The sequence below is a fragment of the Ipomoea nil genome, unplaced genomic scaffold (genome assembly GCF_001879475.1).
Source record: "Ipomoea nil cultivar Tokyo-kokei standard unplaced genomic scaffold, Asagao_1.1 scaffold1509, whole genome shotgun sequence".
In the NCBI taxonomy this organism is placed as follows: domain Eukaryota; kingdom Viridiplantae; phylum Streptophyta; class Magnoliopsida; order Solanales; family Convolvulaceae; genus Ipomoea; species Ipomoea nil.
The window spans coordinates 1,776,071-1,833,474 of NW_017617937.1; the positions used below are offsets into that span (position 1 = coordinate 1,776,071).

The following is a 57,404-nucleotide window of genomic DNA, read 5'->3' on the forward strand; positions in this document are numbered from 1 at the left end:
ATCAACGTTGCATTTCACTGTGTGTTGCGAAGGTGGGTGCCATGAAGCAGCCTGACGTGTCGGACATTCTGGAACAGCATAGGCCTCTTCCCAGCTTCTCTGCAGTCGTGTCATCTGCTCCCGGGCACGCATCGTATCCGGAATTTTGTTGTGCCAGATAACATCGTTCCGCCATGTCCAGACCGTCCAAAATACAGCCGCTAGCGTTACCGCCTTCTCCTTAGTTGTATTGCCAATCATAAAGTTAAGGAAATTTGTAAACTCACGCCCTTGCAATACGTTCGTACATCCCCAAATTGCTCCCGCAAACGCACACCCGCAAAATAAATGTTCCACCGTTTCCGACTCATATCCACACATCAGACATCCCCCACCAATCCATACCCTCTTGGAGCGCAAATTATCACGGACAGGCAACACATTACGGGCACACCGCCATAGCAAGTTTTTCACCTTTGGCGGAATCGGCATAGCCCACAATGCTTTCCAAGCCTCAAACCCGCTATCCACTCCCTGCGTGCCGGCATCCCCTATTAATAATCGGTAACCATGCTTCACCGTGTAACATCCCAGGATGTCGCCCACCCATCTCCAAGTGTCACGAAACTGAACATTCACTGGGGTTGCCAATATCCTTCCTACGTCTTCCTCGTTAAAAATATCCCGAATTAGCTCAACATCCCATGTGCCAGTATCATTAAGCAGATTGTGAACGTTAGCCCCCCGCAACTCCTCCACGCAAGGCGTGCTCAGTCCCAAAGACAACGGGCCTGGTAGCCAGTTCCAGCCCCAGACTCTCGTATCCCGACCGTCTCCCACTCGTCGGGCCACACCCATCTGTAAAACATGTTGCCCCGCCATGATACTACGCCAAATGAAACTCGGATTGCCCCCCAGTTGCGCGTCCATAAATTCTGTCTCCGGATAATATCGTGCCTTGAGCAGACGGCTGACCAGTGAATCGGGATAGATTAGTAAACGCCATCCTTGTTTGGCCAGTAAAGCAATGTTAAAAACATGTAACTTGCGAAAACCCAGGCCACCTCTCGATTTAGGAGCACACATCCTGTCCCAACTTAACCAGTGTATACCCCGTCTACCTGTACCACCACCGCCCCACCAAAAACAGTTAAACATCTTTTCTAGTGCATCACAAGTGCGCATTGGAAGTAGAAATGTAGACATTGTAAAGATCGGTAGTGATTGTGCGATGCTCTTGAGAAACACTTCTTTACCTGCTCGGGATAGTAGTTTATTCTGCCAAGTGCCAAGTCTATTTCGAATATTCTCTTCAATGTATCGGAACACCGCTGTCTTGTTACGATCAAGAACCGACGGTAGACCCAGATACCGCCCCAAATCAGCCGCTTCGGGAACCCCTATGATTTCAGACACCAAGGTCCGGATCGGCGAACTCGTATTACGGCTATAAACTGCACTGGATTTCTCGAAATTGATCAGTCCATGCAACATCTTTGATTAGTCCTGGGTGGCGCATTATTGCCTCAGCAAGGGAATCCATTCATAGTTATAAGTACGTCATACGTTAGTTATAATAAATACATAATTTATTGATTAAATATAAATAATATGTTAATTGTAGGTATATAATTTAAATATCAGTAAGGAGTAAAGTTTACAATTTAAAGTAAATTATAGTCGATGGTATAACAATTGCTTGGGGGTTGGATTGACTTAAAGTATGAAAATTCATCCCAAAAGGGTGAGAAAATTAAAATGTGGAAAAGAAAAAGTTGAGTTTTACCGTTTCACGTAATCGTGAGCCCATAGGCGAGAATGAAACTTTAGGCTGTTGCCAAATTCTAAGGAGGTAGCCCACTACTGATATATCCATTAAATATAAAGACCTCTTTGGTAAAATAGTTAGTACTTAGTAGGTCAATTTTGATTTATTTAAACATTATTAATTATTTGATTTGATTTAAATATTAGTATAAGTATTTTGTTAATTAGCTTTTTGTACTTTAATCATTGTCCATCCAATCAGCTCTAAAAATTTAAAAAGCTACTCAAAATAATTTTTTTAATTAGCTTTTTGAGAAAATAAATTATACCAAACAGCTATTAGCTAATAGGTAATTTACCAAACACTTTTCTACAATTAGCTAATGTTATCAACTAGTTATACCCTCTCATTAACCCAATCAACTAACAGCTAACAATCATTTACCAAATAGCACCTCAAGTCGAGAGGAATTATTAGACAGGGACAGAGCTAACAATTTAACACTAAATGAAATTAATCAATAAGGAGATTTAACTTCTTTACCTCTACTACAATACATACATTCTTCCAATATATACATACTTAACCACCTAAACTACTTTATCTTTGAGTAATTTATATCTATATTATTTACTTATATTTAAACATTTATTATATATACAACGGTCCCCTATATATAAAAAGTGAGGTGAGATGAGGTGTGGTGAGGGAGGGGACCAATTGTCCTACTGTCCCATGTCTATGGACACGGGTCCACATTACTATGTGAACACAAATTAAAAAATGCACAATTTATATACTAAACGTTTACAATTTATTTTTTAAAAATTCAGAATTATTTAACAATTCATTTAGGATAAAACTATTGTGATATGACCAAATCGACTTGGATCAAATATTTGAATGAGGTCCCCTATTCTCCTTTCCCCTTTGCCACTTCAATTCATCAGTCATTTTCCTGCTCCCATTACTTTCGTCTACCATTTCTGTCTCCATGCCCCTTTCTCACTTTAATCATGACCAACATTAGCTCCATCGCCACGCCAATGCTTTAGCACCGCTCTTCTTCAATCATTAAAAAAAATCAGCAGAAAGAAACATGGATTATATTATATATATAGTCACCTCTAAACCCACTAGATTACATTAATCTTCACGTCAATCATTGTCACATCCAATCAGCTCTACATAAACTAACACATAAGTTTCAATAATTGCCGCAAGTAAAAACAAATGGAAGCACGTAAACAATAGTTGCAAGATAATGAACATATAATACAAAATGTGGCATTGTTTTTTTCTTTTTGATAGATTAAGTTTCCTAAATTAGCTTACGCTAAACTAATCCTAAGTCGAAGAACTCTTGTCAAACAGTTGCTGAAAAAGGTAAATTGGGCTAATTGAGAGTCTTATTAGTTCCAAGAAGGCATTGTTGGTGTCATTATAATGCTGATCTAATCGACTTTAAATCAGGTGGTCCACCAATTGAGCTAGTTTTGGTGGGCGGGTGACACTATTTTTGAATCTACAATGTTGTTGTCGTGGTGGCTGCAGGACCTTCTAGTGAAAGCTGCTTTAGCCATTCAAAGGTTCTGAGACGGCGCGACATGGATCGTTTTCTCATCACCTTTGTTGTCTCGCTGTTCTTGTCTTCATGCGGCGCCTCTTTTGCACTGGAATTTCGTCCGACCGTTCTTGGAGGGACTGTTCGGACATCGTTAACTGAGCAACTGCAAGCGCTGCCGAATAAGATGATGTTCTTGTGGGAGAATCTGTGCTTCAGATTCCGCTTAACGCTGACTCGAGCAGCGTTGGTGTTGTTGTTGTTGTTGTTGCGGCTGCCAAAGGGTTTGTGTTGTCGGATTTTGAGGTCCTGGAAATCAATTTCCGGCGTGGAAACTAGGCCGGCTCGGAAAAGGGTCCAGAGGGTAATCGACGACGACTTTCGGCTGCTGCAATTGTTGTTTATTACGTTTGCATGTGATGATGAGACAACCTTGGAGAATCGAACCTGCTGGGGAGTAGTTTGGTTTCGAATGATTGCTTGTTTCTTGCTATTGTTGGAATGAATGGTTGTCGTTGTGGTGCAGGTTGATGAACTGCCGCTGCTAGATGACCGGAGGCTTCTTAAGCTGCTACTTCTGCTACTTCTTCCACTGGTGTACCGGAAAGAATGGCAGCGGGGGGCGCCGTTGTTCTTGAAACTTCCGGCGAGAGAGCCGCCGCCGTCGGAGCTGATTGAGTGGCGGAGGGGCAAAATCTGGCCTTGAAAGAACACCTCATCAGCCGCGCACATTTCCGATTCCTTAAACGAAGAAGAACCACCCCACCAGCAAAAATCAAAGTCGTCGGCGACGACGTCTTCTTGAGATTCGCCGCCGCAGGCTCCCGGAGATTCTTTCTTGGACTGATTCTCTTCTTTATTAGGAAGATCACACAGCGACAACGCTTCTTCTTCTTCCTCCTCCTCCTCAACCTCTGTAACCTTTTCGTTTTCGACTAAATTCGAAAGCATCCATTCCTCTTCCTCACACACATTCTCTCCCATTTTCATTATTGGCAACAATATAATTCAAGAAAGATATAATCTTGCATAGACTTATAGCAGAATATAATGGAGATTGGGACAATTGGGACAAATAGAAGAAGAAAAGCTTAGAAATTATATAATAATAAAGGAGGTGAGAGGTGAGGGTATGCAGTGCAGGCCACCACTCATAATCGAAAAAAGAAATGTTCTTTTCTTGTTTGGGAGTGAAGTGAAGAGAAGTGTTGGGTTGTTTAAAGTTTAAACTGAGCGTGAAGGTCTTTACGCTTTGAAATCATTAACGTTGGAGGATGGAGAACAGAAGAACAACAACAAAAGTAGAGATCCATTTTCTTATAGTGGTTTTGTAGTGGGGACTACTAAACTACTTTTCCATTATCGTGGTCGGTCTCATCTGCATGCTACACAAATTTGCTTTATTTTTTTCTTTATATATAGGGTTATCATGGAAGTCTTGTTTCAGCAATAGGGTAAAGATTCGATTCTCACCAAAGATATGGGGTCACTGGAAGACCCAAAGTCCAAAAAATTAATCAGATGAAGACTCCTGGCCTTATGCGTTAACGTAACCTCCTCTAGTCCTCTAGGGCCTTTGGATAATGGTTCTAAGGAACTATTATTGATTTTAAAACAAAATTATTGTGTCTTATAGATCCATTTAAAGGTATTTATATAACTTAAATTACCAAACTCAGATTGAAAATGAAAATTAAACACTCGAATGAGAGATTACAAGTTGATCTTCTAAATTTAGAAAAGCAATCCTTAAAATAATATGAAAAATAGTCTTCTAAATTTGGACCAAGGATCTTTTGTATAAATGAGTTATCTAAGTTTGAGATTATACTGGATTTGAGCCGATAACTTGGATCGAATATTAGACCACATGTATCAAATTTATCGATACCCATAATAACAAGTGGTTAGCGTAAAAATATATGATTTCGAATGTATTAATAAAGTTTCAAAATTCTTCAATATATATCATGATTGGTTTGAATCTTGAAAGAGAGCTTGTGAGTTGTGAGGGACCATGCATGCCAATTGGCAATTGCTCATGCTCTTATAGCTTACCTAGTGTATAGGTAAGGCATGTCTTGATAGTGAGGAAAAGTGGATATGCCTAAATTCTAGATTCACTTACATTCAAACATATTGTTATTTAATGCTGTAAATTTTAAAGGAAAAATAGCTGCTTCTTTTTTTTTTTTTTTTTTTTTTTTTTAAATCCTATGTTTATTATAGAGTTTTCATTTTTAATCCTACATTTATAGGTAGAAATTCACTTTTAGTCCTTTTTCAAAGCATTTTATTTTTTATCCTATTATTATTGTGGCATTATCATTTGTGGTCATTTTGTCAACCAAATCATTAAAATATTGTTAAATAAAAGGACATTTTGATCCTTTTAATACAAAGTGGGTTAACCCGCTATTTTTTTTTTTAAACTACATAATTGAAGATATAAATATCCTTGTAATTTATGAAATTTAAACGATTTAGTTTATGGAAGACCAAAAATAATCACGCCACAATAATACTAAGACCAAAGTGAAATGTTCTGAAAAAAAAAAGACTAAAAATAAATTGTGACTTATAAATTTGGGACACAAAATGAAATTAACTCTTTATATATATAAAATAACAATCTCAGTTTTTCATCAATAATTAATGTAAGTATTATTTATAGACACTCTAATTTTTTATAAGGTGGCGACGTTGGTTCCTCAACAACGAAAACCATTAAAATTCATCACGTGGGGAGCGTGTTAATCAATAGTGTAATGTATGTGAAAATATAAAATGTAAAACCTACAAACTTTTTTTTTTTTGGGACAATATCAAGTCAAATTCCATTATTTTAAGACTTGGTAGATGTAGAGTTCGAATGTTATATTACTATAGTTCCTCATTGATTATAGAGCCTTTTTATAAAAGAAAATGAAAAAACGTTCTTGGTAAAACAATAATAACCATTCAATGAGGATAATTCCTTCCTCAATTGGCTAGTTTAACCAAATAAATCTCACAAGTCAAAGCATAGATTATCTTTCTTCTCAAAAGGTTGAATCTCTACCCTCAAGGTCTTCCCTGCCCTAACCAGACAAAGCATCTAGAATGATGTAAATTATGCTAACTCAGCTGAATCGCAGATGTCAGACCTTTATTTACTGCGCACAAAGGAACCCCCTCATTTTCGAGCTCATTTTGATTATCTTTCATTCCACCCTTGTTCGTCAGATTATCGAGCTTATTTTGATGAGCAATCTCTCCTAACAGCTTATTTCATAAGCAATACAATACACACACTAAAAAAGTCCAAAGTTGAGAACAAGTAGTAGCTCCAGTCCAACGAGAGGTATTTGATGAGTGATGAGGAAGACGTTGGTTGCAAGAAATTCATAAAACATTTCACTGACAATCATATTTAACAATTATATAGAAGTAACATAGGATATATGTGTCTTAATTATTCGTTAAATACCCGCAAAGATAAACACAATATATAGTATAATTAAGGATCAAATGAAATAAATAGATAAGAGACACATGAAATGAAATAAGATATTTCATTTTATTTCAAAAATTCCGAATTGTCTTCTAATAAATGTGATTCTCACTTAATTAAAATATCATTACTTGTATCTAGCCAAACATATTTTTGTTTTAAACAATTAAACGAGTTGAAACATTAGTCCAACACAAAGTTCTTAGTACTCCAAACATGGTACATTCGGCATTGGGCTTTGTGAAAATTTTTGCTCCTTGGAGCCTTGATATTGTCGTCAAGACAAAATCACTTATGCACTAAAACAACGATACATTAGGCCCAGTAGATAGTACTATTAATATGGTAAAATATAATGCTATATTGCATTGACCTTTTTGGCTATATCTTCATACTTTGTATTTCTGTTGTCCAATATATGCAATTTAATACTATTAGAAATATTGAATTCTTTAAAAAAAAAAAGAAAAAAAAAAGGGATTTTTGAACCACCCTGACAATCCAGTTAAGCTGATTTAATAATCACAAGGTTTTAAGTTTGAATATTTGTGGAAGCGGTTTATTACCTTTCTTAGTTTGACCCGATCATCTAAGGGCAACCTAGATTGGTTTACGTCTTTGTTCGTAGTTCTTTATCAGTTAGGGTCATAAAGTATGCTTCACCAATAACACATATTTGGGTAGCGGCTGCGAGATTTTCAAGCTATTAAATTGGGAGATCGGTTCCACTTGGAGAGACAAAAGACTCGTGAAGTGTCCCTTCAACTATCCCATAAATCGAGTAAACTCAGTGTAAATATGTGACACAATCGACCTAATTAACCTATAGGTAAGCGCTACGTGTCTTTGCAGGCAAGAATCCCAACACATGTTCCTTCACCAAGTATCATAAAAGTCAGTTGACCCCTTGGAGAAAGGGGTTTTCAGTAACCAATACTGTCTTACTATTATTCGACCTGTTTAGAGTTATCCAACTTGAAACCTCTAACAAATCTTTATGTAATAAGATCTCAATATATAAAGAATACAATGTCTTATAAGATCTCAATATATAAAGAATACAATGTCTTAATTCAATAGCTCAAGTGTACAAGTCCACCCATCTTCAATGTCGATAATTTTAATCCATAACCTTCTCATTTGTTCAATCAATCGAACACCTTATTTAGAGATCCAACCTAAACTCAATGACATACCCATATACCCCATCAACCTAAAAAAAAAAGAAGAGAAAACTGGCCCCTCAATTGTTTTACTTTTAAAAATTTAACCCTTATTAATTAATTTGAACAAATATAATCCTTTAATTGTTCATAATGTAGCACATGTGGTCTCTCATGTTATATAATTAGAATTATTTTTAATAATGTATATAATTTATTTATTCAAAATTAAAAATATTTTTATTATAAATAAATACATAAATTAAAAAAAAAAAAAAAAAAAAAAACCGCCACCGACTGTCCGATCTTCTTCACGGACAGCCATGGTTGTCCGGCAAGACGGCCACGGCCGTCTAAGGAAGACGGCCATGACCGACGAAGGAAGACGGCCATGGCCATCTTCTAGATCTGGAACGAGGGCTACGACCTTCGCCGCCGCCCTCGTTCCAGTCGGGAAGACAGCCATGGCCGTCTCCGTGAAGAAGACAGGCACCGGCTGTCCGCGACAGTTCTTCTTCTTTATTTTTTTTTTGTTTTTTTTTTTTTTAAATTTATGTATGTATTTATTTATTTATTTATAATAGAAAATATTTTTGATTTTGAATAAATAAATTATTAAAAATAATTCTAATTATATAACATGAGGGACCAAATGTGCTACATTATGAACAATTAAAGGGTTAGGTTTGTTTAAATCAATTGATAGGGGCTAAATTTCCAAAAATAAAACAATTGAGGGGCCAAAAACGTTGTTTTCCCAACAAAAAAAAAAAAAAAAAAATTAAAAGTAGCAATTACACTATCGAATTGTACTAAACATACTATTTGTAGGGAAACATACTATTTTTTGCTTATTTTATTTAGCAAGATCCGATATTTATCAAAGGAATTTAGGAGACATCAAGTCTAAATGTCAAATCTTGGGTAAATTTTGGTAGATTTGCACGCATGCATTTGAATGAAACGATGCTCAATCAAATAGCGTTAAACAGTCATTTTATCACCCCTAAAAGATAGCTGAGTTGGTAAAATATAATTATCCTTCGTATAAAGAGATCATAAGTTTAATTATTGTCAACACTCGCTTAATTATATCCATAGCATAATTTCTTGGTCTGATTTATTTCAATTGTGACTATTACATAGTAGAATAATACTCCGTATCTGCAAACTTTTTTCATGACCTAAAAATGCATGTCATTTTTTTCCCCACCGAAAAAATACATAAAGGCATATAAGCAACAGTGGTTTTAAGAGTTTGAATCCCATTACTAATATTATTGCGTTTCGTTTCAACTCCAAAATGCCAATTATCCATCACTACACAAAGTCCAGCGCACACTCCACTCTCACTCTACTACATCCTTTCTCCAATACAAGCTCAAGTGGCTACACCACCAACTTATTATTATTATTATTATTATTGTTGACATAAATTTAAGTGGATGTCATTGTATGACCACACAATTACAAATTTAATTTGTTGCATTATTCGAGTCAAATATTAATGTGCACCCGTTGCATATTTATATATCTATGATATTATGATGATATATGAGGTGTGGGTAATGTATCATGGACTTGCTCTATGTTAGAAAAAAGGATTCAGGTTTGTGAAGTAAATTGTTGCACAAAAGAACTTGCCTCAATTTATAATGACCACACTTTGGGGTTGCAAAATTTGGACGATCCTTCGGATGGACTTCTCATGTTACTAACAATGGGATCTTATGATTGTAACTTGACTCATATTTTTGTAGTGCATGTGTTCTTGGGGGTGTTTGGTAAATAGTTGTTAGCTGATTGGATTAATAAATTTGACTAGTTGATAGCATTAGCGGATTGAAGAAATATGTTTGGTAAATTGGCTGTTAGCGGATAATTGATTACATGCAAAATGGCTTTTTCAAAAAGCTGACCGAAAAAAAAAAAAAATTTGTTTTGAACAACTTTTTGAATTTTAACGTTTTAGAACAATAAGTTGTTACAAAAAGTTAATTAATTAGTCAAACATTCATATTGGCTGTTTAACCAAGTCAAACGGTTAATAGTGGTCAAATAAATCAAAATTGACTGATAAGCTAAGTATGTTACCAAATAAGACCTTTATCTTTTTTAAGTTGTTTTTTTTTTAAAAAAAAAAAAAACCATTTTTGTCATAGTATAATTTTTTTTTAAAGAAAATACTATATGTGTGTGTGTGTCTTGTCAATTTTTGTACTTTTTAAAAAATTAATTCAATTGATGTGATCAAAATATTTTACTTTGTATTTAAAAAAAAAAAAAAAAAAAAAAAAAAAAAAAAAAACTCTAGAACATATAGTCAAAATGACTGTTTGTAGTGAGAATGAAGACCATTTTAGACTCAAATAATTAGATGATATTTATCTAGAAATAGTGAAAAAGACAGCACTTCTAAGTTCTAGTATGACAGCGGCCAATGTGTCCCACAGTCCCACTCCCACTACATAGTGTGCACCCCATTATTTAGAAGAAAACATCATTCGTTGTTCAGTCAAACATTTTATAGTTGATTTGTAGACATTTTTACTGTTTCACTACGAACGTTCTTCAGTTTGTAGTTGACTCGATTTGTATGTCACACAAAACAACAAACTACAATAATGTTTTTCTGGACATGTTAGTTTTGGGATGTGACGGACCTGGCCCAAGTAGTTGGCGAAAGGGGGGCCCTTTGGTCCAAAATTCAATGCCGAGATTTTGGACTCAAAGAGTGATGGGAATAACAATATTTTTAATGTTCAACAAATGCTTAGACCATCTCCAACCTAAAACATCAAATTTTACACTAAAAAGAATATTTTCAGCATATTTTTACACTAAATTTTTTCATCTCCAACCCATTTACACCAAATTTTACACCAAATTTTATTCCTACACTAAAATAATTTATATTCTCATAAATTAAAAGTTTGTATTCATACTTTTATTATTTTAATATAACATATAATTGTAATTTAATGTAATTTAATAAATTAAACTTTAATTATGTTTTATGTAATTTTATTTTTAATTAAATTATATTCAATATTAGTCTTGTTTTAATCGTTTTGATGAGATCTTTCAAATGGTATAATTTATTTTTAATTATTCAAATTTTATATTTATGTATTTAATAAAATATGTAAATCCATAAAAACAAAATAAGGATACGAAAGGAATTAATAAAAAAAGACCAAGGGCAAATGTGGAATGCAAATGGCCTCACTATTTTAGCGTAAAGCTATAGTGCAACGCCAAATATGGCGTTGCACTGTAGCTTCACGCCAAAATGGCGCCCAATTTGGCGCTTTCATTGGAGAGAATCCAGCGCCAAATTGAACGCTATTTTGGCGTTGGTGGCCAAAATAGCGCTCCATTGGAGCTGGCCTTAATATATTAAGACAAATCAGAGAGAAGAGTATTACAAATGATAGAGGGAGCGTTCATGAATCACTCCGAGCAATCATACAAAGAAATAGATTGTCTAACAATGAATACTAAATTACTATGAGCAAACGAGCTCATTAAGTTTTTAATATCACTTAGAATCAAATGGAAAGAGGATTCTCCTAAGACTGAGTTACAACCCTGGATAACTTGGAGTGAGTCAGACTCAATAATGATCTTGTTGACATTGATGGACTTGAGCAAGGCTAGGAATTCTCGGATTGGCATTGCTTCAGCCTCCTTAGCTTTATAAACACCCTTTCATTGAGAACCTCTGGCAGCTACAAAACATCCTTGATCATCTCTCAAGACACATCTGAACCCCATGCACGTTGCGTCCTTATTGATTGTAGCATCAACATTCAGTTTCATGAATCCCTGTTGTGGTTTGATCCAATGGTCATGAGCTACGCTGATCTTTTGGGCTTGCTGCTTGTTCGACGTAGCTGCTCTCCAAGCTGAGTAGTAGTTATCTGTTTTAATAATCAAGCTTCTCGCCGATTCCAAGGTTTGATTGTTCCAAAGGATGTTGTTTCTTAGGTTCCATATGCTCCAACAAACCATAGAGAGAGTACAAAGCTGGTTATTATGAATTACACACCCATGCTTGGAAAGTGTCTGGATGGCTACTTAGATGATTAAGATGCAACTGGTTCCAACATGCCTTTGCAAAGTCACATTCAACAAAGAGGAAGTAGAAATTGGTGGAAATGATCAAATTAAGCATATTAGTAAACGTAACAACAATCCATTAAGATAATTTTGGTCAGTTTATTATTATTATTTGCTAAACTCACTCCTTTGAGCAAGTTATAGTATTATGTATAGAGCAGAAAAGCACTATGATCTACGACCAAGTAATGGCCACCGGACTACCCACAACATGCTTCCCATCTGACCACTCAATTCTCCCGAACATATTTGTGCCGGAAGCCATTGCCGCCGGAGCACTGAACGTCACGGTGTACGATTTCTTCTCATTCATCGTCGTAAAACTCAGCGTTTGCGGCTCAACCGACACCTTAACGGAATCCGGAGAAGAAACCGAGACTTTGTACGCTCCTGATTCTCCCACGTTGGTGAGAGTTCGAGTGTACTTCACGGACGATTTCGAACCCGACAACGGAACGGCGAAGGACGGGTAGTTGAGGTCGCCGGCGCTGTACTTTTTGGTTGAGTCGCAGGTGAAGTTTCGTTTTGAAACGGTGTTGATTTGCGAGGGAGTGTAGTTTAATGCGCAGAGGAAATTGAGATAATCGTCGGTGTTGGCGTCGTAAATTAGTCCCGGGTTTAGGGCTGATACCGGGTCGACGTGACCCGACCCGTGATCGTACGGGGTGGAAGGCTTTCCCGTCGCGGCGTCGATCAGCTGGCCGCCGGACTTGTAGGCGGTGTACGCGGTGGTCATCAGCGCTGAGCGGATGGCGGCGGGGCTCCAGGTTGGATGCGCCGCCTTTAGCAAGGCGGCGAGGCCGCTCACGTGGGGACACGACATTGACGTGCCGGATATTATGTTGAACTCGACTCGTCTGCTGTCTTCTGGTAACCCGGTTGGGCCGGCGGCGCCGGTCCATCCGGCAAGGATGTTGACGCCCGGGGCGATCACGTCGGGTTTTAGTATCTCCGGCGTGACTGGATTGGGGCCGCGTGAGCTGAACGCGGCGAGTATTGGTGACGGTTCCACGCCCACTTTCGTCCCTTGGAATAAAATCGTGGCCGTTGGATTAGGATCCGAGAACAAGTAGGTCTTAATGGCGTCGCCGGATTTTTGCCCCACCGACGTCGCCGGAAGCAAATGGGCGTCCGCCACCAACTCCTCCCCCTGGAGGGCGGTATTGGCCAACACCATCCCGGCGCCTCCTGCTGCTTTTACCACAGCGCCCTTATCAACTCTAGCGTTTACCCCTCTGTCGCAAAGTACAATTTTGCCCTTCACCTTCTCCCCATCCAAACTGCCGTCTATACATAGATTTCCACCGGTAACGTTGCTAGCATTTCCGGCGTAGACAAAAGGAAGCAGTTTGCCGGGCAATGGATCGCCGTGATACAGCGAAACACCGGAAAACTTCTTTCCGTTTCCGAGACTAACGGAAGCGGGGAAATCACGGTCCAAAGTTCCGGCACCGACGGTCGTAATCCACGGCGCTGAGTTGGACAGACTGAACGGTGCAGGGCCGGCGTTTGCGGCGGAGCACGAAACCAGAATTCCGTTCTCCGTCGCGGCGAACGCTCCTACGGCGATACTATCGCCGTAGTAATCAACCGAAGCTCCACCGAGCGATAAGGAAAGAATATTGACGCCATCCTCGATGGCCTTGTCCATGGCCGCGAGAATATCGGAGTTATAACAACCGCCTTTCCAACAAACTTTATAAACTGCTACTCTCGCGCGCGTAGCCATTCCGCGAGCGCTTCCCGGCGCGTAACCAAACAGGCTGGCGCCGACGACCTGCGACCCGGCTGCGGTGGAAGCGGTGTGGGTCCCATGGCCGTCGTCGTCCCGAGGAGATTTGTACTCGTCGGTCTCATTAATCGCCCCCGCGCTCGCCTCGTACCCCATCGAAAAGAACCTTGCCCCTATCAGCTTCCGGTTGCAATTCGCCGCGGTGAAGTTGGTCCCACCCTCACACTCGCCTTTCCACGAACTAGGGACCGGCCCAAGTCCAGAGTCGTCGAAGCTCTTGATCTCCGGCCAAACGCCGGTATCAAGTACTCCGATGATGATATCACTCTCAGCAGCTGAGCTGGGGAGGAAACCGGCGGTCTCGTCTATTCCCAGAAACATCGGCGTCCTAGTTGTGTGCAACTGGTACTTCATCTCCGGCCACACAGAAAGAACTCCGGGCTGATTCTCCAGATACTTAGCTTGTTTCGCCGTAAGCCTGGCGGAGAATCCATGTATCGCATTCTTGTATACATACATCATCTCCGCCGAACCCGACACCGCTTTCAGAGACGAGTCGTACCAGTGAGCATGATGCCGGAAACTGGCGGGCATTTGCGACTTCGCCATGTGAACGATGTACGTCTTTTTTGTCGCCGCCGCCACTGATAGCATAACGACTAATACTATAAATCTCAACATTTTTCTCGATTGTCACTCTTTCTGGTCTGCCTTTCCCGGCGCAACGGATTGTATATATAGCGAAGAGAGTTTCTACAGTGCAATCCACTTTAGCATTATCATCATGATTATTGTCTTTTAAATACTGTTAGTCAAATGCTAGCTTATACACTGGGTTTATGTAGTTTACCGTTGCTCAAATATGTGTTCTAAACATGTCTGCTACTCTAGCTGACTCCCGAGTAGTTATGCTGTGCATCCGTATGCACCATGCATGGTCCATACGGATGCAAAAACGACATCGTTTTATTAAAAACGCGCGTCTCCCCTTTAAAAAGAAATTCAGGTTCGATTTCCAGCAACATGTTGTTCATTCATTCTGGAATTTTAGTTCATAGATTATGAAATTTTAGTTCATAGATTATGGAATTTTAGTTCATTCATTCAGGAATTTTTAGTTCATAGATTAGATTCTGAAATTTTAGTTCATCGATTATGGAATTATAGTTCATCGATTCTGGAATTTTAGTTCATATGTTGTTGATGGAAATCGAACCTGATTTTTTTTTTTAAGGGGAGACGCGCGTTTTTAATAAAACGACGTCGTTTTTGCATCCGTATGCACCATGCATGGTGCATACGGATGCACAGCATAATTTGCCAACTCTCCCATAGAAAGTAGGTTTTGAAATTTTATAATTACCAAGTCAATTATTCATAATGGGTGTGCAATTGGTTAGTCGAATCGTTTTAACTGAAGTTTTAAAAGTTTAATTGTTAATCGAACCGAACTTTGTATTACCGAATTAATTGAATTGAAGTTTTTTCCCGTGTTAACCGAAGTTTTTTAAGCTAAAGTTTTAAATCTTTAAAAGAATACCTATAAATCTATAATAATAAGTCCATAAAAAAATATACAAACACAATACCATAATTACACTACAAACATAAAAATACAAATTATAAAGTCCAAACATCTATATATATTTAATTATATATATATATATATATATATATATATATATATATATATATATGTGTGTGTGTGTGTGTGTGTGTGTGTGTGTGTGTGTGAGATTTCGGTTAACCGATAGTTTTGAATTGTTAATCGAAATTTACAAATCCTTTAACCATTAGGCATTAGCCAAATCGAAGTTTTTCAGTTAAAAAATGGTTAACCGAAATTCTTCGGTTCAGTCGGTTAATCAAACTTTCGCCAAAGTTTGCACACCCTAATTATACAGCCTACTTAGCTAGAATTTGTGATAAAATATTGAAATTAAGTGTAATAAGGTAGGTAATATTGCACATATTAAAGAATTATAAGTATAGTGGGTTGTATAGTGGGTATTATTGTGCATATATTAAAGAATAAGGAATGTTGGGGATCGGAGTGGATAGGAGATTTTACCTATAAGATTTGTATGTGTTACATACTTTTATTTAGCATTATAGTAGAGTTATAAGAAATTTATTATTTTAAGTGAAGGTGGAGAGTGTTTCTTTCGATACATGCAAAAGATTAGCCAACCTACTTCTAAATGCAAATTGTATTAAAAAGAACTATATGATTGTATTAAGTTTGTCCAAATTAACGTGAATTAAAGTTAACTAGTATTTGTCACGTGCGATGCATGGTAAGTATGTTATAAAAATATATCTTATATGAGGTTTATTCATATATAAAAATTTTGTTATTTAGTAATTATGTGTGAATTGCTATGATAAAATATAATTATGAACATAAATATATTTACAATTTAAATAAGAATTGGTATTTAAGGTGAGTGATTACTACAAATCTTAAACTATATTAAAAATTTAGTACATAGTATTTTATATTGCAAATTTTTAAGAACTTAGTAAACTACAATAGTAATTGAATTACAATTTTCAGAGTCACCACGGATCAAAATTTTTAGACTTAGAAATCTCAAATGTCTAAAAATTTTGATCCGTGGTGACTCTGAAAATTGTAATTCAATTACTACTGTAGTTTACTAAGTTCTTAAAAAATTACAATATTAAATACTATGTACTAAAATTTTAAGATTGACCTCATTAGAATAATCTCAATTGAAGTTTATTTGTGAGTTTTTGGATGGATTGGATGAGGCAAGAGAGATGAAAATGAATTAAGGTTAATTTGAAATTTTTATGCACCATGTAATAAATAAATAAATAAATCTTAACTATAATAACATATGGCTATATTATAGTTAAGATGTAAATGGAAGTATTAGATGTCAACTTAGTCTGCTTATATTCTTCCAAAATGTTAAATCACCAACCCTAAGGGTCCACCACACTCCAGCCCGACAGAGCATAACTCATATTGTACATTATTCTAACACATAATTTACATGCATTATCTTACTTCTATAAGTTTTATTATTCTTACTTATAATGTACATTATTCTAATACATAATGTATATTATTTTAACATATAATATATATATATATATATATATATATATATATATATACATATACCAGGACTATGTGGTCCAATGGTATCCGGGTTGGACTTCCATTTAGAAGATTATAAGTTTGAGCCTCAGTGGAGGCGTTATTGGTTCTTTGTGTTTCAGTAGGTTGAGAAAGTATATGAACAGATACTACAATGTAATAGAGCCAGTAACTTTCAAAAAAAATATATATATATATATTATTCTAACTCATAAAATTCAACGACATCGTTTTAGATCGTAATCCTAAAATACGGTTCACACAATAATTTGCCCACCTTCCATGGGGTAGGTATGAAAATAACCTAAAAGATTCAAAAGTCTTATAAAAATATATAGACAGCTCCATATATTTAAAATATTTATATAACTAATTTATTTATTTATCAGTCTCTATGTATGCTCATTCTCGAAGTCTTTATCAATGTCTCGAATTATTGCTCCTACATAATTCTATAATTCCTATATTGCTTTTGTTTTATATGATGAAGTAATACACAAACGGCCGGTCACACTTTGACTCAATAATAGTTCTCTTAACGATTAATTTGATCAAGTCCCTATCATGAATTTAAACCTTTAATCCACTATACTTTTGCAATCGTTATACCATGAACTATTATCCACATTATAAATAAAGTAGACGTACTGTTAATATGCAAGTTCATTTGTAATATACTATAATTTATTTTTGATAAAAAAAAATACTATAATTTATTTTTAGTATGATTATTATATTTTAATACTAAATCTCTTTCATTTTACATGTTATGTTTATTATTCATTATATTAATCAAATCAATTTTTTTCTTTGCTTATTTTATTAGTATTTTTAATTATTTTTAAATTTAAATTTATATATATATATATATATATATATATATATATATTAATACAAAACTTAGCATCATAAGAAATTGAATTAAAAATAATTTTAGTAAAAAATGAACATGCAGTACATTGAAAATGAAATTGTATCAGTGATCCACCCGACAATGCGAATTATGATTCACACTATAATTTGCCTTACTTCTGTTGTTTAGCCTTTTTAAACCATTAGGTCGGTAGGCTTACATGTCATTAAGGTTCGAGCGATGCTCCAGCTACCTTTGCAGAAAATACTGGTGACTGGCGATCATTCACCGGTTGTTAGTTTTTTCCCTGGAGGTAGTTGGAGTACCGCCCAAACCCAAACGACCTACTATATATCACTGGTCACCAACCAGTTTTGAGCTTCGATGCACTAAAATGAATGTTGATATCTTTAGTTGTGACTTTTAAAAGCTCGGGGTCTAATTAATTTATCTTATAATGTTTTGGAGTGTATTTGATCATTTTTCTAATAATTTTAAATAATAATTATATTACTATATTATATTTTGAAAATGAATTAAAATTATAGAGATCAAGATAAAGTAATGTTAAATTGCAAATATGATCTTTTCAAAAAAAAAAAAAAAAAAGTTACAAATATGATGATATAGTAATAGGATTTATTTATAAAAATGAATGTATATATTGGATAACCAAAACCTGATGTATTGTGGATCACACATCTTAATTAGGCCGTATTGGATATGCCATATGATTTAATATTTTCAAATTGAGGGCGGTACTGCTAGATAATGGTGTTATCTTTAATTTTTGTTTTATTCGACAATTTTATAAATTTTAATTTTTGGTTAAATTGGTGGTATTATAAATTGTTTATTACGGAGTATATAATTAGGTTTGTAGATATAATAATATTGCACTACAAAATGAAAAATGTCTAATCAGCAGGCCCGATGTGTCATTGCATGCGTCCGTTCTTCGTTATAATTTTGTTCATACTTATCGAAATGGGATGCACTCTTGATTGGTGAGGGTACATTCTATTATTGTTAAAAAAAAAAAAAAAAAAGATAATTTTGATATAGCGGGGGTTCCATGGAGGAGCAATCGTTATGTTGTGCATCCGTATGCACCATGCATGTCAAAACGACGTCGTTTTATTAAAAAATGCGTGTCTCCCCTTTAAAAAAAATTCAGGTTCGATTCCCAGCAACAACATTATATTGTTCATTTATTCTGGAATTTTAGTTCATAGATTATCGAATTATAGTTCATTGATTATGAAATTATAGTTCATCGATTATGGAATTGTAGTTTATCGATTCTGAAATTTTAGTTTATAGATTATGGAATTTTAGTTCATTCATTCTGAAATTTTTAGTTCATAGATTAGATTATGGAATTATAGTTCATTGATTATGGAATTTTAGTTCATATGTTGTTGTTGGGAATCGAACCTGATTTTTTTTTAAGGGGAGACGCGCGTTTTATTAAAACGACGTCGTTTTTGCATGGTGCATACGGATGCACATCATAATTTGTCCGAATGGAAAGTGAATAAATTTGTTAATATAAGTATTACATTTGCATATTGATTCGACCCGTATCAAGGGTAAAGATATATGGGACAGTCTCATACAAATCTTTGTCTTTATTATTTGGTAATTTAACCCATTTCTACTAATAACCTTGCACCATAATTCATTGATCCACTATATATCAATAATCAATTATTATAGGAAAAATGACACTTTTTTTCCCTAAGTTATATATTTATAGCACTCTTTCCCCCTCAATTATTTATGTAAGCACATTAGCCCCCTCAATTATTTTAAAAGTGGTGGTTTTTCCCCCTGATATATTAAATTGACATTTCTACCCTTAAAGTAAATATTTTATTTATTTTACTTCTCCAACAAATTATTGTGTATATGTAGCAATGACCACGGTTCGGTACGAACTGAACCGGACACTATAGCAATCGAATTAAAAGTTTCCGGTTATGATTCAGATCTAGAATCCAATATTTAGATTTCAATTTATTAAATTTATGAACCAAAAAAACTGGATCATGCGGTTTCGGATCCGGTTCGTGATTTTGAACCGTCTTTATTTTAAATTTTATTTTATTTTTTATTTTAAAATAGTCTAAATTCAACAATAAATGTATTTTATTTTTTCAGTTCGGAACATGAACCGGCCATTTCGATTTGCGATTTTAATAAACTCTAAATATCGCGTTTTGATTCTAAATTGTAATTGGAATATTTTGGTTTGGTTGCTATAATATCTGTTTGGTTTGAACCAAATTATAGTAATAATTTGTTGGAGAAGAAAAATAAATGAAATATTTATTTTAAATATTTATTTTAAGGGTAAATATGTCCATTTAACATTTTAGGGGGAAAAAGGGCCACTTAAATAATTCAGGGGGGGAAAGTGCTATAAGTATATAACTCAGGGGGAAAAAGTGCCATTTTTCCATTATTATATTATTAAAAAAAAAAAAAAAGGACAAGAATAAATTTTACCTGCCATTGAATAATTTACTAAATAAAATATTTTGAAAGGTTAATTACTTATTTACATGTAGAATGGCAATAAGTTGTGAGGCATAATAAATTAAGTTTTAAATTAACTAAACAATATATTATTGCTAATATTCTGATTTCTGAGCATCCTTCTCGTGTGGAGGGAATAGGGAGTTCCATTGCATGGAGGAAAAATAAACAATTTCCACATAGAGAATTGAACTGATATGATAATAAATATATTAAACAATTTCCCAATAGAAATTGGTTGTTTATGGCTTGGTATGGTGCTACAGTATGCCCCATATTGTGTCAAAACCTCTATCTATAGGACTAATATTCTCATTATATTACAGACCGTTTGGTTCACGAAAAATATTTGAGAAAAAATAAAATTGAAATTTAATAGAAAAAAAATTATTGTGAAAATTAATTACAATGTTTAGTTGGTGGAAAATAAGTTATTGGAAATATTGATTTCATTGTTTGGTTGTGTTTGGGATGGTAAGGAATAATGAGTATAAAGACAATTATATCCCTACACAATAATAACAACAACAACAATAATAATGGTAATTAAGAAAAGTTCGTGAGGGCATAATTATCCTACTTGTTTTTTATGGAAAATAAAATACTAAGGGAGGACCATAAAAAAAATGATTTCCTCATTCTTAAGGAAAATGTTTTCCATGAACTAAACAAAAAAAAAAAAAAATAGTTTTCCTCAATTTTTTTTTTTTTAAAAAAAACAAAACATTTTCATTGAAAAATATTTTACAGCGAATCAAACATGCCCTTAACTATTTGATTGTTTGACACATCAAACATTCTTATTTTGTCTCACATTGTCGGTAGGTTGATTTGCTTGTTGGCTTCTCTAAACTTGTAGTAAAATACATTGCTCATTGAGCCATTAAACCATTTATAATAACCACAATGTAATGATTTTGAATATTTACAAATATATAAAATACCACATAAAATTACATTCCGCCAATTTATTCAACTTTTACTTGTCATTTTTATTAAATAAAAAATATCAAACATTGGCCCTAAAATAAAAAATATCAAACATTGGCCCTAAAAATTTTAGCAATGTCGTTTTCAATATGTTTTGTATCTCTCGAAATTTATTTCAATTACCAAACATTAAGTATGATACCATTAAGTTATACTACATTAGTCCATTTATAAATTAAATACGAACATGCGACCATATGCTAAATTGACAACTTAGATGGAGACATTTGTCGGTACACTTAATTTTAATTTTATCATTTTTATAATTACTTTATAATATAAAATTTCAAAATACTCTTATCTAAGAACATAGTACGGACTATGTGTTAATCCATGTTATTTTCATGATTTTTGTCATTTTTCTATAGTAATAAAGGTATACATTGTATTTTAGATGTTGTATTATTCATTTTTAATTTATTGGATGAAATTGTTTTTACTGCATTTTTGCCATATAAAATTATTTGTATACTTTTATAACTCTATTACTATTTAATAAGCTAGTATTTGCATTCGTGCAATGCACGACAATTGTATTCGAGTATAATTTGAAAATATAAAATGCCCAAAAGTCAAAACATACAAAATAAAAAAATAATAGTATTTCACATTAAACAGAAATGCAATTACAAATTATTAAATTTTTCTTTGTAAATCGCATTTTTTATTAGTACTCCAAAAATTCTAGGTTCCCCACAAATTAAAGCTTTAAGACCCGATGAATTACTAACCTTTGAAACTGCTACATACAATTGCCCATGGTTAAAAACTGACTTTCTTAATAACAAATCAGTATAAGCTAAAGTTTGTCATTGACTTTTATTTATTGTCAGAGCGTATAACAACAGAATAGGAAATTGTTTTTTTTTTTTTTTTTTTTTTTTTTTTTTGAAATCTAAATGAAAACCTTAGGCCTGACGGAGTCAATGCCATCCGTGGGGATCAATATATTCACCCTGCATTGCTTCCGTTCATAATCTGCGCTTCAAAGACATGGTTTCCCAATTTTGAGATAACCAATATTGCTCCATTACAAAGCCACAATGAGTGGTCTATGTTCCTAAAATGCATAACTGGAGAGCCAACCTTCAATGTCAACAAATAGTTTGGTAGACATAAACACCTCAAATTGTTTAAAAATTCAAGAGTGTGTACTTCAGATAACATATCAGCATTTGTATCCGACTTGCACACAGAATCACAACTCAAGTACATCTTAGACGACACATCGTTCATACTAGTCATGTATTCATTTACAAAATCCACACTATCTAATGTGGGTGCCAAAATGGCTTGATTCTCAAGATGTATTAGCACCTGTGGACAACGTTATCATCATCAAAGATAACAGATTGCTCATTAGGAAGATGAACCTCAAACGCTCAACCGAATGATTCCTAAATTGTATATCAAATGTAAATATCCGCCAAGTAGCCTCACATGGAGAAATGTGTTGAAAATCATAGTACATTTAGATTTCATCTACCAACTAACCATTAGTTTCTTCCACATCGCTATTATAAAAATCAGCAGTCACCTATCGTTGCTCTTATTGACATCTTTGAATAAGCACTTAGCCATATCATGTTGCACCCTTTGAGAATTCTACTTGCTATCGCTACTTTGGATGAAGTTCATTTTGTGACCCTAACTAGGAAACGGTTACAAGGAAATAAACTAGCTAAATCAAGAAGACTAATGATCACTTAGTGTGCTGACAATAAGGACGGGGGATTAGTCTTCTGGCTATCAGTTGGAGGGATACCTTTGGGCAACCAAAAAAAGAAGAAGAAAACTAATGGTAACTTTCACTAGAAATCAAACTTAAAATCTTATACTCCGTATCAATCTAAGTTTCTAACAAACCTGACTAGGATTGTCCATACTCAATAGAAATGTTCCGTATATTTAGTTATGTGCAATTATTATTTATTTCTTTAAAAAAAAAAAAGTCCGTTAAACTAGTTTAAGTGGTAAACCACGAGTTTCCTAAATTAATAGAAATAACAAAAATTGATTAAAAGATTACTTGGACATTCTAGATTTATAGGGTGTTTCGTTTGATTTCGTTACAATTCAATTACAACTTTATTATTTGGCCACCAGAATTACCGTGTTTGGTTGGAAGGAATTGCAATTCCTCATTTTGTTGAATTGTAATTCATACCATCCCCCATATGAATTGCAATTCAGTAGAAAAATGAAAGAAAAAGGAAGAAAAATAACTTTTTTACCATTGATTATTATTAACATTATTATTATACAATGACATTTTAGTCTTTATATCACTTCTTCTTTTCTCATTCTTAATAATTCTATTCATCCCTACCAAACAATGTAATTTAAATTCATACTTTATTTCTATCTTATTCTTTTCTTTTTTTTCACCAAATTACTTCCTTCTTCTAACCAAATAGCATATTACTTGTTTTGGGAGTTTTTTGCACTTTTAGTCTCACGACTATAGTGGCACTGGCAGAATTAATCCACGACTTTTGAACCTTGCAATTTTAGTACACGACTATTGATTTTTTTTGCAAAAATGGTCCTTCCGGCCACTTTTCTGTCAAAATTTCACCTGAAAAAAAAAATTCTCTATTTTTAGTCGGGTTAAAATTGACATTTTACTTATCTCAAAAAATTAAAAGAAAAAAATTGATATTTGACTACATACAATATTACTGGGCTACATACTACTGCCTCAGGCAGCGGAGTACATGTACCACTCCAATGCTGCTGCCGGATAACCCAACTAGCCCGGGGATCGCCACGGCCGCTCCACCGCTTACTGACGACCCTGCCTGCTCTAGGAACTCCGCCGCCTGGGGTAGTAGTATGTAGCCCAGTAATATTGTATGTAGTCAAATATCAATTTTTTTTAAAAAAAAATTTTTGAGATAAGTAAAATGTCAATTTTAACCCGACTAAAAATGGAGATTTTTTTTTTCCGGTGAAATTTTGACGGAAAAGTGGCGGAAGGACCATTTTTGCAAAAAAATTAATAGTCGTGGATTAAAATTGCAAGGTTCAAAAATAGTGGATCAATTCTACCAGTGCCACTATAGTCGTGGGACTAAAAGTGCAAAAAAAACTCCTTGTTTTGGCGTGGGAGAAACTAGTTACAGTAGGAAAACAGAGTCAGTATCGGATAAGCCGTTTATTTCTGAGACTCATCGACATCACTAGACGTCTAGACATGGCGTTCTTTGCCGGATACACCGCACTCCACCGTCTCAATCGTTATTTCCGTCCTATTTTTTCAGTTCCAGCTCATACGGATCGCCTGCCGGGTTTATTTTGTGTCTTTTGTCCCAGTTGTAATGGAAACCGGCGGCTCAGTGCAAACGCCCAGTCGACTCCGTCGGAGTTTATCGGACATAGCGCCTACGAGCTCTTAGGCGTCTCGAAGACCAGCTCATTCTCAGAAATCAAAGCTTCGTTCCGTAAATTGGCTAAGGAGACTCATCCTGATCTCGCTCACTCCCAAACCGACTCCTCGGCTTCCAAACAATTCATTGAAATCCTCGCCGCTTATGAGGTAAGGTGACCTTTTTGTACCTTTCGGCTCTCGAATACATTGAACTGGTTATTGAATTGCTATTCTCTTCGACTGATTGATGATGATATATTGTAAGGTGTGGTAGATCCTAAGTTTGAGCTATGCGGGAATTAAACGGATTTTGAACACAGATAGTTTCTCAGTCGTTTCTGTTAATCTGACCACAGTTGAACACTGCAATTTTAAAATGAAATTACAAACTTCCGTGAATATAGAACTATTGCGCTTGTTGAATGTAGGAGAGTATTGCATCACTGCATCATTGTCTTACTGTTCCAATCATTCACTTTTTAAAGGATATTTGACATGCATAACAGACAGATCATAAAATCTGTATATGCTGAAGGCATGGGATATTGATGTGATTATCAAATGGAGTGCAGATATTATCTGATTCTGAGAGAAGGGCACATTATGACCAGTATCTCTTCTCTCGAAGAGCACTTGTCCAGAAGCAGGCTAGGCAAGGTTCAATTATGTACAAGTACGAATCTCATAGACTCATGGAAAGAGAAATGGAAGTTGTTGAATGGTTGAAGTGGTATAGATATACCATAAATGATATAGTGTCAGAGAAAAGGGTGGTGGTTGGTTCCGGCTATTTTGATGTATTGGAAAGGGATTTTTACTCAGCTATACATGCAGCATTTTATGGCCCTGAAATTGAATCAATGGATCTGCTTCCCGAATGTTTTGAAGCTGAGGAGAGGTCCATATCTGTCACACCAGATATTCTGCATTTGGTCTCGGGGCGTGACCTTTTTGGGATGGTACGTGTTGCCAACAGGAATCCTGAACTGTCACATACCTACACTGAAAAACTAACATCTTTTGAATCTGATCTGTGCTTTTCTATTAACAATGTCAGCACAGAAATGAATTCAAATGCAACTGTAAATGGGTCGTGTCAAAAGCAATCTAAAAGTATTAATTATTTTGAACGAGATGCATATAAGGATTTAGAATTACATGTATCTGGGAAGGTTGTTGCAATAGCCAGTAGGGTTCGACCTAAGAGTAATTCTAATCTGGCACAAGACAAGAATGCTGAGGATCTCATACATATTTACCTTACTAACCATGAAGATGCAACGTATAAAAGTGACTGTGTATATGTTCCAGTTGGATCTAGGATTCTGCTAGGAACAATACATGGAATGGGGACCAGCCCTGAGGAAGGATCCTGTGATGTCTATGATCATAATGGTGTGAATACCCACGTGATTATGAAGCATCGGACATTGTTGGTACGCTTAATTATGAGTTCTCATTTTCTTTGATTTGTAGCTACAGACTATAGCATTCTTGTGGCTTTTCATTCATAAATGCTTCCTTCTCTGACACTTTGGATCTGTGGAACTCTATTTCAGGTGAAACACATGCACTGGTACCAAGTAGGAGATGAAGTCTCTGTTTGTGAATGCAGATGCAGTAGGGCTCGCTTGCCTCCCAGCAAGTAAGACTACACAGTTTTCCTTCTAATTCGTAACTGACTATATAGTATCCACCGATTTGTTTACATATCTTTCTAAATAGTGACTCAAATTTTTGGTGAAGTTTTGTGTTTGGAAAATAATACTCTGTAAAAAAAAGTTCATTTAGTAGAGAAATTTTCTTATCAGAAATTGTTCATATTCTTATGTAGATAGAACAAAAAGCTAAAATGATAGTTGTCTTTTCAGGATACCCAGTTTATTGATTAGTTGCCCCCTTTTGCATCTTATTTTGGAACACAAAAGGGTTTAAACTTTAAATGTCTTCCATAATAAAGAGAGGTTTTTAATCTCTTCACTTCACGTCATTAACACATTATGGAAAAGCACATAACAAGAGAGACTTTTACTTATTGTTGTAGTACATGCTTATTTTGTTCTTGCAAAAGTCCATTAACTACTTCATTTTGTCTCTTTTTCCCTTCTCTATGTGGGCTATGTTTGTAATTAATGAAAATCTTCAGAATCACGAATTGCAGTGTTAATATGGATTTAGTTTCAAGGTTCACATAATAACATTCTTTTTCCATTGTGTTAATAATGCTGGTCAGTACTCAGTAGTTCAATGAATTACCTTATATGAGAGGATATCATTTCAACAAAAACTGGGCAAAGTGGCTACTACTCTGTTGGGAGCTTTGCTATTGAATTCACAATATAAAAACCAGGATTTAGGAAATATTCCATTTCTAGAGTTGATAATTTATATGTATGTAATCAAGCAATAAATTGCTTTTATGAAACTTTATGCAAGTATTTACAGCACACTTCTTTTCACTTTGAAGTTTACTTATAGATGTTACAACTGCAACTTTTTCTTGAACAGGTTTTGGCTGTTTGAGCCACGCTGTGGCATGCACGATATTGGAGGTTGGTATGTGGAGACATTTGGTCGCGATAAAAAAAGCCGGAATGTCCCATCCCAGAGGTATTGGGATGGTTTAGATGCAAATGATCATTTTGACAAGTAAGTCTTGAATAATCCTTGACTCACATATGATGGCAGTGACTATTAACTATTTCAGAGTGTTGATAATATGCTGAAAATCTACAAAATAATAATGTTAAATCCCCCCCTTTTTTCCTTGTACCATTTTTTATCCATTTAAAAGTAGGCTGCTGAGTGCTGACACAACATTTCTGTCATCTTACTCATCTATTATTGATTTTCATCTATGTTATGCATGACAAACAAAAATGAGTTATTTGTTTATGAATCTGTGCAATTGACCATGATTCCAGCAAATGACAATGTTTATATTGTAGGTTTGAGGGTTCACCTTTTATTGCCTGTATAGGATGCTTGGCCTATAAAGTTATCATATTATATTTATGACTTTATGCTGTAGGTTTGGCAATTACATGTACATTTTGTGATTTATGATTCTATGTGCAGGAGACTTCATCCAGCAATGTATTTGCTTGCACTTGCCTATAGAACTCTAGATATTGAAGATGCAAGACTACAGAAACGAAGAATGAAGGATATTGTTGAAGATAAAATGCATAGAATTCTAAGTTGGTGTAAGACTCTTGTGTCAGGGATGTGAGTTATGGTTTATATATTATATAAATGATTCCTGGCAGTATGGCTGATCATTGCTTAGGTCAGGTAGTGATAAGAGACTGAGGTTTTGGTGTCCTCCAACAAAAAGAAAATTGGATATGATGTAGAGACTCCTTCACCCATGACCTGCACTGGAGACTAATGAAGATTACTCCTGGAATTCAATGAGGTGAAAATTAACAATAACTCGTATGAAGAGGCTAGGAGTGATTTTTTCCATGTATATGGTTACAGTGGTCACTGTGCTGCCTTGTTTCCACTCCCCAGTCTTCTTATCTGTGCACCTCGACCTGAAGTGCACCACAAAGATAATGGACTAGAATTTGGATTAGAAGTCCCAGAGTACCTAGTTGATATGTGGAATAATGGAACGATGAAGCACCACTGGTAATGATATCATGAAAGAAGTGCCCTGCTGCTATCACGATTCATGCTTAATACTGTTAGTCTGCATCTAAGAATGGTATTTCATTCTGTGCTGCAAACCATTTGTTCATGACAAACCCTTGTTAAATGAGAAGTAGTTGGTGCCACCGGTGAAAAGGAATTTAGAGTTCTCGTACCAAGGAAGATTGAAATTCAGAATGGGAAATTTTTGGTGTCGCCCAAGAAGCTACCTTTGTGTTATTTTATGTCAAGGCAAAGCAGCTTATACTCTGTAAGTCCTAAGCCTGTGCAGTATATGTTCTGTTAATCTAAATCACGGATACTCACGAAGTGCGAGTATTGGAAATTACATGCGAGTATTGGAAATTACATGGAAGTACGAGTGTGTTTGCACAGAGACTTGGATCAGCTACTTATTGGTCTCTAAATTACATGTGAAAATTATATGCAGGCAAAATTTCCCTGGCTTGCATTCACAATGTGAGAAAATATTAGTGAAAAACTGAATTTAGGTTGAGAATGCAAGAAAAAAAAAAGGTTGAGAATGCAGGAATTGGGTACTGATTTGTTGGAGCCTGGATGTGCAGTCCAACAACTCCGTTTGCTTTGTCTTATTATGTGGGTTGGTGGCCTGGTGGGGTCGTCAACTCGTCATCCTCTGTTCCTGAACCTCGAGTAATTATTCTGTCAGTCCAGAACTCAGAGAGGAGCCAGCCTTAAAAAAAAACTAATTATGGTCTTTTTTATTTTCTTTTCAAACATAGCGACTTTTATTTGTACGAAGCTGGAGATGAAACCTGTACTGTGTAATTTCATATCTGGAGTTACAAATTAGTGCTATTAAACTACAATGTCCGTAGGCGAATTTGGTTAATCAATTACACCATAGTAATATTAGAACAAAAAACACTTCACAATTTGACTCCGTAATAATTAGATATCAAATCTAAACAAATTAGTAATTTTATTTTGAATACTACTGATTTTATTATAATGTAGCATATGTTCATAATTACTTTCTCGACTTACTGAACAAAGAATCAATATTACCTCCGTTGTCATATGGGAGTTCAGCATTGGTGCCATTAGACTTAATTGGTACAAAAGCAGAACATCACCATGGTCAGTGGCAAATAATAATAATAATAATAATAATAATATCTGACATTAGATAAGCATAAAGGCATAAAGCAAGAAGGGGTCACGGGTGGCCAACTGGCCAAAGCGTATCTACTACTCCCTGAATTGTGAATTTGTGATGTCAATTCCAAAAGACATACTCCGTATATTACTTCTGCACCGTCCAACACGATGTCTAATCAGTAGTTTCTGACGACTTTGGGTAAACGACAGTTGTTCTAAATTTAAGATTATTGACTAATTTATAAATAAATAATTAATAAATGTGAAATTAGTAATTAATTTTCAAAAAAAATAAAAATAAATGTGAAATGATTTTATATTTATTACTTGTACGAAATTATTACAGTACCACAGTATATTGGTCCAGTGCTGCAATCACCCTTAGAGCATCCACGTCAGTGGATATTAGGGAGATAATGTCAGATGAATTATCTTGGGTGGGGATAATAATAAATATGGGGTGGGGTTATTTGGGGAGATATTTATCCTGCAAGTTAAGGGTTAATGTCAGAAAAAAAAATAAAAAAAAAACTGGCTGTGCGCGTTTGCGCACAGCCATTGTTTACACGGGCGCGTGCATTCGCGTCAGCGCGCCTGACGCGACAGATTTTTGTTATTTTTTTTTTCAAATTTTGTTTTGTTATTTTTTTTTTTCTCTCCCCTCCCACATTCTCTTTCCTAATCACTCTTACATTATCTCCCAAATCTCCCCAACTAATGTGGATACTCTTACCTGGTGTCAGAACTCGTTGGTTTTACGACCTATGAGTGGTCGCCGCTGGTTGGTTAACACAACCATTTAAATAATGTGAAAATACAAAGAAATTGAAAAAATTAGCAAAGAACACTCAATTGTCTTAAGCTCAAGAAAATTTGGATCCACTTTTTCTCCATTTCTCATGGTATTTATACATAAGGTAGTTTACTAAAAAAGAAAACGAATTTCCTTAAATAAGTCACCAAATCCTAATTAATCATTCATTACTCGAATTTACCGCTAACAACCTGCTAAAAATAAAATTACATTTTAATTTAAAAAAAATAAAACTATTCTATTAAAGAAAGAAATCTCTCTAAATTTAAGGTATTATTATATCATGCTCCTGCCACTCCTTTTAAATATTTTATTAAAGAAAGAAATCTTTCTAAATTTAAGGCATTATTACATTATCATCCTGTCGCTCCTTTTAATACGCACTTAACAATTACTTAACAACTTTGAGAGTCTAATTACCGTGCGCGCTTTCTCTCAAGCTTGCCGTCTAACCGCTCCAAAATTGATCGTCTGAGTCTGGTACGTGATCCATTAGTACTATATCCTTAAAGGGCCTTGTACTAGAAGTTGCATTCTTTGAATGTATATTCTCCTACTTTGGTACATGATTGTTATGTACTTGAATCATCTTAATATACTTTTTACACCTTAACAATTACGGACAAAGTAGTGAGTAATACCGGAATTAGAGAGAGGATGGGAAAGAATTCCCGCCGCGTAGGAAAGTCAAAAGTCGTACATATCGAGAGTGAAATACCGAACAAATGAATGATGACTCTTCCTGTCGTCTTTACACTCTCCGCTCCCTTCTTCTTCATAGCTCATTGCTTATTACAGATCCATAATTTCATAACCAAACTCGGAATTCGTTAATTGCTGGCGTTGAGTTCAGAGGGGAAGATTCATTGATGAAGACGAGCAACAGAGGCAAATTGGTCGGAGGTGGATGGAGGACCCTAGGGTTGCCGTTCGTTTTTCTCTTATGCCTCTGCTTCTTCCTCGCCGGTTTCTTCGGCTCCTCCCTCTTCTCTCAGCAGGTCGGTCCGTGTTCTATTCCATTCGCTCGTTGCCTTGTGTACGTATTGTGTTTGTTAAAATGTATGGATTTTGTTTTGTTATTGTAAAGGATGAAGGATTTATGCGGGCGAGGTCTAGGATGCTGGAGTCGGTGGATACGTGGCGAGATTTTGATCCGCTGCCGCACGGCGAGACGGGAGAGGATTCAATGTCTCTCATCCCCTTTCAGGTGTGCTTTTGATGTTCAATTCGGCGCCTTTTCTGCACTTTTTCTACTAATTTGGGATTCATTTTCTGTTTTTCGCCTTTTATTTATTAGTATACCTTCAAATATTTTCTTTTAGTTAATGATGTTTTTTTTATGGTTGAGCTGTCCTCATTGTCTCTTCAACTGTGTTTTGCCCACAAGAGTATCAGACGAGGAGAAAAAGTTTTTGTCTTTTCTTAACCACTCAGAGAATCTAATTTTGTTTCTGTGAATTGTAAACTCAAATTAATATTGTCCATAGTGTAACCGCAATTCAACTTAGTGACAATAATGCTTTGATTTTGATTAGAGACTGTTTGTAAGGAAAACACGAGATTCTATCTAATGATTACATAGATGATATCCATGGTGAAATTAAAATTTGTTTTCCTTTTTCATTTTTGGTTAAGATCAGGAGTCCAGGATGCCTGTTTTTCCTCATTGAGCAATGGATAGCTAGTCACGATGCCTGTTTTTCTTCATTGTTGCTTATTTGATTACATTTCTTCCTTGACATTGCTGTTTTTCCACGTTTCTCATTTTCTTTCTTTGGTAGGTTTTAAGCTGGTATCCCCGTGCATTATACTTTCCAAATTTTGCAACTGCAGAGCAATGTGAAAGCATTGTCAAAATGGCAAAAAAACAACTCAAACCTTCATCTTTAGCTCTTCGTAAAGGAGAAACGGCAGAAAACACAAAGGGAATAAGAACAAGGTAACTTATGTTCATTGGATCAAAGGGATAGCTCATCTGGACAGAGTTCTTCTTGACAGGCTAGAGATCTTGTATTAAAATCCATTATATTCCCACGAAAAAATATTTAAAATAAAAATTATCTATAACAAAAACTCGATGATTATGATCCAAAAAGAGTATACAAATTTTGGCAAGTCCTTTTTCGCTTTCAAGAAAGACTGAAGTGACTGCTCCTGTTGGCATCTTTGATTTTGACTGATGACTCAAAGATCTATATTTTTGCATAATACATTCCTTTTCTCTCAGTTCTGGCACATTTATAAGTGCATCAGAAGACAAAACAGGAACTTTGGATCTCATTGAGGAGAAAATTGCTAAGGTGACAATGATTCCCAGGTCCCATGGAGAGGTAAAAAGTTAACAAAGATATGTAAAGAACAGCAATGCCTAGTATTGCCTCTGTAATTGCAATTTTATTTTCCTTCTGTATCTAATTGTTTTACCTGTTTACTTGTGTTGTACTGTTGTCACTCTTTTCCTCTTTCTGTTATCCTGTATGTACTGGGTACGCATTTTAGTTGCATGGTTACATATTTGATACTCCATACATAGTATATTGGTCCCAACACAAGATGAGCTCTATATTTGGTTGTCTTTTAAAAATAGAAACAATAATATCCTTTTTTCACAGAATTGTTTAACTCACATGACCAGAGTGCATATGTTTGAAGAAATTTGCCAGAAAATTTAATTTCAATGTTATGAGTTATGACTAATGGATAAGAAGTCCAATATATGCATGCTGGGGGTATCTGTTTTCCTTAGATGATGTGTGCATTTGCTTGTTGACATCATACTTCATTGTATATCGTAGTTCATCTTAAACCAATTGACCTTTGCCTTCAGGTCAATGGTAAATATCTATAATAGTTTGAGTAATTTGAGAAATGTTACTTTGTTTCAGGCATTTAATGTTTTGCGCTATGAAATTGGCCAAAGCTATCATTCTCATTATGACGCATTCAATCCCGCTGAATATGGCCCACAGAAGAGCCAAAGGGTATGCACAACTAGATATTCTACATTCACTCTGATGTTCTTTGCAACTATATCTATGAAATTGACCAAAGCTATACACACTGCTGTTAGTTTGTAAAAAGAATTAGCATCTTTCACATTTGGTCACCCTACTGTGGTAGTACACTCAATTTGCGTGCCTGACTTTCAATTTTGCCATATCTCTTCCCTCACTGTGAAAGATTTACCACATTTGGTCCAATTATTCAGGTTCTAGTTAAAATCAAATGGAGAGGAGGTTAAAAAAGAGACATTTCAGTACACTTTATTTTCTCCAAATTATTAAAATAAATAAATTAGTACAAGAGAAAAACTGTAGTCATGGCCAAGCCCTATAAATGATGATGGCCAAAAGAATGAATATAGAGGCCCACCGGTTACAACTTTTTTTAATAATCTGGGGAAAATCGGGGTAGCTATTGAAATGCCTTTTTATAATTATTTGACATTTGTGGACTCAATTTTATTGAACCTTTTCAGGTTGCTTCATTCTTGTTATACCTTTCAGATGTTGAAGAAGGTGGGGAAACCATGTTCCCTTTTGAGGTAATATCAATAATATTTTTGCCGCTCTTATAGTGATGATCAACTTTCCTTCCTCTCATCCTTGAAAAGTGGTAACTCTGTTTATATGCAGTATGGACAGAACATGGATGGTAATTATGACTTCCGCAGGTGTGAAGGTTTAAAAGTAAAGCCCCGCAAAGGGGATGGACTTCTATTCTACTCGCTTCTTCTAAATGGCACAATCGATCCAGTGAGTTCTTAGTTTTGTTAATCCTTCTTTTTTGACACTCTAGCTTCTTGCTAATTTCTTGAAGTGGCCTACCATGTCAGCTAGCTGTGAATATGCATGCATCATATAATATGTATTGAACTTATGGATTATACATTGTTGGAAAGCGATTTTTGTGTCATAAGGGAGAATGAGCAGCAAATGTGTTGAGTTGAGTTGTGATTTCATGATTTGCAGACCTCGCTTCATGGGAGCTGTCCAGTGATCAAAGGACAAAAATGGGTGGCAACAAAGTGGATCAGGGATCAAGAACAAGATGACTAAATGCCACCCCCCCCCCCCCCCCCCCACAATTCTGCCAATAACAATGTTGCCTAGTGAATATATTATTTAGTTCTTTTTTGTCACCATTTGTGAAAGATATTCCCTGTATCATAATGAGGAAATAGTTCAATTTTTTTTTTTTTTTTTTTTTTTTACATTATTATGTTTTTGTTGCTCTAAGCTTCTTTTACCCTAAATTTCATCAAACATGACTGCCCACTAAAGGTTATGTAGATAGATACAGGGATATTTGGTAAATAGTTGTTAGTTGATTGGGTTAATGAGGTTAACTAGTTGATAACCATATTAGCTGATTGATTGTAGAAAAGTGTTCCGATAAATTAACTGTTAGCTGATTACATGCAAAATGATTTTCTCAAAAAGTTTATCGAAAAAGTTACTTTGAGCAACTTTTTGAATTTTAACATTTTGAAACAATAAATTGTTACAAAAAATTAATTAATTAAACATTCACATTGATTATTTAACTAAGTCAAACAACAAATAGTGGTTAAATAAGCCAAAATTAACTGATAAATTGACTATGTTACCAGTAAATCAATTTTCTCACAAAAATGCATCCTCATTCCAATGAACAAAATAATAGTATCAGTGGTAAATAGTAAATACATAACTTCTTCTGTTTAATACTTCTTTTGACCTGTGCAAGACCTACTAACTATAATTACAGCAAAGGTAGCTTTATCTGTATGAATTCTGGCTGTAAGAAGTATTCATCTCCTCTTCAAACTTTTTAAGTAGACCAGTGCCCACAATGAACATTTGCATGATTCCTCTGAGATCCACAATTCACAAAGGAATCTAATGCTTCACAGGTTTCAGAATGAAAAAATTTCGTCTCCGAATTGTGGATTATTAACAATCCACCTGCTTGGATGAACGATAATATCCAAAGGCAGAATCATGACTTATGCCAGTCTCGATGAAGTTGCTTCCCCAACCGCTTTAACATATACATGCAACCGGCTGCAGTGAAAAGTCCAAGAGCACCCGCCGCTATAATGGTTGAATTTCCAAGGTTATGGCTATAACTTCGCTGCAAATTGTCACATTTGAATAGTGCTCGGGAATAAACATAACATAGATCCAGTTCAGAACTTATTAGAGTCAGCAGTACTTTGCAATTGGATAATTTTCACTTAAATAATACATACCTGCACCAGAAAGAACAAGAGTGCAGCATTTGATGGAAACAGAGATAAGCTCATCATTCCTGCACGGAGTTCATTTGGTACAAACCTGCAAAATGAATTGAAGCATAAGAGTTGTAAGATCAAAGAAATCGGACAAACCAAAAAATTACAAAAAAATCTCAGCAACATTATTTACATGGTTCTTAATCTGGCAAGTGATGGCAAAACCAGTCCTACACAGGCATGGAATACGCAGAATAGTATCAAAAGAGCTTCAATTTCCTGGAATTAAATCACAAGTATGAACGACAAGCCTGGTATCTTAAGATCATGGGGGAAAAAAGGGAAATGGTAAAGATACCTGGTAGTCAAAAGCTACAATGGATAGAACAGAGCCCATAACAATAAAAATGTATACTAAGTATTCCTCAGTTCGAAGTGATAATGGCCCATTGAACCATGGAAATGCAGTGCTGCCTAGCATTCTCGCACCAAGGAAACAAGGGTATAGCAGACCTAACAAAATCTCTCTCCCATCAGCCTATAAGCACAACAAAATATTCAAAATAGCAAGTCAAGAAACAAAGAGCAAAATGCAAAATGCAAAACGCAAAAAAAATCCAAAATCAAGAGAAAAGAAAGCCTATCATCTCAAACTTCTACAATCATCTGTATGTTTGAAAGGAGGATGTCAGTGACCAGAAAACATCAAAATACAACACATAAACACAGTCAAATTCATGTGGTTACATTTTGATCAAATGCATGTCTCATGCAAATCATTTAAGTGAACATTAATATGGAATGATGAAATTCGTCAATAAACTCAGACAAATAACAGAGAATGAAATGAAACTGCTCCATTAAAATCATACCACCATAGTTGGAGCCCAGAGAATCCAAAATACAGCACTTGAGAAATGAACACAAGCTTGCACCCATGTAAGCAGCCATATTCTTCTATCTAGCAAAGCATAAACAGTTCATGATAAGATATGGCAGGTGCTTCTTTATACATATTAATACTCAGACCATTTCAAGAGAAGAGGGATAAAAGGAAAGAAATAGGCATCTGATACCAGCGAAGAGTGTATGGAATTTGATTTGATAATTTTTATATTCAGAAGTTTGTGTTGATTCTTTCCATCCTCGACTAGCATATATTAAAGCAACAATTGCCAGTATTGCAGCTGCAACGGGAAGAGAATGTGTAATTGACTCTGCATTACCAGCAATGAGCCAGTTCCCAAGCACTTGGCTACCAATGAACGATGCAGATTCAACCAAGGACATTAACCAAAACATTTCATTTAACATATCCTGCCTCAGCCCTTGCTGCAAGAAAACAAGATTAGTTTAAATCAAGCAATTTGTGAAATCATAACGTTATGAAAAAATAAAAACTCTAAAAGATAAACATTGCATTTGCAGAATATACAAGAATTGACAAATGCAAAGTCACAAACCTTTTCATGCTCAACTACCATCCATGTCTCAAAATTGAAGAAGAAAATTGAAGAGGCAAGAGAGAGGCAGATACTGGTAATCCAAACACTAGGATTTGCATTAACCCTCTTCCAAATGGCAACAAAGAGGTGCAGCATGAAAAATAACAAACACACTTTCTTTTGACCACTGCAAAAACAAGCAAAAAAACCACAACAGAACATCTAGTGTTAAAAAAACAGCAACTGCATTTTGCCTATAGAAACGGGTACTCTGTGAACTTCAAGAACTAAATTGGAAACTTAAAAAGAGAATTAGCTGAGTTCCATTACATCAAATCTGACAGTATCCCCAAAAAGGAGCCAACAAAGAGAACAGCCACACATCCAATACACAGCGATAGTAGCATCTGGTCCTTGCTAACTCCATAATATGTCAATTCATACTCCCCAAACACAGCCCACAAGCCCTCCATCACTGCAAATAAAAAATTTAAAAGATCAAGAAATCATTTTTATGAACGGAAAAAAAAAAAAAAAAAAAAAAAAAAAAAAAAAAAAAAGACTTTTTCCCCCGCTTTTCTTAGTAGCAATTAGTAAAACACACACATTTCATCAAAAACTAATTTACACGAATCAGTAAGCACAGTGTATATTGTACCTGAAGAGATGGAAAATAAGAAAATGAAGTTTCTTCGGAAGCGAGAGAGGGAAGGCGAGATTGAATGGTCGAGGACATTGGAAGTTCTGGGGTTAGAGTTGACGGGGAAACATAAAATTGACAGTAAAGATGATGCGAAGAGGAAGATGTAGAGTGCAGGGTTGGGCTCCCACACAACGGTCTCAATCACCACTCCCATTTGCTCTGGCGGGAATCAAATGTGAAAACTGAATACAAAAGGGGAAGATCTTATTATAAGAGACCTGAAAACCCTAGATCCAGTGTTGTTTCCCCGAGCGTGCGTTTTGATTCAGACGACAATCAAAATCAATGGAGCTCCCCGACACCTGGGAATGCCGCTGCCCTCCGGGCATTAACCGCCAAATCGTTAATTGGGCGTTTTGTAGATTTCATTATTCTACAAATTTTTTAATTCAAAGAATATATATATATATAAAGATATTATGACAATTTATATCGTGCACTAGGAAACGCATTGCATTGTGCATCTTAATGCAAAACGACGTCGTTTCACATAACTGTATAAAAAAAATACACATAATTATATAAACAAATACACATAATCACATTAATTCCCTACCACATTTTGGGAAGTGCGGAACGCACAATACTATATGCGCCGTAGTGTAGGGTATAACGATTGAGATATTATCCATATCTAGGTGCGGTTTAGATTTGTCATTTGTCCGTGTACACCCTCAATTTCTTTGTTATCTAAAAAGAAAGTGAATACACAATTATTTGTTGAATTTACACAAAATTTGATTGACAAATATGTGTTCCAAGAGTGAAACAAATAAAAAATAATTAATAAAAATAAAATAAAAATATTGATTGAGTTATAGGACAATCATACTTGCTCTATATGACTTACAAGTACACTTTCTGGTCTTGTGAAGGTTTACAAGTATATTTCCCGGTTTCAAGAGCTCACAAGTGTACTTCACAAAGTGTTTGGTTAGAATAAAGAAATTAGAGGGGAAATAAATTGTAATTCGGTGGGAAAAATAATAATGTGGAAATAAAGTAGAAATTTAAATTACTTGGTAAGGAGGAATATAATTATTGGGATTGAGAATGAAATAAGTGGTATAAAGACTAAAATGTCTTTATGTAATAATAATAATAATAATAATAATAATAATAATAATAATAATAATAATAATAATAACCAAGGTTAGCAGTGTCATTTCATCCATTTTTTCCTTTCCCACAACCATTGAATTGCAATTCATAGGAGTATCCATGAATTGCAATTCCCTCCAACCAAACATTGTAATGGGAGTGATCAAAGAATTGTGGTTGAATTGAAATGCAATTCATGTCTACCAAACAACTCATCATGGTCTTAGGGGTTCACAAGTGCACTTTTCCGTCCCAGGGGTTCACAACTCACAAGTGCACTTATCGGTCTCGAGGGTTCTCAAATATACTTCTCGGTCCCAAAGAGTCTACATGACTACTTGCCAACCTCTATAACCATAGATTTACTGATTGTCATATCAGTATCAGTAAGTCATCATTGCTAATTCGGTCAACGCTGTTGTCACCTCATTAGCCATCACCTCAACAAGTTACACATGTCATGATCGACTTTAGTGCCCAATCAAGGAGTGTCATTTTGTCCACCTAAGTACTAACCATCATTATGTCCCATCGCCACTCAATCACTATAAATAAATAGAGCACTCTACCTATATGTGTGGTGGGTGGGTGGGAGGGAGGGGGGGGGGGAGGATTGTTTCTTCTAACCTACATCACTCTAACCGGAGCCTCCCGACCTCATAAGGTCTTACTCTTAGTGGTTTCATGACCACAACACTCACCTCCTAGTTGTCTATTTTGAATATTTCAAAAAAAAATAAAATAGTAGATCAAATATGTTCCATTAAATAATAATGGTGAATTTCAGTCTAACTCAATTTAAAAAAACTCAGTGATTTTTTCTCTTTCACATTTCCACGTAAAATGTCTTGTCTTGTTATTCTTTTATATTATTCATTCTCGCTATGTAAGTTGACCAGAAGCAATATTCACTCTATACTTCTGTATTCTTCTCTTTCTTTGCTGGAGTTGTAAAACTCAACTGTTGGACTTGCTTTTACTTTTAACAAGTGTATCTATTAAGTATTAACCATTAATGTTATTGATAATTGTTATTTATGCTTTAGAGATTTATATATTTATTAACTGATTGTAAATTTGTAATTGTCGCAATAAAAAGGGTAATGCAAAAAACTAGGATTGTGCCCTTAAGAAATACTAATCCTTCATCAGGAGCTTCATTGATATAATTCATACTCTTAGCAAACAGATAGCTCACCAACTTCATGTTGATAAATGATTATTCATAGATAACATAATATACTGCCATATATATATATACATTAGACATGTCTGCCATGTCTGAGCTTTAAACCCTAAAATAACCAGAGGAAAGGATGGCTGATGCAGGCGTTTACAAACGGCGAAAGCTTTGGATTTATGGAGGAATCAACCTTCGTCGCCAAGTGGCACCATCATGAATGACTGTCACAGCTCATTCTTTGTTTTGGGTACCAAAAACAAAAGGAAATTGATCAGTGTTGCCAACACAGTTTCAGATCAGAAAAGAAGAACAATGCAAACCCTTTTGCAGTAACAGAAGTTGATACAACAAAGGATTCAGTTTCATGAAATGCGGGTTTATGTTATGCATATATGATGCTTGCTCAACATTCAGAAGTCGGAACGAAGAACGGTTTCTTGCAGTGTACGTGATTTGCAGGATAAATTTAGCAGTAACGAGTAAAGAATGATTCTTTAGGAAGAGATTTGTTTACCTTCCAATCAGTAATGCCACTTGACAGAAGAGCAATATACTGTTCCATGGCTTCCTCCCTGCTAATGTCCCCTAGGCTATGCCAAGCAGTCCTACAACAACAGAATTCGCTTAATCACATGAATTCCCAGTTGCCATAGTTCTTCAAACCAAGAGATACACACAAAAACAGAATCTATTAACGGTTGTTAAACGCATATTACGAGCCTTGTTCAACTCCATCCCTCCACTGGAACAATCACCCAACATCAAAATCTTTGAATTATAAATTCGTGCTAGTAAATTCTGTGATCTCATCTTATCAGTTCAGTTTCATATAAAAGCTCAAGCAAAGAGATCATAAGCAATCAACAAGATAACAACCCTGTTATTGACATTTATGTTGGTTCATGCCAGCACATCACATGCAATATTTATTAACTGGATTAGTGAATAAAGTTGCAAACTTGGCTCTCTTGTTTGCAATTATGATCAAAGTAATGAAACTAGGTTAGTAATTATGATCTGGGCTAACAAAATATTGTTTGCAATCACTTGAATTAATGATAGTTCTGGGAATAGAGATACCATTTTGCACGAGCTGAAACCTTGAGAGCCATGGGCTGAGCAGTGGAGCAAGGTCCATCAGTGGCAATCTTGTGAAGGCCATAAAGCTGCATTTTGAAATCATTGTCAAATTGGTCAGAATTTGCATTAGAATCCACAAACACCACTGCAGCATCAAAGCTCTTTTCCAGTTCTGTTCTTTCTACATCCTCCCAATCATCAAACACCCCATCATTATCCTCATTTTCCATCTTTTTGGGTGCCTTTCCCACTCCTTCCCTCTCACCAAATTCAATCCCAATTTCCCCAGAATCCACGAATTCTACTTCGATTTCGCGAGACTTTGTTCTCACGCCACTTTCATCACACCCCAAGAGATTTTCTTCATCTTTTCCCAACTCCTCCTCCGCTACTTTTACTGCCTCATCATCTTCCACTTCAAAATTCTCTCTCACGGGACTTTCATCAAACACTTTCTGCTTCATTCCATCACACCCCAAAATACTTTCTTGATCTTTTCCCAACTCTTCCCCTACTTTTACTGCCTCATCTTCTACTCCAGAATTCTCAAATACCCCACGCTCTTCCTTTACACGATCACCAAATTGCACCGACTTGTTTACGCCATGTTGAATTCTCATCTCCCCACCGTTCATTGGTCGATTTGAAGCTGCTTTTCGATTCGCACCCCCGCAACAGAAGCTCATGTTCCTGTCTTCTTCGACAACAACAGAGGAGAAGAACTTGGAGAACAAGAAAGTGATCATGAGAGCTAGTCCGACAGTAAAGGCCAATTCTTGAAAGAACAGCGTATCAATACCCATATTGCGCAGGCAGCAAGGGGAAAAGAATCAAAGAATTATGGAGAAGATTGGAATTGTTGAGGCAGTCGAGGATTTTGAAGGCCAGATAGAGCAAAGCATATCCCGAGATGGAACTGCGGAATGAATGACGGTCTGGGCCCCACTCGTTTGCCATTTTCCTCTTTGATTTAAAGTTTTAAACTACCAATTTTGCTGGATTAAGGTAAGAATCCTTGTCCCTTTGATCCTTCTGTACTATATACAACTATACATGTTTCATATGAACACAAACTTCTTAAATGAAATTTAAGACTATATTTGATACTAATGAGAAATTCTCCATTTACTTGAGAAAATTTTTATTTGTTTATTTATTTTTTTTTTAGAAAAACATAAGGAAATTCATTAAAAATCAAGTAAAGAAGAAATACAGGTCGGTGGAACACAGAACTACGAACCTAAGGCAGACATAGAATTAGTAGCCCTTGCCAGAACATGAGCAATTTGATTCGCTGACCTATTGACATGGCGAACAGATACGTTCCCAATGTCCCTACGACATTGCTTACCAACTAGCCCAACATAAGAAAGGTCTGAACAACAAGAATTAAACGTAGTGCAAAAATTAAGACAATCATACTCTATAATGATATCATAGAAATGCTTAGCTTTTGAAAGGACATATTTCTTTCTTTTTTGAAAGGACATATTTCTTTCTTTAGTTTTATTATTATTATTATTATTATTATTATTATTATTATTATTATTAGTTCTTTATTATCAATTATTGTGAAGTGATTTTTTATATAGAGTTGGGTACAAAATATCACAATATAAATATTTGAGGGATGGAAATAATTAATTTGCAAAAAATTAAAGGACAAAAATGATATTTTTCACAATTTAAGGGTAAAAAAGAATACTATTTCCCTATTAAAAATTAAGAACAATCAAATAGAAATACAAAAAAATAATAATAATAAATAGAAGTATACATACTTTCATTTGATTCTTCAACTACTAATATTCTTGGAGTCTTTCGTTAGCTATCTCAACAAAAAACAGTATCAAATTCGAAAAGAGTGATTGAGTAGGTGAAGCATATTCTTGTACTAAAATTTTATTAGTTAAATTATTATTAATACTCTCTTATTCGAGTATGCTGCACAAAATTGTTATCCAAATATTCCAATTCTTTTTTTAAAAAAATATCTCGGGTAAAATTCAACAAGTTAATTTTTAAACAATTTGTTATTAATTGAATTTCACCTATGTTGCGTTGATCGAATCTCGAATCCGAAAAAATATATACTCCATAATTATTTAAAAACAAAAAACAAAAACAAAGAAAAAAAAGAGGAAAAATGTCAAGATCTAAAGTGGGCCGGAGGAATATAATAAATGAATCAGGCCGAGCACAACTATTTCATGGACAATGTCCGAAAAACTGGAAGCGGGCCTGCAGTATCGGCCCAATATAATGTTGGCTTCTGTAGTATGGGCAAAGGTCCACACAATGTTATGTGGACAATAACAAAAAGTACATTTTTAATATACTAAATGTACATTATTTTTGTACTGAATGTACATTATACAATGTAATGTACACTCGGAACAAAAATAATGTACATTTTCTGAACACAATGTACATTATTTTTGTACTGAATGTACATTATATTTGTACTGAATGTACATTATTTTATAGTAGACAAAATATGGTCCACACAATTTGTGTGGACCATGGTCCATACAATAATGATTGTGTAGTATGTACTCTGTACTCTAGTAACGCAAATTATGCAGTGGAATTGTGGACACGAGTCCAAAACGACGTCATTTTCAGGGAAAACGCGTCATTTCAGTTATTATTATTTTTTTTTTTGATTTTGTCTCGCCGTTAACGGCGTTATTCGTTTATGCCATTATGAATGTATAGTTATGAAATTATGAATGTAAGTTATAAAATTATGAACACAGAGCTATGACATTATGAACTTACAATTCTGAACATATAATGATAAAATTATGAACATCGAGCTTTGAAAATTATGATTTTACAGTTATTGAATTATGAATGTACAGTTACAGAATTATGAATGTACAGTTATGCAATTATGAATGTACAGTTATGAAATTATGAATGTACAGTTATGAAATTATGAACACAGAGCTCTGACATTATGAACTTACAATATGAACATATAGTGATAAAATTATGAACATAGAGCTCTAAAATTGTGAACATAGAGCTTCGAAAATTATGAAGTTACAGTTATTGAATTATGAATGTACAGTTATGGAAGTATGAATGTACAGTTATGGAATTATGAACATAAAGCTCTGACATTATGAACATATAGTAATAAAATTATGAACATATACTCCTATAACAAAGTGGTCTGAAATTAAAAAAGAAAAAAAGAAAAGAAGATAACAGTGCCTAACGACACTGTTACCTGTGTCCAGCATGCATGCTGGACACGGGTCCATAGCATAACGATTGCTATAGTAATAGTTATCTCATGGATCCGAATCTACCTTGTAAAGTGAATTCGTGTCAAAATACCCAATTTATATACTGAATATTTACAATTTAAATTGTGGATATTTAGTATGTAAATTGTGAACATTTAGTATATCAAATTGTTGACATTCAGTATATAAATTGTGAACATTTAGTATATAAAAATTGTGAACATTCAGTATGCAAATTGTGAACATTCAGTATATAAATTGTGAATTTTTTGACCCAATCCATCTTGCAAGGTGGATGCGGGTTCACATAATAATTTGCTACTCTATAGACTAATAGAAGGAAATCAAGGAATGAGAGATGTCCAATGAGGATTATGTTCAAAGTGGTCAGATCTTGCACATATTTGGTCCTATTTGTTGAGCTATTGAATCGTCGTGATTTATAACCTTTCAAATGCTTTATCGGATCAGAGTGGGCCCGTGGAGTTGAGAATTCAACCGTTTGAGAGAAGAGGCAATTTATATCGTGGACCAGGGTCCATAGCATTGTGGACCTGGATCAAAACGATGTCATTTGATATTTAAGCTTTAACATACTTTGTAACTTCACGTTTCTCATGTTTCAACACAAATTTTAATTTATTTTAGGTACAAAATTCTTACGCTTAATGTACAGAATTGCATAACATGATGTACAGAAACGCATAACACGAGATACATACACATGTTTTTTATTTGACTTATTCCTAAATCTGATTTATGTAAATAATGTATGTCTTATAGGCACATAATTTCATAATACAAGACACAAATTCGTAAATTAAGACACACAATATGTTTTGTATTATACAAAATTCTTACGCTTAATATACAGAATTGCATGACATGTTGTGAAGAAATGCATAACACGAGATACATACACATGTTTTCTATTTACTACAAGATACATACACATGTTTTCTATTTTACTTATTCTCATATCTGATCTATGTAAATAATTTATGTCATATAGGCACATAATTTCATAATACAAGACATAAATTCGTAAAATAAGACACACAATATATTTTATGTTATATAACTACTAATCACTTTCAGAATCCTTACACTTAACGTACATGATGTACAGAAACACATAACACGAGATATATACACATATTTTACAGTTAAAAAAAAAAACTTCTATAACTCGAATTGAACAACAAACGATGGTCGTTAAAATTTAAATTTCAAACGACGTCGTATACATTGGACCCTGGTCCATGGTATAACGATTAGGGAGAATTGAAGAAGGAATGAGAGATGCCGCCGTGCCGTTACAACCTTCCTCACCGCGTCAGCCGCCGGCCGTCGGATTTAGATCAACCTGTGTGTTGATTTGGTCTTCTCCCAATCCTCTGCGGAGTTGAAGAAATCATTGTCCATAAACACATGCTTTAGAATTAATTTTTCAGAAATTTAATCTTCATTAATCATAGATTTGGAGAGCATGCAGATAATAAACTTGCGTCACATCTGGATAATTCAAACGTCCTATATTTGTACTACGTGCACATGGTTCCTGTTGAGGCACATGAATTCATTCTAACATGTTTCTTTAATTTGTCACCGCTCAACCATTTTTGAGCAGCTGTCCACAAATTACTTCGGCATATACAAGGTGACTAGGTGAGTTATATAAAACTTGAGATTATCAGAAGACCTTGATCGACTAAAGGAAATAAAAAACTTTCATACACAAAGCGTATAAGGAGAAGACTAATGGAGCTATCTTTTTTTCAGCGTTAGGATTAGTCTCTTAAGTTGAGAGATACCTTATGTAAAAAAAAAAGGAGTGTCACTGTCAAAGGTTATGGTGGGGGGTTCTCATCTATGTGGTGTGGGGGTTTTGTGTTGTGTGGATTCCAACTCAGATCAGGGATGTTCAGTATATCAGACTAGCTTGTTGACAGCCATTCTTTTATGGGAGGTCGGTCCTGCTACATTTTGTCATGTCTCCTTAGTAGGAAAATATTATGTATACTCTCGTCCTATACTCTTAACTTGTATTCTTACGCACAAAATTTTGATATAAACATTTGTATTAGGATTTATATGAAAAAAAATAACTTATCAAAATTCACTATATCAAAAAATAATATTGAAGGAATAAGATTTAGGAGTACATGTAATAGAACTCGCTCGAATATTTGCTTCAATTCTTACTGATTATTGTTGTTGTACCTCGTTAACAGCTAACAAGTACAGAGCAAGTCTTTGTTCCAATCTCCGTTATTGGATTAACTGTATGCATGGTTAGTTCTTGGCAACTGTTCTGTTCTGGTTCATGATTACAGAATCTATGCTCTGATCAACATAAGTTTGATATTATCAAGCTGGAGACATTATTGATATCATGATCAGACACAAACAAATTAAATGAGAGATGTAGTTAACTATAATATAATCAGTATAAGTTAGATACAAACAAGTAGGTACTGAGGTCGGTTCCGGTTCTTTTATTACACAAACCTAGCCTTAACCGAAACTTTATTAGTTCCGATTCTCCAAAATCGTATGGACGGTTCAATTCCGGTTCTGATTGTACAGTGCACGATTCCGATTCGAACTGTGGTCTCCAAATTGGCCCTCCATTATCCCTTGCCGGCATGTTTTGTTGTTGGTGAATGTGCCAAAGGGATTTGGTTAACCTAACAAGACTGCAACGTAACTGATATTGTTCATCATATCCTGGTTCGGCTAGCTGAGGCCTGACAGGACGGATCATCGGAGGAGTCGACTTTAATCTCTGACGTTTCTCCATGTCCAGTTTGCATCAATAATCCTCCCTCAATTACCTTAATCATATGATGTGTCAACATTCGACAGGAACAAAAATTGTCCCACTTAATTGATTTAAAGTCTTTGAGCCTCAATTAATTAATCTTGTGAAGGAGGAGCCCATCAACGTGGACCAAAGCTGTTGTTATTATTGTTAATCCCAAAACCAACATGCGTGGTCGTGCCCTAAATGCCATCAACACTGCTCATAATTCTTGTCCAATACCATTCTTTATTTCATGGGATTGATGCATACAATCCATTGTAGGCCACACCATCAAGTGTCTATAATTTTTGTTCCAAACAGTAAGGAAACTCGTAGTCACTACTGAAGATTGGGTACTGAATAAAAATATTATTTTTATGTTTTACTCGTGTGTAATAGTCTGTAAACAATATAAAAGAGATACAACTGCACTATAAAAATCAGGTGTAAGTCTCACTCCCCACTCCGGCTAATTCAGCCACCCATTAGATGAGAGGACTATAAGACTATTAATTGAACTGTTCGGAACATTTTCTCTTTCTTATTTAGAACCAACTGAACTGTCCGTGTTTTTCATTTTCATGCTACATAGGATGATAGCGATGTCCACCTTAACACACTATTACCCCCATCCACTCGACCCACACCCACGCACCCAAGAAAAGCAGGACAATTTATGTACGTGAGAGTCTTACAACACGTACCGTGCAAAGAAAATGGCGATTGATTGAAGATCAATAATGTTGAGTCTCTATAAAAGGGCCCAGGGATTGAGCCAGGCAGAGCTTTCTGCGGGCTCTTCAGCAGTGGTTGAACCACTTGAACGTTGCATTATTGATCAACCAGATGGGATGGGCCCAGCGCCCAAATCCAGACAGATACATCGTATATTTTTGTCTCTGAATCTCTGTTAGTTTAGGTATCAGATTTACTCTTGAGAATGGTAATCTTTAGGAGAAATCAATCAAGATTGGTGTTTTTGTGGACGAAAATGCACAGGGAAACTTCCACTTTTTTGGCGCCTTCATCATCTCATCCCTTTATACAAAACCTCCTGCATTTACAACCACACACTTATACATCTGTTTCAAGCCAGTTAACCCTAATTTTTCTGCATATTACTCATTATACATTTATACCCTTCCTCTTCTGCCATCTGACATTCAGGTTCTACATGTGTGTGTAGATAATAGATTCTTTGTGCAATGCCTATTATGGGAATTTCACTAGGGTGGTGATTGATTGCAAAGGTTGATGATAATAATGCAGTTATTGGCTGATCAGATATTGAAGATAGGTAGGGTTGTGCATTATTGAGACAAAGAAGAGGAAGACTGTGGAAAAAAAAAGTGGGTACTAATTGTTTGGGGACAAGATAGTAGCTTTGCTTTTGATGCACAAGAATAGCTAGAGGGAAATTTTTTGCTTTAAAAAAGTTGGAAGTTGCTTATTTAACTCATCATCATCTTCAGTGTTGATGAGCACATTTCTGGGCTCAGAGTTCTCTGATCATTGCCATGGTGGATCTTGATCAAGAGGGTATTGTTAATAACCTGTCTATCAAAAAGAAGGAGCTTCTTTCCACTGCCATGAAGAGGACCACTGAATGGTATACCCAGTTGTTTTTATCAAGATTCTTCTTTTATTGGAACTGTTTGGTTTGGTTTGTGGATATGTTTTGTGCTGTCTTGTTTTTATGCCCTGAACTCCTTGACAGGATCTTTTCCCAGGAAATCCCTAGCGACGTTACGATTCATGCTGGAGGGACATCCTTTTCACTCCACAAGGTTGGACTGGAAACTCCTCTTATGACTTATGACATGTTTTTGTTCAGTTCTTGATTCTTGTTTACCTGTTTCTTGAATTCTTGCATTGTTTTTCGGACTGAAATGTTTCGACAATGACCCTTTGTTTTCTGGTTTCACACACACACACACATACACATACACACAGTTCCCTTTAGTGTCAAAGTGTGGGTACATAAGGAAATTGGTGTCTGAGTCGAGTGATGCTGATCTTTCTATAGTTGAAATCCCTGATATCCCCGGTGGAGCAGAGGCGTTTGAGCTCGCTGCGAAATTTTGTTATGGGATTAATTTCGAGATAAGCACAGAGAACATTGGCATGCTTAGATGCACGGCAGAGTATCTCGAGATGACTGAGGACTACGCGGTTGGGAACTTGGTGGGGAGGACGGAGGCCTACTTAAACGAAGTTGCACTCAACAGCCTTGCAGGGGCGGTTTCCATTTTGCATTCTTCGGAGAGTCTTCTCCCAATGGCGGAGAAAGTGAAACTGGTGAGCCGATGCATTGATCAAATAGCGTATATAGCCTGCAAAGATAGCCAATTCTGCTCATCTGTGGTGGTGGAGGGTGGTGGGACTAATGGTTTAAACTCCTCCCCGACGCTTCCAAGCACAAAGCCTATAGTTGATTGGTGGGCTGAGGATATGACTGTGCTTAGAATTGATTTTTTCCAAAGGGTTCTGATTGCAATGATGGCAAGGGGATTCAAGCAGTATGGACTTGGACCGATCCTCATGCTTTACGCCCAGAAATCTCTTCGAGGTTTGGAAATCTTTGGAAAGGGGAGGAAGAAAATCGAACCGAGACAAGAACACGAGAAGAGGGTCGTTTTGGAAACGATTGTTAGCCTTCTGCCAAGGGAGAAGAACACCCTATCGGTTAGCTTCCTGTCAATGCTCCTAAGAGCAGCAATATATCTGGAAACAACCGTTGCTTGCAGGCTTGACTTGGAGAAGAGACTCGGTTTGCAACTTGGGCAGGCTGTTTTAGACGATTTGTTAATCCCCTCGTATTCTTTCACTGGGGACACGTTATTCGATGTTGAAACTGTGCAGCGGATTATGATGAACTACCTGGAGTATCAACTGGAGGGAAATGGAAATCGGGGATCGGGCTTCAATCCAGATAATGAAGAATATGTAGCTCCCTCGCCTAGTGATATGGAGCGTGTGGGGAGGCTAATGGAGACTTATCTTGCTGAAATAGCTTCAGATCGTAATCTATCTGTCTCGAAGTTCATTAATATCGCTGAACTTATCCCCGAGCAATCAAGAATCACAGAAGATGGGATGTACCGTTCCATTGACATTTACTTGAAGGTATGCACATTCACTTTGCACAACGTTTTGTTAGTCTTTACTTCTTCGTGTTGAGCCATTAATGTGAAATCCAACTATCAGCTTAGACTTTTAGTTGAGATGGAGCACATGCTTCAATTTGGTATCAGAGCCAGACCAAAGGTCATGGTTCGAATCGCGACTACGGTCCACGTGTTGCTTGGAACCCACCGCAGGGTGTGCAATCCAACTATCAGCACGTGTTCAATTCTTTGATTACTCAAATATCGTTATGCAATATGCACAATTTGAAGGCACACCCTGCTTTAAGTGATATGGAGAGAAAGAAAGTGTGCAGCGTTATGGACTGCCAAAAACTCTCTCGAGAAGCTTGTGCTCATGCTGCCCAGAATGACCGCCTCCCAGTTCAGACCGTCGTTCAAGTGCTTTATTATGAGCAGCAACGCCTCCGAGAGGTCATGAATGGCGGTGGTGAATCTCCCGCTCTTCCCTCCAAAGTGGCGACTCAGTTCTCCACTGACATCCAGCCCATCGTTCCAGACGAGCTCTCAAGTCTGCGAAGAGAAAACCAGGATCTGAAACTGGAGCTCGTGAAGATGAAAATGAGGTTGAGAGAAATCGAGAAGTCTTCGGATAAATCAGCTACCAGCAGTCCCTTAGGCATCACTCTTGCATCTGCTGACAAGCCTCCTCTTCCCCGAAGATCATTCATGAGCTCCGTTTCCAGAAAGCTTGGCAAACTTTATCCATTTGCTCGCGCTGATGGACTCATACCTAGCAAAGGCAGAAACAAACCAAGTAAAAATCGGCGCCACTCCATTTCATAGGCAGTTTTTTTCTTAGTGATGCATACTGGGATTAAGGTTACTGCTTTGTTTTGATGCTTAGGAAAGAGGATTCTCTGCCAGACAACCTATGTTGCTTGTCCTCTTTTCCTGTGTGATAAAACTGTAAATCATATTTTGTCTCTGTGCATTGATTGATGAATACAATTCAACCAGTAGTAGCTGATGATAAGTTTCTCTGTATATCCCTACCCAAAGACTTGTAATATTAGAGATGGCATATTACTAAGACCAAAAATATAAAGAAACAATCTTTTTTGAAGGGCTTTCTGATATTCTCATATTTCATACCTGTTTGGCTGTTCCATAGCAGCAGAAATTTACTTTTTATTTTTTATTATTTTTATTATTATTGTTTTGTTTTTTAATTTTGGAATAAGGTCCAAATCGGCCACTGAATGAACGTGAAAGTGCAATTAGGTCACTATACTAAAAAATTTCAATTACCTCTTCTATATCCTAAATGTGTGCAATTTTACCTGCTAGCCGGTTAGCACTCCTTTCTTCCGGCTGCTTGATGATGATGTGGACGGTGACTTCCACAACCAGCTAGGAGGTGAAATTACACACATTTAGAGTGTTGAGGAATGTAATTGCAATCTTTTTTAGTACAGTTGCCTAATTGTACTTTCACGTAAATATACTAAATTTTGTAAATATTACTCTGTGATAATTGACCTCACGTAAATATACTAAATTCCGTATATCCAACATCAAAGCACACATACAAAAGTTGATCATCTGATGTTACAATGACATTAATGGAGATTTTGGACACAAGATGCCCTATCTGATAGAGGACAAGGAATGGGGCATCACTTCTCAAAATGATTGTGGTTCTTCATTCTTGGATAAAAAGCATTGACCCAAAAAATTTTAAAATATCCAGACAGCCTAGCACTGTCTGGGATCAAGCCAATCCTTTTATGCAAATAATGATAATAATACAGAAGCTGATGCTGTCCAAATAATAGATTTGGCACAGAATTTCTGTATAAAAGCAGGATATCTGATCTATATTTATATATAAACAAGATAATCTTGTTAGAGTGGGTGCATAAGAGCAATCTGGGTATATTGGAAAACAAAATTATTGCTGAGCAGCTCATATTAGGTTCAAATTGGGAATCTAATGTACATTTGGTGGCAGACAAAAACGAGGTTTTCTAATGGCTTAATGTTCCATGTGGTAGGTGAGAATTGAAATGAAGAACGTTAATTAAAGCAGAACGTGAAAGGTGGTCGAATGGCCTAATCCTATGTTCTTAAACTAAACCCAGAAACTAACCATTTTTTTTTTTTTTTTTAATTTTAATAAACAAATGTTTGCTGAGATCAGATTCCTCCCAAGTTGTCTGTGAGTTATGGCATGTTCTCACAAATCTTTATTTACTTGGAGATTACATTAAATAATCTGTCGATTAAGTCGAATACAATGAACCTTAATTGTAATTGACGTTGGAGATTCCCTTCTGCCATCACTGTTCATCATGCTCCTTGGAGCTGGACATAGCTGGAAAAATCTTTCAAGATTTAATTTTTTTCTTTAATTGACCAAACTGGCTCAAACGAAGAAAGCCAATTGTTCGTTCTCGTTGGGAGTCTGTTGAGCATATAACCATTAATGTGCAATCCAATTATCAGTTTAAGCTTTTAGTTGAGATGACACACATGCTTCAATTTGGTATCAGAGCCAGATCAAAGGTCATGGTTTGAATCTCTACTAAGAGATGCTTTAATTGAGTCAAACTTATAATTTTGTGATTACCAAGTCAATCGTCTAATCAACTTGGCTGGATCGGAGTTGCCCTCAAGATTGAATTTTTCTTAGGAGAGGAGATGATTACAAGAACTAAGACAGAATCTTGGAGATTAATTAAAAAGAAAAAAAGAGGTTTAGTCCAAGTACTGGTTGGATAGAAGTATGTTCTTGGGTATAATCACCATTACCCAGAGATTAAAAGTCCGGAAACGAATGTGATTTGGAGTCCTCTAATGTGGGAAAGTTTTGAGATTCCCAGAAAACATTGTTCCTGGTCTGTCTGAATCTAAGACTAACCTTTGGCCTGGCTCTGATACTAAATTGAAGCATGTGTTCCATCTCAACTAAAAGTCTAAGCTGATAGTTGGATTGCACATTAATGGTTATATGCTCAACAAGCCATGTTTGAAGATTTGGTGGAAGAAGATGAAAGCTAGCCAACAGGCAACAGCACCACAAATAACATCAATCGCAGAATTAGTACTCTAACATGTTATCCATCATATCATGAATTCGATCAAGTCATGTTTAGGCTCAAAGCCTGGAAAAGCCATGGAGGGTTGTTCAATCTATCCTGCCTAAACTGCAGCTCTTCGACGTTCGAACTCTTCTGTCCTTGAAGAAAACTTTGGTTTAAGGCTGCTGGCAATTCAATCCCCCATTTTAAGTCCTCTCTGGAGCTCTCCTTCCCATGGCTATCTGTGGAAGAAGAGAAGCTGGGAGCAGAATCTGAAGGCTCCAATGCCGCCTTTCTCCTCCTCCGGTTGTAGCACGATGGACCTAACGTTAACTCCAGCTCGCTCTCGTCTTCAATCCCGCCTTCATCTGCTACAGGCCTTTCCAAGTCCAGAATCTGCCTAGTCCTCTTGTGATCAGAATCCTGGGTAAGATTATGGGCATTCTTCAACTCCCTTTCTTGAGTTTCTTGCCTCTTCTGAACTGCAATGTTCTTCATCAGTATCTTCTGGATTTGGTACAGCCGATGAAGCTCATAAACCTAAACACAAAATGAATCCAACATATATATATTTATAATTCTTGTAAACTCAACCTTAGAATTGAATCTTATCATGAGCAGAGACTAAATTACTAAAACAAACCAAACTGTCTTTAGTCTTTACCTGCTCTCTGAATGTTTCTTCATGCTTTAACATGGCCATCTTCATGTACTCCTTTTCGTATTGATTAAGAATCTTCTCCATTTCTGTCTGATCTTTTGTCACTTCAAACCTCAAACTAATGCTGCTTATAACTAACAACTGAACCCCAGTACACCTTTACCTGCAAAAACCATGAAAATTTAAGGAAAAAAAAATCCCAGAAGAAAAGAAAACACCCTTCAAATTCCAGATGTTCACAAGATTTGAGCATCAAAAACACTAGAAAATTACTGTCTTTCAAGACTTAGCTCATCATCATATGATGATCATAATATAATCAGATAGATATCACAGGCTGCAAGCTAAGATTATCATTTTCTGGGAACAAAATAAGTTGATGTTCTTGAATAAATCAATCAAGTTCAGAAAGATGAAGAATTGAAGGTTCTTACCAGTTAAGAGGGGGAGCAAGAGAGATGAGTAGTGAGTCACATGGAGAAGGGACAAAAGAGGAGATACAATCAAGTGGATGGGGTAGTAGCAGTTTGCTTCATCCTCACATTCCCTCACTATATACTGCTCACACAGCACCCCCAGACAAAATAACAATAAAAAAACATTATTAACAATAATTAATCCGAATAATAAATACTATATTATTATATTGGTTCTAGCTAGCTGCAGAAGAAGAATTTAAGATTCTGTTTTACACACAGAAATCAAAGCAATTGTTGCTTCTGTTGTGTTAGAACAGAAGAGAAGATGATCTTGAAGATGAAGAGGCCCGGACAGCATGCCAAACAAATCCCAGTCTCTTAGCCAATCTGATTCTAGTTTTGTGAAAGAGATGCTCCCCAGACAACTCCAGCACTGCACACAGTACACAATATATTAATTTATTAAATACCCATTTCATCATATATATAATTATATATATACATTTCTAATTAGCCGAAAACCAAACTGAACCTGCGAACTTGTGGAGAATTGCACTGCAACTACTATATGATTGCACTGTTATGACTCACATGCTGGAGGACCTTGCCGGTGTAATTGTATCCAGGTACAGTGCAATTATATAATAAGTACGGTGCAATTCATCATAAGTTCGCAATTTGCATGTTAAGGTTGATTCTCACGCTCTATATATATATATATAACGTGGATTGCAAGGTCATTCTTGGCTAGGGGAACCATTGATGAAGAATAACAGCTAGGCCTGCCTAACTGAATCACGTGCAAACAAGAATTCTAAAGACTACCTTAGCTTGTGCACAGTTGTCTGAATATGTGACACTGTTTTTGTTTCTGATATGCTTCTCTATATACCCACAATTCGATCAAGATTCAATTTTTTTTTTTTTTATTTATGATGGGCGACACATTCTGATCTGGTATGTATTACGTGTATGGACAGGAAAGGATGGAGTACGAAGGAGGACTTTAATTTGTAGATTTTCTTCATCTCAACTTAATCTTACTTTCCAAAAGGTTGAACCCCAACACAGCCCGACAGAGCATTTAGGAGGATGTAAATCATAGTAACATGAATCAAAAAAGCTAGACATTTGCTTACGATCACTGGTCATACTTTATAAACTTCACTTCTATAACTGATTGAGCTGCACATGCGAACATCTCAACTTAATTAATCTTATACACCCATGATAATGTGTTTAGCTTACTTCAAGTAAAGTTCCAATTTAACCAAATTGGTCAAATAATTGGTTAAATATCCATAAAGTTTCAATGCAAATTCGACTTTATATGAATATTGTATATTGACCTTCTTGGTTTAATTTGGTATGGGTAACCTATATTATTTTACGTGGTTCTTTGACAATTATGATCACAAAGCGAATTTTACCCAATGTGCTTTAACATGTAACAGACTTTCTTTCTGGTAAATCAAAATTACATATTTGCTTTGTTTATAGTTTCTTTTTTTTAAAAAAATTATATTGCTCAACCTAAGCTTGGACTAATTAGTTTCAGATGTAGATATTAGTACAATATATTAAAATGAAAAAAAAAACATAAGATTTACTAGTTTCAAAATTTGTTAATTCGATCAAAATTTACCTATTTTAATCTAGTGGACCTATATAAAATCTCGATTCTTGATATTTTTATTAAAAAAATAAAAATTTAAGATTTAACGTAACCCATAGTTTTTTAATAGTATAAAAAATATATATAACATTGGTGGTGGTGGAGTGCAAGGTGGAATGACCTGGACCCGCCAACAATTAGATCTTGGTCGTATGTTCTGTAGGTTTAGTCTGAATAGTCAACAAAAATTAAGGAATTATATTTATCCGAATAACATCAACATAATTATCATATATAATATACCTGTAAATTTGGTGGATCTCAATCTTAATTTTTTTCAAATTACAAGAAAGTCTATAGTCACTAACCAAACGTTCTGAATGAACTCAATTATGATTCCGACCCATAATAGACAAGATTCATATGGATAATTAGGACCTTTATTTTTTCCTTCATTTGATTAGACATAAATAGTAATTTATATTTCATATATAAATGTTTACAATATAATAAATATAAACACCATTGTTTGAGTTGGCAATGTTGAACATATAATATATAAATAATAATAATTATGCATCCTAAATTTCAATTTAATTTTTTAATTGAGACCGATCATATTCTTAATCTGCAACTGGACATGTTTGCAAAAATAATTAATTTACTTCACTTAAAATCTTTCAAGTTTGATATTTTCGCCAGCATTTCTATTCTTGGACTTTTTGAGCTGATCTAATGTTTGATAAAAAGAGGAAAATATCCATATCACGGAGATGTTAAAGTAAGTGTTGGATCCTTGCTAAAAGTGGCTGGATAAAAGGATGAGAGATACCTATGCTTATTAGGAAAGAACTGATATATAAACCTCTAGCTTTTGTCTTTGTTATGTTTTTGCTGCAGTACCTATATTAGGAGCACAAAAACATATAATTTGGAAGGGGAAATTTAATGAAGAGAGATACACATATAGTACATACATTGTATCAGACTATCAGACCATTATATTATTAAAGAAAAAAACATGGTCCTGAAAAGGTTGTTGAATAGATGAAACATGGAATTAATACTATTTGGGGTCTTTCAAGTATAGTGATTTTGTCATGTTTAATTCAAAATTTTTAAATTGATCATCCATGATCCTTCAATTTTCAAATTGTTACCATTCATACTCCAAGTTAACCTTTCATGACCCTTCAACTATCAAGAGGACCACGACTGATTAAATTTTGAAAGTTGAAGGACAGCATGTGATCCATTTGAAAGTTTATAACTAAACGTGACAAAATCATTAAAATAATAAATTGAAAAACAAAAAAAGGTTTACTATGCACAGAATCTGCAGGTCATAGTTATCTAAAAAACAAACATTCACATGTATGTTTGAACCTTGAAAAGAACACATCATATCATAGGTATACACGAAGCATATCGAATCCAAAAGCAAAAAAGAAT

The 57,404-nt window shown here is 35.4% G+C and overlaps 8 protein-coding genes across 14 annotated transcripts; 3 read left to right on the forward strand and 5 right to left on the reverse strand.

Moving 5' to 3' along the window:
• Positions 1-3,272: 3,272 nt before the first annotated feature.
• On the reverse strand, positions 3,273-4,295 carry LOC109188835. The gene has a single exon (XM_019339471.1). The coding sequence runs from the start codon at positions 4,293-4,295 to the stop codon at positions 3,273-3,275; it is 1,023 nt and encodes a 340-aa protein (XP_019195016.1).
• A 7,854-nt stretch (positions 4,296-12,149) lies between these two features.
• LOC109189071 (subtilisin-like protease SBT1.7) lies at positions 12,150-23,750 on the reverse strand. Of its 2 annotated transcripts, XM_019339798.1 has the most exons (3): positions 23,746-23,750; positions 17,478-17,483; positions 12,150-14,478 (listed from the first exon to the last, which is right to left on the reverse strand). In XM_019339798.1, the coding sequence occupies exon 3, from the start codon at positions 14,473-14,475 to the stop codon at positions 12,265-12,267; it is 2,211 nt and encodes a 736-aa protein (XP_019195343.1). In that variant the 5' UTR covers positions 14,476-14,478; positions 17,478-17,483; positions 23,746-23,750; the 3' UTR covers positions 12,150-12,264. The 2 variants fall into 2 exon arrangements, with proteins under 2 accessions (XP_019195343.1, XP_019195342.1); XM_019339797.1 differs by lacking the exons at positions 17,478-17,483; positions 23,746-23,750 and having other exon boundaries at positions 12,150-14,583.
• Positions 23,751-24,447: 697 nt separating this feature from the next.
• On the forward strand, positions 24,448-29,154 carry LOC109189072. Its single transcript, XM_019339799.1, has 5 exons — positions 24,448-24,873; positions 25,278-26,141; positions 26,265-26,350; positions 27,214-27,354; positions 27,784-29,154. The coding sequence occupies exons 1-5, from the start codon at positions 24,532-24,534 to the stop codon at positions 27,935-27,937; spliced, it is 1,587 nt and encodes a 528-aa protein (XP_019195344.1). The 5' UTR covers positions 24,448-24,531; the 3' UTR covers positions 27,938-29,154.
• Positions 29,155-30,953: 1,799 nt separating this feature from the next.
• LOC109189074 (probable prolyl 4-hydroxylase 9) lies at positions 30,954-34,563 on the forward strand. The gene is made up of 8 exons (XM_019339802.1): positions 30,954-31,296; positions 31,386-31,505; positions 32,080-32,237; positions 32,526-32,628; positions 33,184-33,279; positions 33,777-33,842; positions 33,934-34,053; positions 34,270-34,563. The coding sequence occupies exons 1-8, from the start codon at positions 31,168-31,170 to the stop codon at positions 34,354-34,356; spliced, it is 879 nt and encodes a 292-aa protein (XP_019195347.1). The 5' UTR covers positions 30,954-31,167; the 3' UTR covers positions 34,357-34,563.
• A 355-nt stretch (positions 34,564-34,918) lies between these two features.
• LOC109189073 (molybdate-anion transporter) lies at positions 34,919-38,040 on the reverse strand. Its single transcript, XM_019339800.1, has 9 exons — positions 37,617-38,040; positions 37,289-37,433; positions 36,977-37,145; positions 36,590-36,845; positions 36,386-36,474; positions 35,872-36,051; positions 35,707-35,792; positions 35,532-35,616; positions 34,919-35,413 (listed from the first exon to the last, which is right to left on the reverse strand). Exons 1-9 carry the CDS (start codon positions 37,813-37,815, stop codon positions 35,279-35,281), a joined length of 1,344 nt encoding a protein of 447 aa, XP_019195345.1. The 5' UTR covers positions 37,816-38,040; the 3' UTR covers positions 34,919-35,278.
• A 1,849-nt stretch (positions 38,041-39,889) lies between these two features.
• On the reverse strand, positions 39,890-42,005 carry LOC109188773 (acyl-CoA-binding domain-containing protein 3-like). Of its 2 annotated transcripts, XM_019339388.1 has the most exons (4): positions 41,465-42,005; positions 41,026-41,362; positions 40,460-40,550; positions 39,890-40,181 (listed from the first exon to the last, which is right to left on the reverse strand). In XM_019339388.1, the coding sequence occupies exons 1-4, from the start codon at positions 41,826-41,828 to the stop codon at positions 40,170-40,172; spliced, it is 804 nt and encodes a 267-aa protein (XP_019194933.1). In that variant the 5' UTR covers positions 41,829-42,005; the 3' UTR covers positions 39,890-40,169. The 2 variants fall into 2 exon arrangements, with proteins under 2 accessions (XP_019194933.1, XP_019194932.1); XM_019339387.1 differs by having other exon boundaries at positions 41,026-42,005.
• A 5,987-nt stretch (positions 42,006-47,992) lies between these two features.
• On the forward strand, positions 47,993-51,308 carry LOC109189095 (BTB/POZ domain-containing protein At5g67385-like). 4 transcript variants are annotated; one of them, XM_019339829.1, is made up of 5 exons: positions 47,993-48,007; positions 48,358-48,697; positions 48,806-48,875; positions 49,042-50,261; positions 50,447-51,308. In XM_019339829.1, the coding sequence occupies exons 2-5, from the start codon at positions 48,606-48,608 to the stop codon at positions 51,018-51,020; spliced, it is 1,956 nt and encodes a 651-aa protein (XP_019195374.1). In that variant the 5' UTR covers positions 47,993-48,007; positions 48,358-48,605; the 3' UTR covers positions 51,021-51,308. The 4 variants fall into 4 exon arrangements, with proteins under 4 accessions (XP_019195374.1, XP_019195376.1, XP_019195375.1 ...); XM_019339831.1 differs by lacking the exon at positions 47,993-48,007 and having other exon boundaries at positions 48,031-48,697; positions 48,819-48,875; XM_019339830.1 differs by lacking the exon at positions 47,993-48,007 and having other exon boundaries at positions 48,033-48,697; positions 49,042-50,214; positions 50,487-51,308.
• A 1,573-nt stretch (positions 51,309-52,881) lies between these two features.
• Positions 52,882-54,770, reverse strand: LOC109189099. Of its 2 annotated transcripts, XM_019339839.1 has the most exons (4): positions 54,615-54,770; positions 54,353-54,476; positions 53,922-54,081; positions 52,882-53,797 (listed from the first exon to the last, which is right to left on the reverse strand). In XM_019339839.1, the coding sequence occupies exons 3-4, from the start codon at positions 54,000-54,002 to the stop codon at positions 53,318-53,320; spliced, it is 561 nt and encodes a 186-aa protein (XP_019195384.1). In that variant the 5' UTR covers positions 54,003-54,081; positions 54,353-54,476; positions 54,615-54,770; the 3' UTR covers positions 52,882-53,317. The 2 variants fall into 2 exon arrangements, with proteins under 2 accessions (XP_019195384.1, XP_019195383.1); XM_019339838.1 differs by having other exon boundaries at positions 54,353-54,770.
• Positions 54,771-57,404: the final 2,634 nt, after the last annotated feature.

Bases quoted from the DNA above. Each gene is read 5' to 3' on its own strand.
- LOC109189073 (XM_019339800.1), bottom strand. From the start codon at position 37,815: ATGGGAGTGGTGATTGAGACCGTTGTGTGGGAGCCCAACCCTGCACTC. The intron at 37,146-37,288 runs GTAATGGAACTC...TTGTTTTTGCAG, and splicing joins GGGATACTGTCAGATTTGAT to TGGTCAAAAGAAAGTGTGTT. The intron at 35,617-35,706 runs GTAAATAATGTT...TTCATTTTGCAG, and splicing joins CTTGCCAGATTAAGAACCAT to GTTTGTACCAAATGAACTCC.
- LOC109188773 (XM_019339387.1), bottom strand. From the start codon at position 41,828: ATGGGTATTGATACGCTGTTCTTTCAAGAATTGGCCTTTACTGTCGGA. The intron at 40,551-41,025 runs GTATCTCTATTC...CTGTTGTTGTAG, and splicing joins GTTTCAGCTCGTGCAAAATG to GACTGCTTGGCATAGCCTAG.
- LOC109189072 (XM_019339799.1), top strand. From the start codon at position 24,532: ATGGCGTTCTTTGCCGGATACACCGCACTCCACCGTCTCAATCGTTAT. The intron at 26,142-26,264 runs GTACGCTTAATT...ACTCTATTTCAG, and splicing joins TGAAGCATCGGACATTGTTG to GTGAAACACATGCACTGGTA. The intron at 26,351-27,213 runs GTAAGACTACAC...TTTCTTGAACAG, and splicing joins GCTCGCTTGCCTCCCAGCAA to GTTTTGGCTGTTTGAGCCAC.
- LOC109188835 (XM_019339471.1), bottom strand. From the start codon at position 4,295: ATGGGAGAGAATGTGTGTGAGGAAGAGGAATGGATGCTTTCGAATTTA.
- LOC109189071 (XM_019339797.1), bottom strand. From the start codon at position 14,502: ATGTTGAGATTTATAGTATTAGTCGTTATGCTATCAGTGGCGGCGGCG.
- LOC109189095 (XM_019339829.1), top strand. From the start codon at position 48,606: ATGGTGGATCTTGATCAAGAGGGTATTGTTAATAACCTGTCTATCAAA. The intron at 48,698-48,805 runs GTATACCCAGTT...ACTCCTTGACAG, and splicing joins ATGAAGAGGACCACTGAATG to GATCTTTTCCCAGGAAATCC. The intron at 50,262-50,446 runs GTGTTGAGCCAT...GTTCAATTCTTT, and splicing joins TTGTTAGTCTTTACTTCTTC to GATTACTCAAATATCGTTAT.
- LOC109189074 (XM_019339802.1), top strand. From the start codon at position 31,168: ATGAAGACGAGCAACAGAGGCAAATTGGTCGGAGGTGGATGGAGGACC. The intron at 31,297-31,385 runs GTCGGTCCGTGT...GTTATTGTAAAG, and splicing joins CCTCCCTCTTCTCTCAGCAG to GATGAAGGATTTATGCGGGC. The intron at 32,629-33,183 runs GTAAAAAGTTAA...ACTTTGTTTCAG, and splicing joins TTCCCAGGTCCCATGGAGAG to GCATTTAATGTTTTGCGCTA.
- LOC109189099 (XM_019339839.1), bottom strand. From the start codon at position 54,002: ATGGAGAAGATTCTTAATCAATACGAAAAGGAGTACATGAAGATGGCC. The intron at 53,798-53,921 runs GTAAAGACTAAA...TTTTGTGTTTAG, and splicing joins AAGAAACATTCAGAGAGCAG to GTTTATGAGCTTCATCGGCT.